General features: G+C 35.8%; 5 protein-coding genes across 11 annotated transcripts; 2 read left to right on the top strand and 3 right to left on the bottom strand.

The window, feature by feature from the left end:
* Positions 1–5,022: 5,022 nt before the first annotated feature.
* LOC100258662 (WAT1-related protein At3g28050) lies at positions 5,023–7,828 on the top strand. Its single transcript, XM_002283341.4, has 7 exons — positions 5,023–5,885; positions 6,014–6,076; positions 6,176–6,292; positions 6,661–6,901; positions 7,001–7,159; positions 7,252–7,403; positions 7,524–7,828. Exons 1-7 carry the CDS (start codon positions 5,695–5,697, stop codon positions 7,687–7,689), a joined length of 1,089 nt encoding a protein of 362 aa, XP_002283377.1. The 5' UTR covers positions 5,023–5,694; the 3' UTR covers positions 7,690–7,828.
* A 416-nt stretch (positions 7,829–8,244) lies between these two features.
* LOC100253563 (protease Do-like 9) lies at positions 8,245–14,911 on the bottom strand. Its single transcript, XM_002280213.4, has 9 exons — positions 14,095–14,911; positions 12,968–13,167; positions 12,694–12,874; positions 12,246–12,437; positions 10,964–11,196; positions 9,544–9,645; positions 9,275–9,325; positions 9,079–9,183; positions 8,245–8,989 (listed from the first exon to the last, which is right to left on the bottom strand). Exons 1-9 carry the CDS (start codon positions 14,657–14,659, stop codon positions 8,891–8,893), a joined length of 1,728 nt encoding a protein of 575 aa, XP_002280249.1. The 5' UTR covers positions 14,660–14,911; the 3' UTR covers positions 8,245–8,890.
* Positions 14,912–34,155: 19,244 nt separating this feature from the next.
* LOC100253515 (rac-like GTP-binding protein 3) lies at positions 34,156–42,937 on the top strand. 2 transcript variants are annotated; one of them, XM_019226464.2, is made up of 8 exons: positions 34,156–34,645; positions 34,990–35,093; positions 35,271–35,380; positions 35,466–35,529; positions 40,708–40,772; positions 40,863–40,928; positions 41,735–41,829; positions 42,509–42,937. In XM_019226464.2, the coding sequence occupies exons 1-8, from the start codon at positions 34,587–34,589 to the stop codon at positions 42,546–42,548; spliced, it is 603 nt and encodes a 200-aa protein (XP_019082009.1). In that variant the 5' UTR covers positions 34,156–34,586; the 3' UTR covers positions 42,549–42,937. The 2 variants fall into 2 exon arrangements, with proteins under 2 accessions (XP_019082009.1, XP_002283394.1); XM_002283358.4 differs by having other exon boundaries at positions 34,160–34,645; positions 35,006–35,093.
* Positions 42,938–45,079: 2,142 nt separating this feature from the next.
* Positions 45,080–56,026, bottom strand: LOC100248456 (uncharacterized). Its single transcript, XM_010664901.3, has 4 exons — positions 55,486–56,026; positions 51,024–51,392; positions 46,446–50,930; positions 45,080–45,711 (listed from the first exon to the last, which is right to left on the bottom strand). Exons 1-3 carry the CDS (start codon positions 55,603–55,605, stop codon positions 46,485–46,487), a joined length of 4,935 nt encoding a protein of 1,644 aa, XP_010663203.1. The 5' UTR covers positions 55,606–56,026; the 3' UTR covers positions 45,080–45,711; positions 46,446–46,484.
* A 1,235-nt stretch (positions 56,027–57,261) lies between these two features.
* On the bottom strand, positions 57,262–69,134 carry LOC100248410 (uncharacterized). 6 transcript variants are annotated; one of them, XM_010664902.3, is made up of 4 exons: positions 69,020–69,134; positions 68,396–68,566; positions 62,345–62,502; positions 57,262–57,713 (listed from the first exon to the last, which is right to left on the bottom strand). In XM_010664902.3, exons 2-4 carry the CDS (start codon positions 68,550–68,552, stop codon positions 57,606–57,608), a joined length of 423 nt encoding a protein of 140 aa, XP_010663204.1. In that variant the 5' UTR covers positions 68,553–68,566; positions 69,020–69,134; the 3' UTR covers positions 57,262–57,605. The 6 variants fall into 6 exon arrangements, with proteins under 6 accessions (XP_010663204.1, XP_002283459.1, XP_002283452.1 ...); XM_002283423.4 differs by having other exon boundaries at positions 68,396–68,569; positions 69,020–69,113; XM_002283416.3 differs by having other exon boundaries at positions 68,396–68,569; positions 68,906–69,056.
* Positions 69,135–72,089: the final 2,955 nt, after the last annotated feature.

The raw sequence follows: 72,089 nt of genomic DNA, 5'->3' as shown, positions 1-72,089 counted from the left end.
GTGAAAACAAAAAATCAGTATCTCACCACTATTGTAGAGTTTGTTTGATGGTGACTTAAAAATACGTTTTTGTTTTTAAATATAAAAGAACTATTTTTAAAATTTTATGAACTTGTTTGGTTGTCCTTACACTATACCCATAGACAAGAAAAGACCTAAGTTGCCTTAATGTCCTCATCCTTGCTTAATGCCTAACCATCATCATTGCCTTTCTTAAGCTCTACCAAGGCTTTCACTCAATCCACAACCTTGCAAAACTTAAAGGTTGACTTTACTTGAGGTGAGAATGCTTAAGTAAGACATGAATCGATGGTAGAAACATTTACACCAACCTTTTCCATGTTTGTATTTAGAGCCTTTATGGTCTAAGCATGGCCTACCTAGGCCTTGGACATTTTGTCCTTGGCACAAATAACCTTAGCAACTTCATCTTGATTCAAGCAAAGCCAACCATCTAGATCGACGAGAAAAACCCAAAGAAGTCACAAACTCAAACTTGGTAGAGTCAACCTTTCTTTAGAGTCTCATGACCTTCTCTTAAAGGCTTTTGCTTGTAAGCCTTCATTTTCTCTATTTGACATGGAGGGCAATGCTTGAAGATTGACCGTATTCTATTCTCTTCTTTAAGGTTTTAGTATTTTAACTAACTTGTACTCTAGAGCAAGGATATATCTTTCCAAATTGACCCATGTCATAGCCTACTTATTTAGATACTTGTAGAAGAGCTTCACCTCCTCCCTTTGGTTGATCATTAGGTCGTGAATGTGGTTAACACAACCAATGAATCTATAAGTGATCCCGCAAGCTTGTAGAAAACAAAAAACATGGAATTAATAACTACAAAAGTGCTAACGACATAAAGAAAAAGAATATAGAAGGCATTGATACCACTTCATGACAAAGGTGGAGTACTAGACATTAAGAAGCCTGGAAATCTAATTAGCTACATGGAATTCATCATCAAACTACCTATCCTCCAAGACTTGTTTTTGGATGCCCAAACCATGTTTATCATCCTCTAGGTTGACTCGAGGATGGTAGTAGATCTTGTAGAGTAAATGAGAAAATGTTGAAATATTAATTTTGATCTTTAAAGAAAATGATTCATTCACTAAAAACTACTCCTTAATGGTGGAAATGGAAGTGATGTGGAAATCTTTAATCTCCCACACTATCTTTGGAGGGCCCATGAGATAAAGCATGATCTTCTTTTCTTATAGAATGGGGGTGATAAGGGGCTATAAGGGTTTTTCATGTTAACTCTACTCACTTCTATCTAATGTAGGGATAAAAGAGGGAAAATCCTTGTTCTTCTTCTTGTTAAATAAGATGAGATAATCTTCCACTACTAGATGCCCCTTAACATCAAGATCAAACATTGACAAGAAGGTGCCTTAAAAACTGTCAACAACGAGAGAACATAAGTCATACCTAACAACTTTTGGTAGATTGGAAAGGTGTGGAAGGACTACTAAAGGGGCTCACCTTATCTTATGATGATGCTCCTAGGAGGACTCACCCTTCAACAATAAATAAAGGTTCAACTCTATCCTCATTGTCTTTGTCTTAGGCTACACATCTTTTCTCTTTAAATGTCCTCTTACAAGCAGGCAACAACATCAAAATCCCTAAAACCTTTATAGAAGGTTAAGCATCAAAGTCTCTATGTCCTTCAATTCCACCTCACCATGAAATTAGGAGAAAAACTTCTCAAAGATTAGAGAAGGAGTTAAAAGCTATGTGAGTGTGTAGAAATCTAATACAATTACATCATGGATGACACCCATAAGGATGTGCTCCCAAATACATTTGATAAAGCACATACAACCAACAAGCTTGAGCTTGAGCATCGAATGATAAAAACATAAACCAAAGCTAAGAACACAATGACCTTTCTAAAATGATCATGTGAATGGTGGGCCACTTGGTAACCCATGGGCTTTACAAAATAGCAAAAAGAAAGGGCATTAAAAAGGTCGACCAAAATAGTAACAATAAACAAATAAAAACATAAAAAGATAAGGAGAAGTCATCCTACCATCTTCACTTTTAGACAAAGGATGGGGAAGCATTGCTTGGCATGGTTGCTACTCCCAATCTTTGCCAATCAGAAGGAATCCTTGGTTATCTAATTTCTTCTTAAAGTCAAGGATGCTAAAGACCAAGCTCTTAGCCCTGTCATTAGGAGGCATGTACCAAGTCTTGATTTTATATCTCTTGATGTGGTATAAGAAGAGCAACTCCCTAACCTTAATAGTGTTCATATTAAAGCGATGGAATGACACTTTTACATAGACAAAAAATTGTTGTAAAAACGATGGCAATGATAAGTGAAAAACCTTGTCTTCAAGTGCTTCATCAACACATTACTTTTCCCAAGGCACAAGGATAGTTCATCTTTATGGGAGCTACCCAACATCCTCATACTAGAAATGATGTGATAATGGTGGAGGGGCCAAGATGAAATATCACACTTTGTGTACCTCAAAGATTGAGAAAAAAAAGCAGAGAATGTAGGAAGTCCAAGAAGAAAATGAACAGAGAAGTAGAAAGAAGAAATTGAAACAAGGGAGCAACTTATATTATCAACTACCCACATAAGAAAATAAGGAGGAAAATTATAAGGATGTCCAAATCAAATGAAACATGTTACACTAGAGGCATGTTTCATAACAAGATTGAGTAGTTCACAAGGCAATGTGCTAAGGAATAGTCATGACATTTAAGGTGACAAGACAAGCATCAAATGCACATTGATAATATGTAAAAAATGACTTATTTTGCTAAAGACCACATTTAATGCAATAAAATGTACATTAAATGTGATTGAACTCCAACTCATAATTATGGTTTGTATAGCGCCTTAACCCAAATCAAGGATCACATAATCATTACTTAACTACACATCAATGAGGCATGGATTAGGCAAGATCGTTCAACAACTAACATAGAAAGTTCATCCAACCAATTAAACCCACAAATCCTTAATAAAACCCTAGGATTGAACAAACCAAGGTACACACATACATTGATTATTTGTAATTGTTCTCTCTTCTTCAATATCTTTATAATTAGTTTGAGTATCGAGGAGAGCTTTGTCATTTTGTTCCTAATCTAACTAGTCTTCATCCACATTAGAGATCAAGGACAAATGATTCATGATACAAACTTTTCATTTTTCAAAAAAACAAAAAAAAGTGCAACAATATTGAATCATCTCATACCAAAGTCCAAATTTAGTTATTAATATGGATAGCAAAATTTGAACTTACAAACGATTGAAATTTAAATTATAAATTATAAAATTAAAGTAAGAAGGAAAAAAAATGCTAGAGATGAAGAAAGAAAGATAATGGGGTCAAAGAAAAAGAAAGATAAGGGGTTAGAGAGAGGTAGAACGTCACAATCTTCTCTTGGATTGGCTATTACGTTTGGGCCGAGACAATTTTTTTGTTGTATCGAGTCTATTGACTATTACTTTGGGTAGAGCCTCGTTTATAGATGTTGAATAAAAAAAGTGCAAATTTAGCCTCAACTCTAAAAAATGAGCAGCAAAAATGTGGGGGATCTCACCTAATCATATGATCATAAACCAAAATAGGGAAACTTTGGTTTCCATATGTTGATATGGAAATTTAGTAACATAAGAACCTAACTTTCCCATTTTCAAGTAACCATATTAATACCAAAAATATTTTGGATTTCCTGTACTTTCAACTTATGTGGTTTTTGTTGTAAAACAATTTTAAAAATTACCAAAAATTTTATCAACCCAAAACCAAAAATCTCATGTTAAATAAAATTAAAAAAAACATGTTGATTATTTTAGAAAATGTAGACAAAATCCATTGTTGATCTTGAAGAAATATGGTGCTTCTAAGGCAATAGATGAGGAAACCACCTTTTTGTTTTCGCTCTTGTGATGGGAGGCAAGAGAGGCAACGTTTTGTATTTTCAGAAAAGAAAACTAAAGACACCAAACTTCAGTTTTCTTTTTTTCCCTTTTATTAAATTCCTCAATGTCTTAGGGACCATAGCCTTTGGGTTGTTGGGTCACATGTGCCTTAGGCCCATCATGTAAGACATATGTGACTTGGGCTCTACACACAAGGTGACCCATACTTAATAAATATAAATTGAATATATATAGTTTAATCGTAAACAATTATTAATATATGTGAGTCCATAATTATTTTAACATATTTTAATGCCAAATTTACCATCTCCCCTTTTTGCCAAGTAAGCATCCACATGTTAAAAATGAAAGAAAAAAAAATCCCTCTTTCCTTTCACCATTGAGCACCAAAGAAAACTCAAGATTTAATTTGTTCTTCTCCCTCTCCCTCTCAAAACCCAAAGAAACTCTAAAATAAAAAGTTTTATCTCCACTCCATTTCCATCGATTCACTAACTCAGAAATGTTAGGGATTCAAAAATCTCTCACCCAATTAATCAATTTTTTGCCCAATCATTTTGATCATCATCATCATCATGACAGTCCTCCAAGATTGGATTTCTGGATTCATATTTGGGCATGCTCGAAACTCGTCCTCTCATCACCAAAAGCATTACATCCCCCTTCTTCTTCTCTTCTCAACTGTTAACTTGACATCCCAGGTTAACCCTAGATTTTCATTTAAAAAATAAAAATAAAAATTGGGGATTTCATTATTACGTTTTCTTTCCTTTTTTATTGGAAATTATTGTAGAATTACAAGATTATGCGTTTTTCATGTTTGACTGCATTGTAATTGAGGCAAAGAATGATGAATTGATTGAGTGAATATCTTTGAAAATATTTAAAAAAAAATTATAACCACATTATTCCATTGATTCTGTAATTGTTCTTTCTTACACTTTAAAAACATAAATTAGTTGTTTCTTGTGCTTTGTGGGGTAGCCTGGAGGGACTGAGTATCAAGTTTTAATTCTTTGCTTATTAATTTATTTTTTTCAATTTTGGTCCTCATCTTGATTTAAAGAATAAAAAAATAGAATCCTGAATTTACAAAATCCTGAAGTCAATTTCCAGGCTTGACCTGAAGTTAATTCAACTTCTAGGAATCAGTGCCTGACCAGAAGTCAGATGTTAAAAATTTAAAACCTTTCATACCTATGTAAGGTTTTACCATTTCAACTTCCGGGCTCCTCCAATTATCTTATCTTCCTTCTACAGTTTGAGTAAGAAAAACTTATTGAGAGACCTTCTTGAGAGAATCCATGGTGGAAGTTTTGGCGATGTGGATGCAGTTGTACTGATCGGGATTGGCCTCGCCCCATCCATCGAGCACCACCATGCCCAAAATCTTTCCTTTCAGGATCTTTAGGTGGTCCGACAGTTTCCATGAGAACCCTCACCTCTCATCTCTTTCTCTATTGTTTCTTCTGAAATGAATGAATCTAAATCAAATCTAAAAAAAAATCAGACCGAGGTACAATATTATGAAGGTTAAAGGGTGTATATATAGAACAAGATTTGACTCCGTGAGAGAAGGTTATGCAAGAAAACTAGATGCTTCACCCACCCAACCCCTTTTTTTTTTCAGATTTCAAAATTAGGGTTAGGGTTTAATACAGAAGGAGCAGAGAATGGATGTCACGTCTCTGCTTTGCGCTCTTCAATCTTCTTCACTCTGAGTTGTAGACATTAGTGGATTGTGAATCTTTGAGAGAGAGAGGGAGAGGGAGAGGGAGATGGGGGTGAAGGCATGGTTGTCAGGAATGGTGCCAATTGCAGCTATGGTGACGGTGGAGTGCCTTGACGTCGGGTTGACCACACTCAGCAAAGCAGCTATGTCCAGAGGAATGGATCGCTTTGTCTTTGTTGTCTACTCCAATGCTTTTGCCTCCCTCATCCTCTTCTCTATATCCTTCATCTTCCTCAGGTCACTCTTTCTCTTTCAGTCCCTTTCTTTCCATTTCCCCCATCAATTAATCCTTAATTTACCAACAAGAAACAAAACCCATGTTCTCTTTTTTTATTTTAATTTCTGTTTTTCTTTTGGATTTGCAGAACAAAGAGACCTCCTCTAAGTTTCTCTCTCCTCTGCAAATTCTTCCTCCTCAGCCTGGCTGGGTCTGTAACTCGATCCATACCGCTTCTCCTTGTTGGTTCTGAAGTGGGTATGCTTACTCTTGTGGTGGAAGTTGGTTAATTTTTGTGGGTTTTGTGCAGGATTACTGTGATGCAGAACTGTGTATTCACAGGCGTAAGCTACGGTTCACCAACGCTTGGCTCTGCTATGAGCAACTTGATCCCTGCTTTCACTTTCTTGCTTGCTGTTGCTTTCAGGTAAACACTGGGGAGAGATTGGTGTCTATTCTTCATTCAATCGTGGATTTGGGTCAGTTTAAATAAATCTTTTGTGATTTTAACTCTCAAATTCCCTATCAAAATCATGGTGACTTCCTCCCTTTCAGACACCATGTATATCAACATCTTTGCTTTTTATTGTTATTTGGCTGTGTTGAGTTTATTGTTAATACAGGGAACTCAACAGCAGAAGTATAAAACTTTGCTTTTCAATTCCTCAATCTTCTCAAGAACCAAACATAGGGTAAATGGGTATGGTTAGATGAAATGTAAAATGGTTCTAGTTAAATATCTCAGCATGAACTAAATGACTTGAATAAATTCGGTGTGTGCTTGTCATCTTCTAGATTGGAGAACTTGGATTTGAGAAGCTCAAGAAGCCTGATAAAAATCCTGGGCACCCTAGTGTCAATCTCGGGAGCACTGATCGTAACCCTTTACAAGGGTCCTCCCATTGGTGCCGGATTGATTAAATCCCCATCAATCTCCTCCAACGACCATCTTCAGAAAACTGCAAACAATTGGGTTATTGGAGGCCTTTTCTTTGCTATGGCTGGTCTTTCAATTTCAGTATGGAACATTTTCCAGGTAATATGCAAATAGAAAGCTTACTCCAGACATATGTTTTCGTTTTTACCTTAAACTTGATGAATTTGGAACTGATATGTGTTCATACCTTACTCATAGGCACCAATTCTGAGAAGGTACCCATCAGAGATTACCATAGTTTCCTTTTTCACATTGTTTGGGGCAATTCAATGTGCGGCAGTTGCTTTGATTGCAGTGAAAGACTCGAATGCTTGGAAACTAAGGCCCGATTTTGAACTCATCACTATAATCTACTCCGTAAGAAACATTTATATGAGAGCATTTTGCTGGCTTTCACCAATATCATGAAACGAGCTTGATGAACTGATCCAACCTCTTCTTATGGGCAGGCTGTTTTTGGAGGTGTAGTGTCATTTTGTGTACAAACATGGTGCATAAAGAGGAAAGGGCCTGTTTTTGTGGCAATATTCAAGCCCTTGGGCATCGGAATTGCTGCCATAATGGGTGTCATCTTTCTTGGCGACACACTCTACATTGGAAGGTAATTTATCCTGATTGATACCTCCCTGTTTTTGCCTTGATCATTAATATCAAGCAGGAGGTGTTCAGAAAGGAATGAAGACATCTGCAAAATGGCTGACAATTTCAAACGCTTTTGCAGTGTTATAGGAGCAATTATAATCGTCACAGGTTTTTATGGAGTGATGTGGGCGCAAACCAAAGAAGGCGAAAAGGGTGAAGCCCAAGAAGTTGATGGGCTGCCGTCAACCTCAGAGAAGGCCCCTCTGCTGCAGAGCCGCAGAGATGAACAAAAGTGGTTGGATTAACTCTGGATGCAACCAATAATAAACCATCCATGTACACAAAATCATGTTTATTCTGATTCATAATATGTTCCTGATTGTCATTGAAGCTCTGTAAGTGCCCTCTAGAACCCAAATTTTTTAATATAACCAAGTTTCTTTACCCTGGAGTTTGAATAGTCAGCTCAGAGCTCTCACAAGTCACAACCAAGAGCTGTTTGGAGTTCCAACCACCTATGAAGACAAAGGCAGTGATTATGGTGTTAAGTAATGGTAAATATAGGATTTCTGTAAAGCAGGTCTAACAATTGCTCCCAGATAAATTGATTTAAGATTTTATTGAGTTGAAACGAGTTTAGTTTCGTTATCAGATTAATAAACAAGAATACATTTAAATGAGAATCTAGAATCCATCTAAAACAATTCAGATATCCTCACTGTACTGGGTGTTGGAACAGAACGGGCAAAGCCATGGCCACCTACACCTGAGCGCAAAATATTTACAATCTTTCCATGTCCAAGAATACAATAGATTTTAAACTCTTCTGCCCCTCAAACGGTCTGGGCACATTGTCAAAGTAAGCAAGTTACCATTCATATTATTCAGTCAATCCAACCTTTATTCAGTGACAACAGTGCCTTCTGTGTGCCATATTCGGCATAACAATATGAAGAGAAGCTCTGCAGTTTATTTATTGAATAGCACTATAGATTCCACTCACAGAAGGGCAAAATGCCACAACCAAACCCTTCCAAGCCCCATTAGGGAAGGTACACCGTCAAATTGTATTTTCGAGAAAAGTGATGTACAACCTGTTCAGAGTATGTGACCTGCCTGTCTCTCCAGAAGAAAAAAGAAAAAAGAAAATAAACATTAATTCATCCGGGAAATGAAAAAGTACCAAATCAGAGGACCACCAGCCAAGTAATGAATCCTCCATGATACGCTCCCTCGCTAAAAGACTAAAAACCATCAATCCACAGTGAGATTCATCCTGTTGTTGTGCAGAGCAGGTCTATAAACTTAGCACCATGTTGAAAGACAATTTGGAAAATACCATCAACAACCCACCCATAACTAAAACCGTCTATAATCTACTATTCCAGATGATGTTTCTAGTGACTAAAGAAGCCTACCAAGCTGGTATTAGTATTGTTTTCCTCACTATGCAGTATACTAGGTTGAAGAGTAAGGCAATCTACCACCCAACATTTTGACCCCACCTCATGTCTTAAGATCATCAGACATTTTTGAAGGTATGCAGTGTGTTGTAAGAATGTCCAATGTTGCTGCTTTGGCAGTCTTTGTTCTAAGGACCACTATCTGCATCGCAAAAACACAGAGTAACAGAAAAAAATAGTGAGTCGGTGTGTTGAGAACAAGATAGATAGATAGAGAGAGAGAGAGAGGACCTGCTGGTATTCTAGATCAAATTTCAAAAATTCGTCATCACAGCTCTCTACCATGTTGGCCAAGCTCTTCAGATTCTTCACAGGCTTACCATTGAGAGCAAGAACCTGGCCAGTAGAAACAAAATAAAGCATTCAACAACTGAAGGTAAAAGCCAGCTTCTTGCATCATAAGCATTTGCAAGACTGCCATTCTGACCTGTGTGTTAACAATGTCTTCATACCCAATATTAATATCAGCAACCAGCACCTTCACAAAAAAAGCCAAAAGAAAATGTAAATTAATAAAGATCAGCACAACAAATTCAGCATAAACATCAGAGCCACATGTGTGTTTATGAGTGTATGTGCAAAATAATATGGGATCAGCACAATACATTCACCATGACATCAGAGCTACATGTACACATGTGTGTGTGTGTGTAAGGTGGTGGGGGGGGAGAGAGAGAGAGAGAGAGAGAGAGAGACCTGAGAAACCACAACAAGTTGCTCATCTTCTGATTGGGGCATTGAATGTAAGAGTTTGTCTAAAAGCTTGACTGGAGCTTCATATTCATAATCCTTTCCATACTGGCCACACAACAAAGCAGCATTGGGACAATGTAGCAGAATACAAAAACTTCATAAACTTGATCTCAAGAACTACTAATAAAAGCATGAAGTACGCAGGATAAACTTACACACATGCATGTCTAACATGCATCAACAGGATAACATCAAAATTTATGGTTGAAAAAACGAATGGATTCAGAGCATTAATAAAAACCAAACAGTCACATAACCCCAAAAACAGGAGAAAAAAAGAGAAGAAAATAAAAGAAAACTGAAAATTTGACAAAAATATGAAGCACAATACGTCACCAGCTCACAGACAAAGATATACCTTGAAATATAACAGAAACATATCTAAAAACTTACATAAACCCTTCACAAAATGATGTTGCTGTTTACAAGACAGCACATAGAAATTTATAATATTTAGCAGTTAGCTGCTACACATCTCCTCTTATTATCCTTGCATGCACCTGCTCCAGTATAGACCACAAAGACATGGAAAGGATGCAAGAGACTTGATTTCAAAAGATATTGGAGAAGCTCACAAGTAAAATGGTAGGAAAAGTGTGTGGCCTGAGAGAAGCTAGCATTTGATTAACCAGCCCTGTTGGGTTATCTTGGAGTCAGTTTGGAGTAAATAAATTGCCACTAAAATGGATGTAGGATGAGTGGGAAGGTCAGCAATTTCTTTTCTTTGTGCTGTTCACCTGGTAAATGAATGATGAGCACAACTGATCTTTGGCCGCTATGAGCAGACATAAATTGGAATTGTACAACTAGAAAATTTCAGAATTAGTGGCACAGTCAGGACCATGTAAAATGCACAAGTAAATGAAAACAAGACTAGACAAATGGGATTAACAAAACAAAATTCACAACGCTGAACAAGAAGCAGGTACCCAAATCATGTGTATGTGGACGCATAGAAATGTGCAAAACCTTATCACTAATAAAATAAGTAGGAGAAATAACACAGCCTAAGACCATCTATCCTTGTGAGGTCGCAAGTGATGAGGGATTGCATAGTAAATATGCTCAGCAGTTCAAATAAAAATCTCACAAAAATCATCAATGCTATCACTCTATGATTTCATACATAAACAATTTTCAGAGCTCCATTTAAAAAATAATTTAACATATTGAAAAAGACACAATAAAAGAATAATTCATCACCACTACAACGTAATGTCATACTTTAAGTGGTTCAACCTCAACAATGCTAGAATTTTTGGTAACTAGGATTACAAAAAGTAGCAAGCAGAAGCAGGTATGGTTTTATTTTCCAGAAACAAATATATACACCCAGACAAGTGTTTCAAAGGGAAATGTGTACCTCAGAACGGAGATATGGTACAGATACAGTAGAAAAAACAAATCCTGCAATAATGTAATATGATGGAGGTTTGCCCTTGTTGTGTGCTGGAATAATCCTTCTGTGAGTTGCAAGTTTGATATTAAATTTGAGCATCTTAGAATCGCGAAGAACTGTAATTGTAGCATTATCTCCAGTATATTTCTGGGAGACAAGGTAACTAAAGCCAATGCGTTCCCCATGTCGGAAAGGAACTGAAAATCACCAACAGGAAAGAAAGTTACAAGTCAAGAACACAATAAGAACGGAAAAGTGTAGTGAATAAGAAGAGACAAGAATGAACATGTTGCTTTCCATATAGGAATGTCCCCAGATCCAAAATCTGCACTCTTTGTCAAGTTACAACCATTTACAAAGGTAATTTCACTCCATCATCAATTTCAAAGTGCATCAGAGACTCTTCAGCACACATTATCATTTATGAGTTTGCTTTCCATATAGGAATGTCCCCAGATCCAAAATCTGCACTCTTTGTCAAGTTACAACCATTTACAAAGGTAATTTCACTCCATCATCAATTTCAAAGTGCATCAGAGACTCTTCAGCGCACATTATTATTTATGAGTCTACAACTGTCTAAAATGTACTTTTCAGCACACATTATGAGTGCTTCAGAGACTACCAGAGTGAATAAACAAGGAAATTTCATCTTGAGATAGAACATAAGGGTCAGTTTAGGAACTTTTTCAAAAATGGTTCTCTAATATTTTTTAGAATAGTTTTTTGGATCAGTTTTAAAAACAGTTCTCTAATGCTTTTTCAGAACAAATGTCTGTTTAAGAACTTAGAATGTTCTCAATCTGTTTTTGTCTTTTCAAATCTATCTTAAAAATAATTTTTATCTTTAATGCTTTGTTTTCAATCATTTTCCACATTTGTACAATTACTTTTTAAAACAAAAACTCAGAAAACAGGTAAAAAACTGAAAACGCATGTTTTCAAAACAAGGTCTCAAAAAATTCTTTTTATGTCAAAAAATTACCAAACATATTTTTGAGTATAGAAAACAATTTTTTATCTTTAAAAACAATTCCCAAATAGGCTCTAAAGTTTACAGAAATGAAAATATAAAATAAAAATAAAAATACAGTTTTGGATCATGTTTTACAATAAGGTAACACAAAAAAGGTACAATACACTATCAGAATACCACAATTATGATAAATGCATTTCAGTAAGGCATACAAACTTGAAGATACTCAGTGCAAATATGTAGGTGTGGAGCAGATAGGGGAACACTTACCTGTTCCATCATTAGCAATATCAACACCATCAAAACTTAGTATAATGTCTGATGGCTTTAAAACTTTAGATTCTGGGGCAGTAGGATCAATTCTTCTAACACGAACGCCCTTCTGATCAGGTTTCATTCCCATTGCCATTCGCAAATCAGGATTTTCCATCTTCTGCCACTCAAGGCATAGGATTGGGAATCCTGGAACATTTAAAACAAAATCATGATAACAAATATCATGGAATTAGAAGCAGGGGAAAAAAAAGGTTTGAGCATTACATCATAAAGCAAGGGAAAAATTTTTAAGCATTATGTCATAGAAAATAATTGGATAGGCAACAGCACTACCATTTTGGTATCATAAGGAAGTTATGCACAAAGATAAACTGTAAGCTGTTCAAAAATCCAACAAGAACATTATCAACCGAAATAGTTGAAGCCACAATCAAATACATACCAGTATATGCTCCATTCTTCTCATAATCTTGGATAAAGTGCTTGATGACTGGTGTTGGTATGACATAACCTATATTCTCTGCATCTTCATGTTTAAGAGACTGAAATGCAATGCCCACACAATTGCCCTTCTCATTGAAGGCAGGCCCACCAGAATTTCCAGAGTTTATAGCAGCATCTATCTGTAAAACCATCAAGAATAGGAGACATCAGAAAAATGGATCAACAAGCCAACAATAACTAAAAGAGAAAAAGGAGAAATGTGACCCCATGACCTGTAAACCCAGAAGCTCAGTGGACCCATGAACATAAGATAGGATCTCTATTCTTGATACAACACCACTTGTTACAGAAATCGTGTCTCCCCCAATTGGGTACCCCACTACAGTCACAGCATCTTGTAGTGTAGGCAAATTCCCAAACTCCACAGGGGATACGCCTTCCCAAAACTCATCATCGTTAACCGTTAGCATAGCTACACATCAAATACCAAAATTTGCTTTAGTGTAACACTCCATAATTCAATCCACATAATAACCCACAACTATCCATTCACTTCATGGATGACAGACCAGGGGAAATGGAATGCCCATGCCCATGCAACTATCTCACATCTCTCATGCTCTCCATTGGTGGTGAGACTTCCATGGGTAGTGGAGATTCATCCCTCTCATTCTCACCATGTGGGAATTTTGCAATGAGAGAATTCAACCTAATCTTGCTCTCAAGTCCTCTTCCTTCTATGCCACTATTGATTCACTCATAATAACATTTTACATCAAGATTTGATGGCACTAAAAGAGGTTAAACTTTTCAAAACCAATAAAAGCACACAATTTCCTTGAGGATATTTCTAAAGTGAGTAGCAACCATGAAGCATGTCTTTAAAAATATCAAGGAAGAATAAAATTTTTTATGCCTCTAAATATTCAAGTAGCCTAATTCAAGTATCATTTGAAGCATCAAATGAAGTGCTCAAGATGTTCCTTGTGCTATTGCATTATGCCATCAATCTTCTACCTAATCCCCACTTGGGATGACTCAAACATAAACATCATTTTGACATCTCGCCATTGCAAGTCTGTAACCACCCAGAACCCAATACATTTCTTGTTCTTAGCTCCCATAAGCATATGGCTAATGCATCCTTCAAGTTGATTTTAAATTAATAGCTCCCTTGACCTCTAAAGGGGACCCGAAAACCATATAGCACTCAATCGCTTAAAGAATGACCTCGAGTATACACCACACAATTATAATACAGAATTGATAGTCCTAACATCAAGTAATTCTTCCCTGAATTCTGATTCAAACACACCCTTAGGTGTTAGAAAACGAAATCTTAATCCTAAACAAACAAAAACAATTCAACACAATTGAAAATGGGGGTAAGGAAACATACCAATATCGCACTCAGTCCCAATGGCAAGCACAGTGGCCAAATACTTGACATCAGAACCCCGTTTCTTGAGCTTCACCTGGGTATAATGCTCCACAGAATGGGCATTCGTTAACACCCTCCTCCCACCAATCACAAACCCACTACTGCTCGAACTGTACTGCCTCTTCCTTTGCCACGGCAACGAAAAATTCGGTTCTGTGTGCACGCAAAACACCTTCACCACCGCGTCCATCGCCGGCACCACCCTGGCAACAGCCTCTATCCTCGAGGGCTGTTCCGCTGACAACCCATCGCCGGGCACTGACATAGACACTACGAAATCAGCATTCTCCGCGGCATGAGATGTACGCCTCGCGGAAGACAGGACGACGGGTTTCTCGTGCATATCTGATAGTTGAGGGTTTTTCCGGGGGCGGCCGCGGGGACGCCGCTCGGTGGAAGACTCAATGAGCTCGACGTTGCTGACGGAGAAAACCTCGTCCATATCAGCGATGGTTTGGTAATCAAGGGTTTCCGGAACTGGGTCCTTAGGTTCACGTCCTCGTTTCCTGTTGGTTTTCCCCATGGGAGATTGCTTTCTCCGAAACGCTGCGTTTCACCGAGAGAGAATGCCCAATTTCCACAGGAGGAGAGAGAAAGCTGGAGGTGTTAGAAATGAAAGAAAGAGCGTACGAAATTGCAGAGGGAGGGAAAGGGCAAAGTTATAAACAGGGGCTCCGATCGCCCACAGCTTTCAAGTTTACAGTTTTGCCAATCTCATCTCTCATGTCTATCATGATTTGTATGAGAAAATGGTCCAATTTGAGAATTGCCTTCAATGTGTTGCAGATTAAAGATTCTATTTCTTTTCTTTTATTTTACATTTTTATTTTTTTTTTCTTCTGTGATTATTGAGTACACTTTCCATTTTTTTTAATTTATTCAATACATTAGTATTATTGTGCATTTTGAAGGATTTGTCCCGTATTTTAGTTTCGTGATAAAGTTATTGATTAAAAACTATTTCACTCAAATTATAAGTCGATACAAAAAATCTCGATTTTACTTGATTTTTTTTTATAACCTATCTTGTATATAATATATAATTTCTAAGAGGTTTTATTTGAATTCTTATTAATTTATACGATGGTTTGACACGGTATTAAAATGGTTGATAACTTAATTCACAAGGTAGAAGTAACAATCATTCCAAAACTTGAACTTACATGGATCTCTCGAGAATTTGAAAAAAAATAAAATTCATTCCCAAACCAAACCAAAAGTGCATGAGGCTAAGATGGATCTCTCGTAAATTTGAAACCAAAAGGGGATGAGACTAAGATGGATCTCTTGATGATATAAAATTTTATGATCTTGGATTTGTACAAGGTTGAGGAAAAACACAATGCAATATGATAAATCAAAGTACGTGTCAAATATTAAAGAAAATTGCTAAATATCATGAGAGAGAACCTAAAAAATATATGAAAACGAATCAATTGCAAACCAAATAGATATAATGAGAGGGAAAGAAAAGGGAAAAAACATATATCACAATTTTAGAGATCCAACAAACCATATACCAATTTGCAAATCTAAATATAAAAAATAAGTAAATAAAAAGCCTTCATTTGAAAATCACAATTATGTTGAAATTTTGAAGAAAAAAAAACTGATAAAAAAAGAGCTCAAACAAAATGAAGACTAACCTCATGTCAACTAAAACAAGGATGATGAATAATGAAAGATGACTTGATGCCCCAAAGAAGGGCATTTTGATTGAGCCTAGGATGGGAAAGCCAATGGTAAGCATCAAAGGGACCTAGGGTTAGGGATTTAGTAAGGTGAAGTGGGTTGGCTATCAAAAAATGCCAATGAGGAATTTTTATTCAATTTTTCATTTTATATGGAAAGGTTTGGAAGAATAAGGAATTACAAAGGTAAAATTGTCATTGAGTATATAATTGACGAAAGAGTAAATCAATAAAAGAAAAAGACAAACAATAGAGATTGAGGATATTTTGGATAAAATAAAGATGATTGATAATTGCATATGAGAGGAGCACAAAAATAAATGGTGGTTTTGATTAGAGGTTTGCTTGATAATTGATGAGATGGTAGCAAAATGAGCAATCAACATTAGTAAATTTAGGGTTAAGGATTTAGGTAAGGTAAAGTAAGTTGGATATCGAAGAAGACAAATTAAAGATTTCCTCTTTTATATATATATATATATATATATATATAGAAATGTCTAAATTTTGAATTTACAAAAGGTAAAATTGTTATTGAATATATCATTGGTGAAACAGTAGATCGATAAAAGAAAAGCCAAGCAAGTAGTGATTAGACTAATATAAGATAAAATAAGGACGGTCAATAACAGTAAATAAGATGAAGACAAGAAAAATAGGTTGTTTTCGCCAAGGCTTAGCTAATAATGGCAAAGAAAGTGGTAGACATCGGAGAATTAAGGTTATAGATTTAGATAAGGTAAAGTAAGTAGGCTATTGAAGCATGCAAATGAAGGATTTTCTATTCAATTATTCATCTTATATGAAAACATTAGAAAAATTATAAATTTCAAAAGCAAAATTGTCATTGATATAGAATCTATGGAAGAGTGTGTAAATAAAAGAAAAGCTCAAGAAAATAAAGGTTAACCTAATGTCAATATAATGAGGATGATTAATAATGGTAGACAAGAGACATTATAAAAAAAGAAGGCCCTTTTGATCAAATGTTTGGCTAAGAAAGTGAGTAGTCAATAGTGCAAAGATTTAGGGTAAGGGATTTAGGTAAGGTAAAGTGAGTTAACTATCGAAGAAAGTAACTAAAGGATTTTCTATTCATTTTTTTTTTTCATTTTATATGGAAATTTTTGGGAAAATTAGGAATTCCAAAGGTTAAAGTTATCATTGAATATATAATCGATGGAAGAGTAAATTGACAAAAGAAAAGTTAGCCAAATAAAAACTAATTTAATTCTAGAAATGGTTGATAATAGTACTTGAGATGAGGTCCATAAAACAAGGTCATATTAACCAAAGGTTTGTTGATGGTGGCAAAGTAAGTGGCTAGAAATTAAGAGATTTAAAGTTAGGAATTTAGAAAATAAAATGAGTTGGTTACTGATGAAGGCAAATGAAGATTTTTTTTTTTCTTTTTGTTTTATATGGAAATGTTTACAAAGATTAGGAATTCCAAATGATAAAATTGTTATTGAGTATATAATCAATGGGAGAGTAGGGAAAAAGAATAGTTTAGACAAATTGAAACTAACATATTATTGGATTGACTAGGATGATTGACCATGAACTAGGAGCTCAAGCAAGGATCACTAGATTTATAGGAAAATACTAATTCCTTGAGAATCCAATTTTGAAATGGAATCAATATTCCACTAAAGAGAGTCAACTATACTCCAATATCCTATAAAATTACAACGAGGCAAAGTCTGGGCCTATGACCTAGTATTCATGTAGACTTCCTATGAATTGGTGTTCATGATTTAACAAGGTAAATATTATCATCTTCTCAAGGTCACCTCTCTAATTATTGAATTATAAATCTTCATATTATGTGATCAATTAACATAATCTAGCTCATAAAGAGGATATATCAAATTCTACTTAAGGAATTCTATAGTCATAGTTTTCTTAATCACATTTCCTTAAGATCACTCAAGATGACACATTGTCTCAATAACATGAAATATCATAGTGTCTTTATTGAAAATACATATTGTCACCAGCCTTCATCAATAGTGACTTAATTCATAGGGATATATGACCATATTAGGTTCTCACTAATAGGTTAAAGCCTCCTATTGACTTCTGCACATACTCAATTGTAAACTCGCCATTTTTGTCCTCATGTGGTGGGCAAGTCAACCACTTCATATCCAAGTTAGTTGTGTAACCATTGTCCATGACATCAATGTCACCAAGTAAAGAACCTCGTCGTTGGGGAAGTTGTTCATAATATAGACATATATAGTCTAGTTTGAATGGAGAGTCTATATCATTCAATTCATTGGGCCTGACTCATTGTTTAGGTGGTGATGAACCCAAATTAAGATGAAGGTCATGGGTTTTGCTAAGACCTTCTCCCACTTAATCTTTAGGAAATAAGAGTTTAACTTTATTTTGGTAGGTTCCTCAAAATAAACTCTCTATCATGAGATTTTCCAAATCCTTTATTTATTTTCTAAATTAGAACACTTGTGCTAAAAGAATTGATCTTATATTCCTTATCCTTAAACTATTCTTATCCAACATAATTTTCTTTTTCTCTTAAGGAGAAGAGTTTGAAGGATGTGATGTTATCCTCCTTACTTTAGGGAGAAAAGCTTGGAAGACTACTGTAAGTGTCTAATTGGAGCCAAAATATGTGCTCTAATAACACATATCTGATACGATTTGTACACTAAAGGACACTCAAATCATCCAACTTAACCTAAATCAATGCTAAAGCCCTATTCATAAGTTTAACTTTTTTTTTGGAGATATATCTCGGGTTTATGAGAAGAAAATTGTGCAAGTTGAAACAATTTTAGATTTTGAAATATTAAGGGGTTAAATGAGGAAATGAGTGAGTCAAGACTCATGGACTATAAGGAAAGGTAAGACGAGGATATCATGAGTTTGGGAGATAAAGAATGACCATTACAAAGTAAGAAAGAAGTCACACAAACATGAGAAATGAGGCATGAAGCATATTCATCAAGTTGCATGAAAATTTGAAACTCAAAATCTAGTGGCAACATATACTCTAATCAATGATAAAAATATCGGCAATCATGGATATATCAGTACTTTGTTTTTATAGATATATTGAATATATCGGCGAATATTTTGGAAAAAAAAAATTGATAGGCCTAAAATTGTTCAATACTCATGGAAATGTAAAAAAACAAAAAAAAAACCTCATAACATTGTAATTAGACATATAATAGACATTTTAAAGTTATTTTGTTGAAGAATTTGATATATGTATGATATGATTTGTGATATTAAATGCAATTATATCATGTTGGTCGATAAGAAATGTTAATTTTGTAATTATACACTCATTATGAAGCTACATGAAATACTTCATTTCATTAAATATCAATAATTAATACATATTACATTGCAATGACCCTTTAGTACCAAAATGAAGACCGATGTGGTTCAATGGAATTGGTAGATGAAGGAACACCGTCTTGCTGTTGGAGACAATATTGGTACCAACTCAATGAGTCTCCATAGTATTGGTTCTTGAGTCTTACCAACTGTCTCTACATGGATAGGATACTCAAGGTGCACCCATGTGTTCATGTCAAATCCTCATTCCATCTGATTTGAAACTTGGTATGATATTTGTGTAGAAGGGAAATAACTCGGCATACCATACTCTTCATCGGTTGAACTTGAAGGTTGACCATAGCTCATCACATGAGGAGGGTAAACGCTAACCTTATTGGAGGAGTCACTAAATTGAGTCTCTATACTTATAGATTCAAAACTACCTAAAAGTAACTCCTATATGGTGTCATCGTTTGTTTTTTTTCTCTGTAGGGTTTCCCAATAGCTTATATTCTTAGACTAGTTCTTCTAGAGCCATAGTCTTCATCTTGCATGCAATGCGTAAAATCATTTTCACAGGTAAATTGGCTCATTAGATATTGACTTTATTAGAGTTCTCCAATATCTCCTCCCGCATTATTACCTTCATCATCAATTCCACTTCTTGAACCATCGTAACCAGAAGCATAAGTACCTGCAACACTAAGTCTACTACTTTGGCCAACACTCGTGGAGTCTACCTCTTAATGGGAATTGAATGTCACTTGAAGTGAATCCTTAGTATCTTTGGTAAAATTTTCAGAGTGAACTTCTTCGGACAACACACGTTCTTCATTAACGCCAAATTCTCGAGCATGAGTGGTAATTCGTGGATCAGGATTTCCAACTTCATCTTCCAAGTGTATAGGCCTAACCCATTGGAACAACTGATTTTTTTTTTCACCCATCTCAATTGAAATGTCAAGAAAATCAAGGTAATCTTTCTCAGTAACTTGATCATTTTTTGCTTCCAGATCATGTAACTTTAATTTCATATTATAGTAACAAAAAACTAATTGCTCCAATTGAGGGTAAGCCAAACAATTTCGTTGCTTTGTGTAGATGAGAGTGAACGTGCTCCAATTTATCTCATAGACAGAAAATGACATATTTTGTGAGAGAACTTTGATGGTCAACTTCCTTAATGTAAGCGTTTGATTCTCATACATGAACCACCATTCAGCTGCAACCAAATTCATAATTATATAAATACTTATGTGGTGAATTTGCAATAATGATAAGCAATTTTTTTCTATAAATACTCACCAGGCACCATAAGTGACCTTGTTGCAACTGTCTCATCGAATCCTCTCTTTGCATCTCAAAAAAGTACAAGCTACGTATTCAACATTAAATTGAATAGTATGTGATTAGAGCCAAAATGCGTCCTCTAATTGCACATATTCTATGATTTATGCACCAAATGACACTCAAATCACCCAACTTGACCGAAAATTGATGTTAAAGCCCTAGACATGAGTTTAATTTGTATTTTGGAGATTTATCTCAGGTTCAAGGGAAGAAAAGGGTGCAAGTTGAATTACTTTAGATTTTGAAAGATCAAGAAATGGTTAAATGAGAAAAATAAGCGAGTCAAGACTCATGGACCATGAGGAAAGGCAAGACTCATGGACCATGAGTTTGGAAGTTGAGAAATGACCATTATGGAGTAGAAAGAAGGCAAGAAAACATGGGAAATGAGGCATGAGGCATGAGGCATGAAGCAAGATTCAAGTATATCGAAATTTAGAACTCAAAATCTAGTGGTAACATGTACTTTGAATTTGAAGACAAATTTGGAGTACTTACTAAAATCCATTTTAGGCATACTATATATTGTTTTGAAGATCGGGAAGTTAGAAATCCAACACTTCAAATTTTGTACAAATTGGAGTTAAAATGAAGAAGTTATAGTCATTTGAAGACAATTGTGTGAAGCTAAAGTGCCATTTCGAAATGATTTCAAATTTCAACTTACGAATTCGAAAACCAATTTGAAATGACCCCAATTTCGAAATGACCCACTACCACTTTGATGTTTCACTTCCTCTACCTCAGAAATTGCATCTAGGGCACTTCATCCTGCCTAAGTGGGCCTCACACGACTAGAAATCATGATTTCACTATTTTTTTAAAAATCATTTTAGGTAATTATTTGTAAAATAAGTGGCCAATAGGAACATGCCACGTGTTAGGTTTTTTGGTGAAAACTATAAAAACTCGATATTTAGGTTTACTAGGGAGTTTTTTTTTTTTTTTTGCTTTTTTTAGGAGTGGAGATGGCTTAACAATTCTTGGGATGAGAGAAAAAGACCTTGAAGGTTTTTTTTGGTTTGTTTTCTTTCTTCTTTTTATTATTTAATAAATTATTGTTTTTAATTCCTTTAACATCAAGAATGGTTTTTTCTTATTCTTTTATGGCTTATGTATGTGAAGACATGCCCATAAGAGGATAAAAAACCAACTTGGGGCTTAAAGTATGAAAACCTAAGGGCTAGAAACTTGCAAGAACAATGGGTAAATTATTATGACAATGAGATTAATTATTGGTTGAGTTACAATTTATCAATTTTTATCCTATCCTTGTGAGTTAGTTTAGGGAATGATACGGTAGGTTATTACCCGATACTAGTAATTCTTGGTACCTCTTGATCATTAGTTATCATGGTTTTCCCTATTGTTATTTGCCCAAAACAAAGCTATAAAGAGTAGGAAGGGCTAAAAAGTCAAATCTTAAACTAGTAATCAATCTCATTCATTTGATGGTTTTAGGAATTTATTTTAAAAATGAAAAAAAAAATTAGGTTTCGAAGCAATTTTGAGTTATAGAACTCAAGTTGATCGTGAGCGGCTAAGGATCCCAAAACTTAAGATCACACTACTTAAAAACCCTTGTTCTCTCTATTTCTATATCTTAAGTTAGATTGTGGAAAACCCCAAACTTGAATTAATTGAATTAAAAATCAGTAATTATTCTATAATTTAAATAGGTTCATTTAGGAAATTTTCATCCATATTTTATTCTAATTCGTTTGAATTAGATATTTCTTACCTTTAGTAAATAATTAATCATTTGAATCTAAGAACAAATAAACATATTAGAGTTGATCTTAGAGGACAACAACCTGGAACACTACTAAGTTGTGGTAACTCTGTATCTGGTTTTTCTTGGCCAAAGTTATCATGTATTTAGACTTTAGTATTTTCTTTACAATAGAGATTTACGGTCAGTATGTTAATATCATATTTGTTAGTAAACGTTCAAAATAATTGATGAATGAAATTATTGATTTATTAAATTGAGTAAAAGAACCGTTTTTTATTTACCTCATTTCCAAATTGACCAAAAGATTCAGTAGTTGGGTCTAATTTTGCAAAAACATCATAGACCGTTTAAAGTAGTTCCAGATCACTACCAACTCCACGCCTATATTGAGATCTTGGATTTAAGAAGTATGCTACAATAAAATTAAGTAGATTTAGTATTTTGTTAGAGAAAATTAAATAAACTAAGAGTAAAAACTTATAAAGATATATAGTACTTAAGTACCTATTGCATGAAGTGGATGTCTCAGTGTTTGTTCCCAACAATCTTTTATTATTTTGAAGATCTAATCTCCAGTTCCTTGACAAATGAGGTTCTTTTTTATCACATGCATAAGCTGGTACACAAACGACATTGTAGGAGCAACTTTAGAATCCATAAGTCGAAGCACCACATATAATGGCTCATACAATTAAACTATATTTGTCACTTTGTCCCAATACGAATGGTCAAACATTAATTGTTCCAAATCTCGTCCAACTTTTGTCTGACTGAGCTTGTGTTATGCTTATTCATCATTCATAAACAATCTTTTCAAATCAACCATTTTTTTTAAGAAGACCATCAAGAGCAATATAATTGGTAGCAAACCTTGTAGCTCTCGATCGAACAATGCCTCCACCACAATACTTTCTCATTTGTGCAAGTAACCAACCATGGTTATAAATGAATTTGGTTATCTTGCGACCATTGTTTATCACATCTACAACACTGAGTCTTTTGCCAATGTCTTCAAATATTAATTCAATGCAGTGCATCACACACGGAGTCTAATATAAGTTAAACTTCTTCATCAACAGCTTTATTGCTTTCATGAACACCCATCCGTTATCTGTGACAATTTGGACCACATTTTCTTTGTCGACTTTTTTGATAACAAACTTCAATAGCTCTTATATATAATTGTGGTCTTTGATATTGTTGATGCATCGACTGACTTAAGGAACATCATGGTCTCTTTTGAATAGACCATGAAATTAATAATACTTAATTCCGTGGGCCCTGTCCATCCATCTGACATTATTATGCACCTATATGTCTTCCATTTTTTTTTGTTAGTTCACATAAACTTCCATTTTTTTCTACTCCATTTTCAAGTACTTGTTCTTTATTTCATATGGAGATGGAGGTTCGATTCTCATTCCTACAATTCATATATAATAAATATTTAAAACATGTCACAAAAGACTACACTTATTAAAAGTCTAAAACAATATAACAATTCAAAAATGAGTAATCACTTGCTTGTTGTGTACCAATAATCATATTCTTAAAGTGATGAGGGTTTGCTTTTTGGGGTGCGACGCTCCATAAATGAAGAATTTTCTTATTAAGCATCCCATCATTTCTTTAATTGAACCACCCTTGAATATATCTTTGATATTTGTCTTGTTGCAAAATACTTGTAGAGCGAAGGGGCAATAGGTAGCGATTGGTCCGAATGTCACATACTTTGTGATTTTCGCATCATCGTTGGTGCACCAGTAGGATGCGAAGACTCCCCTATTTTACGTTTGCTTCCTATGATGCTCTCATATTGTTGTTGCTCCCATTTTATCGCTTTCGAGGCACGAACTGTAGATCAATATGCATCTCGTTCATCGGGATGCATATTTTTTGGATACATATACACATCTTGATCCTTGACATCTTCATCTATCAGTTGTGTATCATTAGCCCCCATTGTGCCATGTAATTGAGCACGAATCTCTTGAATATCTACAACTTTCTTTGTTTTTGCTTTAGTTTTGTCATGCACCATCGATCGTATCTCTTCTTTCACTTTGGGGGGTACTCTAGGACACTTTTTGGTGTTGTTATACGAGTCTTTATGCATTAAATGGAACTTGAATCACGTGATGCCTCCACTTTTCATCAATAGTCCACAGAAATTACAAATTGTCCAATTTCTGCTTCCTTCTATTGGTGAACAATACTTCCAAGCTGGATCCCACCTTGCCATGGGAGGATCACCTCCACTTGCACTATCCATTCTAAATCTACTGCAAAAAAAAAAATACAATTGAATGTGATTTCAATGTAAAAAAAAAAAAAAGTAAACATTTAAAATTAACATGTTGCAATTGAATGTGAAAATAAAATTAAATAATCATGTAAATGAACATATTCCAAATACACTAATTTATGCTAATAGCTAAATTAATTAAATAATTTAGCTAAGTTAATTTACTAAATCTAAATCTATAAGAAATCTACAAAATATACTAATTAATTATAATTGAATGTGAAAATAAAATTAAATAATAATTTAATATGAACATATTCCAAATGTACTAATTATTGTTAATTAAATTAATTAAATAATTTAGCTAAGTTAATTTACTAAATTTAAATATATGAGAAATCTACAAAATAAACTAATTAATTATAAATGAATGTGAAAATCAAATTAAATAATCATTTAATATGAACATATTCCAAATATACTAATTATTGGTAATTAAATTAATTAAACAATTTAGCTAAGTAAATTTATTAAATCTAAATCTAAATCTATGGAAAATCTCAATCCAAGAAATGCAAGGAAACATTTGGAATAAGCTAAGTTAGAATCCCCTTACTACCAATTTCAATCAAAAGGCATGCATTTTAAACCTGAAAACATGGAGTTTTTGCATAGGCAATGGGTGAGTTTCGAAATTTCCTGTGAATTTCAAACTCACCATTTTGATTTCAAATTGAGCCATTTCTTTCCACTTATGAGTTCAAAATTGACTTAGGACTCATCCAAATATCAAACTCAACCACTAGTGATCAAGTTTGAACCCTGAGACACGTTGAAACTATTAGGATAGAGCCCTTAAAAGCATAACATGATGTAATAAATTTGGAATACGTTATTTATTTAATGATGTTCTAGTTTCACTTTTATATATCCTTATTCCATGTATTATACTTTATGAGCATTCTTATCTACATCTTTTGCATTGTACGTGACTTAGGTGCATTAGGGATTGTACAGAATATCTAAGTCATGGGTTCCTTGTAAATAAATGACTTGTTTACAACTAGTTCATGGGTCTAGGCAACCCATTAGAGGTTGTAGTACACCACCTCCTAATTGGAGGGATGGTTGGTATTGGCTATTGGGATGGGTTTCCCATGGTGAGTACACTATTGTGTATGGTTACACATTGAACAGGACCTACGATGAGTCATGACTGAAGACTGTCAAGTAGTGATAACCTCACCAAGTTGTTTCATTGTGTTGTCTCTTAACCTTGAGAGAATGTTGAGTTTGTGTTAAAGTTAACAATAACTTTGACCTATGGATGAGGTCATAAGCTGATCATATATTCCCTATGGATTGGGTCACTATTGATGGAAGTCGATAGTAATAAGTATTCTCAATAGAGACACCATGATATCTCATGGAATTGAGACAGTGTGTCCTCTTGGGTGATCCTAAGGAGGTGTGTTCATGGAAACTATGGTTATAGTAGTTCTTTAAGTAGAACTTGACATAGGCTTTTTGATAACTAAGACATGTCAATTGAATACACAATAGGAAGATCTATAATACAAGGATAGTAAAGATAGTTTGAAAGATTGATAGTTTTCACCTTGTTAGACTATGGACATCAGTTCATGGAGAGATTGAACACAATGGATAGCAGATCATGGATCCGAGCACATAGTGTCTCGTTGTTATTTACATAGGATATTGGAGTTCAGTTGATTCTTTGTAGTAGGATGTTGAATCAACTTCAAAATTAGATTATGAGGGAGCCAGTACTCTTATGGATTCTAGTGATCCTCACTTTAAACTCATATGCTTTGTTGGCATGGATTATGAGGGTTGGATTGGTTCTAGGTTCACTTTTGCGCATAAGGACATTTTGGTAATTATGCAAGATTACACAAGTATAAGTGAATAAGGTCTCTGGATTGCACTAATTGATTAATTAGTAAGCCTTATTAAGTTAATTAATCGATTAGGACCCATTTTAGGCTATATTAAGTGACCTAAGCCCATGTGGGTTTAAGTCACTTAAGCCTAATTAGGAACCCTATAAATACCCCTTAGGGGTCAGGGTTTCCATAACTTCTATCTTCCACCATCCAGAGAGAAAGAGAGTCATAGCCTTCATCTTTTTTTTCATTCCTATCGAAAGTGTGCCAAGAACAAGGTTGAGTCATCGGGCAGAAGATTGTGGGTTTATGAGACTTCTAACAACTTCAAGGTCATCTTCAACACTTGGATTTTAAGGTTTGGGAACATTCAAACTTAAAGGTTAGTTCTTTAACCCTAAAATATCAATTTTAAAAAAATTGTTATTGTTTTCATTGCTTAGATCTAAGATGCCAACAGAAATGAGTTCCAAATGCCTCATCCCATTTGAAATGCATTGTATTCATTTAGAACTCGTAATTTTTGAAGTTTTTTAGGTTGTTTATGACTTTTCCTTGTAATAAGTGGCCAATGACAGTGTGCCACATGTTAGGTCATTGATGATACTATATAAACTCTCTTAGTTCTAAGGTTTAGACATCTTGGATCTTTTCTGGGAGTTTAACATTAAATGTGGAAGAAGATGAGAACTTTGGTTTATTTCTTTTATTTTTTTATTAAGTATATTGTTTTTAGTTTTTTTTTTAATTCAAATTATGGAATTTTACTTTTTTATGGATTGTGATTGTGACTTCACCCCCATGAGAGGATAAAAAGCCAACTTGGAGCTTGAAGCATGAAAACTTAAGGGTTAGGAAACTTATAGGGACAATGGGTAAGTCATTATAACAATGAGATTAATTATTGATTGAGTTACAATTTATCATTTTTTTTATTCTATTCTTGTGAGTTAGTTTGGGGAATGATACGGTAAGTTATTACCCGATACTAGTGATTCTTGGTAACTCTTGATCATTAGTTATCATGATATTCTTTATTGTTATCTACCCTATAACAAAGCTATAAAGAGTATGAAAAGTTAAAAGGTCAAATCTTAAACTAGTAATCCATCTCATTTATTTGATGGTTTTAGGAGTCTATTTTAAAAAAAGAAAATTAGGTTTTAGATGCAATTTTAAGTTTTAGAGCTCGGGTTGATCGCAAGCGACCAAGGATCCTAAAACTTAAGATCATATTACTTAAAAGGCTTTTGTTCTCTTTAATTTCTATACACTAAGTTGGATTGTGGAAAGCTTAGCATCTTAGATCTAAGCAACGAAAGTAATACCAATTTTTTAAAAATTGATCTTTTAGGGTTAAAGTACTAACCTTTAGGTTTGGATGTTCCCAAACCTTAAATTCCAAGTGTTGAAGATAACGTTGAAGTTGTTAGAAGTCTTGTATCCGCCCAATGACTCAACCTTGTTCTTGGTACACTTCTGATTGGGAGAAAATGAGGGTGGAGGTTATGATTTTTTTTCTCTTTGGATGGTGGAAGACAAAAGTTATGGAAATCTTAACCCCTATAAGATATTTATAAGGATCCTAATTAGGTTTAAGTGACTTGAGCCCATATGGCCTTGGGTCACTTAATCTAGCCCAAAATGGGTCCTAATTGATTAATTAACCTAATAGGCCTTACTAATTAATCAATTAGCCCAATTCAAAGACTTTGTTCATTTATCCTTGTGCAACCTTTCATAATTACCAAAACGCTTTTAAGCACAAAAATGAACCTAGAGCTAATCCGACTCTCATAATTTGTGCCAATAAGGTATATGAGTTCAAAATGGGGACCATTGGGACCCATAAGAGTACTGGCTCCCTCAGAATCCAATTTTGAAGTTGATTCAACATCCTACTATAGATAATCAATTGAACTCCAATATCTTATGTAAATAATAACAAGACACTAAGTGTTTGGGTTCGTGACGTACTATCCACTATATGTAGACTCCTCGTGAACTGATGTTTATAATCTAACAAGGTAGTGTTATCACCTATCAAGATTGTCTTTCAAATCCTTGAGTTACATATCTCACTTATTATGTAATCAACTGATGTACTCTAACTCCAAGGAGTATATGTCAAATTCCACTAAAGGAATTACCGTGGACACAAATTTCATGATCACATGTCCTTTGGTTCACCCATAGGGACACATTGCCTTAATCTCATGAGATATCATGGTTCTATACTAAGAATACCTATTGTTAACAACCTCCATCAATAGTAACCCAATCCATAGAGATATATGATCACTTTAGGATCTCACCCATAGGTCAAAGCCTCTTGTTGATTTTAGCACAAACTTAATATCCTCTCAAGGTTGAGAGTCCATGTAGTATAGTAGTTTGATGAATCATGACAATTGATAGCCTTACACCATGATTCATCGTAGGTCCTATCCAGTGTGCATCACATATACTAGTACATTCACCATGAGAAACTCATCCCGACGATCAAGATAAGTCATCCCTCCAATTAGGAGGTGGTGCATTACAATCTCTACTGGATTGCCCAAATCCATGAACCAACTATAGACAACCTATCTACTTACAAGGAATCCATGACTTGTATTTTTTATGCAACTTCTAATACACTCAAGTCATGTACAATGTAAGAGACATGAACTGAATACTCAAATCAATGTCAATACACCAAAAGAATAGTTAAAGGATAGTTAAGTCTAACTTTGTTACATTATTTCTTGATTTTAAGGGCTCAATCCCAACAATTATTAATTTAGTTTCCTTCACTTAGTTCCATTTCATAAAAGTCATTCCCATATTGCTTTTCACTTTAAGATTTACAAAAAAATGGTGAACTTCTCTTTCTTTCTTAAAGGTAGCTAAGGTTTTTTCTCACTTTTTGGAAAGCAAAATACGAAAGTCTAAAGTTTTAAATCCTAAGAGAATATTTATAGGCTTCCTTATGGATTTAAGTGATTTGAACCCAAATTGAGCTTAAGTCACCTAATCTAGCTCACTTAAGTCTTAATTAATTAACTAGAACCCAATAGAGCAAATTAATTAATTAACCTAATTCAAAAAGTCCATTCATAAGATTTAGTACAATTGTGTTTTTACCAAAATGTCATTGTGCACACTTTAAACTACAAACCCAAAATTCCCCAAACATACATGCCACCATAAAATAGGAATTCAAGTGGGGACCACTAGGACCCATCAGAAAATACTTGCTCTTTCATAATCTAATTCTAAAGTTTATTCAACACTACACTCCAATATCTTATTTAATTACAATAAATCAAAGCTTGGGTTGTATCCACTACATGTAGACTCCCTATGAATTAATGTCTATAATCTAATAAGGTAATGTTATCAACATCTCAATATTATGTCTCTAATCATTAAGTTACAAATCCTCCTATTATGTGATCAACAAACATACTCTAGCTCATAAGAGCATATGTCAAATTCCATTAAAGGAATTAATATTACCATGGTTTTCCTAATTAGATGTCCTTAGGATCACCCAAAAAGACACGCAATCTCAATCCCATGAGATATCATGGTGCCTCTATTGAAAATGCTTGTTGCCATCAGTTTTCATAAAAAATAACCCAATCCATAAGAAATATGTGATCACCTTAGGGTCTCACCCATATGTCAAAGTCTCATGTTGATTTCAGTGTAAACTTAATATTCTCTTAAGGTTAAGAATTCATGCAGTATAGTGGCTTGACAAATCATGACTATTCAATAACTAATGTCATGATTCATCGTAAATCCTATCCAATATGTAACTATACATATTATTACACTCACCATGGGAAAACCATCCCGATGTCCAAGACAAGTCATCTTTCCATTTAGGAAGTAGTGCATTACAATCTCTACTAAATTGTTTAAATCCATAAACTAACTATGAACCACTTATCATTTACAAGGAATCGATGACTTAGATCTTCTATGCAACTCTTAATGCATCCAAGTCATGTATAATCTAAGTGATATGAGCGTAAATATTCAAATAACTAATTAATGCATAAAGGAATAATGAAGAAAACTAAAATCATAAATAAATAAATTTATTAATAAATTTAAAATCTGTTACATCATGTCATGCTTTTCTAGGGTTGTATCCAACAATCTTGAGGATATGTGATCATGAAATATATGATAGAAGTAATTCCTTAAGTGGAATGGACAAATATCTTAAAAAGTTATAGTATGTCAATTAATCACATAATAAAATGATCTATAACTTAAGGATTGAGGAGGTAATCTTGAGAGTTTAATAAAACATACATCGTAAAATTATAGACACCAATTCATACGGAGTTTGTATGCAGTGGATAATAGATCATAGACTTGAGTTTTTGTATATATATAATACTGAAATGCAATTGACTCTTTATAAAGAGATGCTGAGTCAATTTTAAAATTGGATTATAAGAAAGTTAGTATTTTCTTATAGGTTCTAATGGTTCCCTTTTGAGTTCATATTCTTTGATAACATAATTTATTACGCTTAGTTGAGTTTTTTATTCATATTTGTGCATAAGGGCATTTTGGTAAAAATGCAAGGTTGCATAAGAACTTGTGAATGGTTTCTCTAGACTGAGCTAATTGATTAATTGGAACCTAATATGACTAATTAGTCAATTAGGACCTAAATAGGTTGGATTAATGACTCAAACCTATGATGAGTTCAAGTCACTTAAGCCCACAATAAGCTTATATAAACTCTCCTAAGAGTTAGAGCTTCATTTTTAGTTTTCCTACTCACTCTAGAGAGAGAAGGGTTCTAATAACTAACCTTAGAAAGGATTCCACCCTTTTAGTGTTAAGATTTAAGGAAAAATCATTGTGAAGATCATTGGGTTTATGAGATCTATGATGATTACTACACCTTCAACATATCTCTTCATCGACAAGATTTAATCTAGGAACATCTAAATCTTAGGTATGATACCTTTGTTCTCTGTATCTTGTTCTGATATGCAGTTTTGCTTCTGCTATTAAATCTAGAGGCACTTTTATGATTTAAGACTTGGAATAAAGTAATTTAAAGATATTCCAACAAGAATAGACTAATTGGCCAAAACATCTCCTACAACTAGTTATGTTGGGCGTTGATTCAACTCCATAGAAAGTGTTCCAATTCATTTTTAAGATTTTCATATTAACGGTATCTAAAGTCATTGGGTCTAAGCTAGGTAAGTTGGGGAATATTAGGTACACCCAAAGAGTTTCATTTTCCTTGAGCAAACAATTGGTCCATTATGTAAAACAACTAATATTTTGAAAACCAAATCAGATTGGTTAGTTCGACTAGTCCGATTGTCGACCGATTGGCTCTCCAATTCGGTTTGAACCTTTGGACCATTTGAAGGTTGAACCAGTGTTGAATCACCTACACTAACGATTGAACCGATGAACCACCTAAACCAAATGGTTCTTAGTGAACCAAATAGTTCAAATAATAATAATTTTTTTAGAACTTTGTTAGACTAAAACGACATCATTTTGCTATCTTTGAATGAGAAATGGTGTCTCGTCTCACTCCCTACTACTTCCAAATCCTATTTTAGTTTCACTCTCTCAATCTTCTCACCTCATTACTTAGTTCTCAGCAGCACCATCACCGATCATACTACTTGTTATTGTGCCTTCATCGTCATTGTCACCCACTTGTTGTAGTGATAACAACAACCACTTCATCGTCGTTGGTAAGGAAGCAAGCCCTCCCTAAAGATTTGCATACCCACCCCACCTACATGAGCACTCATTTGGATATCAAACCTTTCCCACCGACAACCTTACACTGCAACACCAATCTAGCTATCAAAGCTCCCTTTTCTTGTCAAGAGTCTGAACAACACAAAACCCACCATTATAATAATTAATAAATTAATAATGACCCTCACTATACAACCTTATCTCAAAAGTCCCCTAAACACCCAAAATTGCAAAATCACCCCCTTCTGTGTTTCTTTGGTTAGTGGAGATTTAATTATTTATAAAAATACTATTATGTTTATAATAATTATGACAATTATTTTCTATTTGAGTTTTTGTAAGTTTGAGCTATTTAATTATTTATGCAATAAAAATACTATTATGTTTATAATAATTATGAAAATTATTTTTTATTTGAGTTTTTGTCTATATTTAGATGATGCTTTGTCATTAATTAATTTTTAAATTTATTTATTTTAATTATTTTTAAATTTTATAATATATAAATTATATATTTATGATATTATTAATATGTTCATGATTTAACCACGTCAATTATTAAATCGTGAATTGATAACCCTTCTATTGCGGTTTTGAAAACAATTTTTCAACTACCTATAGTACTCTACTTGCTTGATAGGTCTCCTTTCATACCTACAAGGCCATGAATTGCTCCTTGATTGTTAAAGCTGAAGTACCATGCCTCTCCATCTGAACGAGTCGTCACCATTACTGTAACTATTAGAGGCCTTTTGTTCTCTTCCCCACAATCTAGTCACCAAGCCCGCCATCCATTGACTCCACTTCCACCAATCCTACTGGGAATGGATAGGCTCAAGGACCTATTGAGATATTCTAATAATAAAAGAATTTTCGAAGAAGATGCGTGTGGGATGGACCAAATATGGAACAACCTTAGCCTCAATTTTGAAATTGCCACACAAGCACCTACCACACCTTCTACCAACCTGCTCCAAGACGGGTGAGTGGGCTCAAGCACCTTTGTTTTATCAAAAACAGCCGAAACACATCAGTTCCAGTCATTGTAACAAATCCACCATCGCAACAGATATGTTCTGTATTATTCCAAGCCCAACAGCTTGAGAGTTCCTGCAGTTTCCTAAACAGTCCTCAACCTTTTCCATTTCTCTTTCTTTTCCTTTTTCTATTCCCCTTTTTCTTGACTTTTGTGGTCATCCTTCTTTATCAAGTTGCTTAATCTTTACTTATGCCCTGGACTGACCCTTTTTAATGTCTGCAATCATTCTAATGGCCTCCCCATTTCCACTCTCCACTTCTGCATCAAATGGTGGAATACCCAACCTTGCTCCATTTTTTTTTTCTTTAAAGGGATCATCTTCAATTCCTATTAGCAAGATCAAAATAAAGGGTAATATGCCTTTTTCTACCTTCTTTAAAGGATGGAAGACCAGCCAATTTTAGCCCTCCGATGACAAACCCAAGTCAAGTAAAAAAGAAACCATTCCTTGTGGTCCCAAGGTTTACACAACTCCATCATTCCAATCCATGTTGCCATTATGGTGGCATTATATAATGCTATGGTCCATTTTTGTACTCCAATGTTGCAGACATGGACTTCATTTCTTTCACAACACCAACCAACCTTTGCATTTTCAAAGACTGAGAAAGCTACCCAATAAACCCTTCTGAATTTCCATAATTTAAAAAAAAATAAAAATTGGAAAACCAATGATTCAAGGATTGTATTCTCCAATTTTAAGATTTATATTTTATTTTGAGGTGGTTGGGGGTTGTATTAAATAGACATGAGAATATGCGTTGATTGATTGTGACACTTTTTATCAATTTTTAAAAATGATTCACAAAAAAAAAATATATAAATAGAATGATACTAGATTTCTAAAGCAACAAATCTTAATGTAGAGAATATTCCACAAGGCATAGTGCGTACAACCCCTTCAATTTCATATTTCATAAAGGAAAAACAACCTGATATTTTAAAAAAAAAACAAAAAAAAAGGTGGGGGGGGTGGGGGGGGGGGGGGGGGGGGGGGGGGGTGAAGGCATCACATCACGGGTGCACCGCCCAGAAGCAGGAAAAAGGGGCTAAACCGCTGTCCCAGTCTTAAATGTGCGAATACACAACCTTTGATTCAGGGGTCTCATAAATCCACGCTGTCTCGCTCTAAGTAAGAAAAAGATTAATTAAAAAAAAGGGTAGAATTCGAATGAAAATCCAATCTTTATTTGCCAATCCAATTGGGAAAAGAAGGAAAAGTTTGAGAGAGGCGGTACAGAGGAGGTGAATGAGTGAGAATCATGTGATTTTCTCTCACCGGCTTCTTCTTTTTCTTACACTGTCTTCAAAAAGTTGAAAACTTTGGTTCTGGGTAGTCTCAAGATTTCTTGTTTGGTTTAGTAACAGTGAAGAATGGCTTCAAGTGCATCGAAGTTCATCAAATGTGTGACGGTAGGAGATGGGGCTGTGGGGAAGACTTGCATGCTTATTTGCTACACCAGCAACAAGTTTCCATCTGTATGTTCTTTCTTCTTTTAGAAGATCCATCCGGAGTTCTTTTGTTTTTGTGTTTTTTTTTTTTCTTTCCTTTTTTTGGTTGCTTGTGTTTGGTTTATTGTGTTATTTTATGTGTTTCTGCATCTGGGTTTTGCAGCTTTTGTGTTCTCCTAGTTTCGAAAGTCATATTCAATTTATTCTCTCTCTGAACATGTTTGCTTCAGGGTTTGACTGTGGGTCTTTCTCTTTTCTGGGTTTCTCTCTTCATTTTCTTGGGTTTTTTTTCTTTTTCTTTTTCTTTTTTCCCCTCATCCTAAAGATTTTCTTATTTGTTGTTATTGTTATTATTTTTTCTGTTGTAAAAGTTTGTTTGATCATCAGGACTATATACCAACAGTGTTTGACAACTTCAGTGCAAATGTGGTAGCTGAGGGCACCACTGTTAACTTGGGCCTCTGGGACACAGCTGGTAATATTTCTCTGTAACACAATCAAATTCCAGCTCATTTTTCTATTCTTTTTCTTTTACTCTTTTTTTTTGCTAGATTCATCCTGAAATTTTCGAATTGCAGTGGGTCTACCAACAACAGTTATACTAAATTTGGAAATTTTGTTTTAAAACTTGTGTTATCAATCTTGTTTATAGGGCAAGAAGATTACAATAGATTAAGGCCCTTGAGCTATCAAGGGGCAGATGTCTTCATCTTAGCCTTCTCATTAGTGAGTCGGGCAAGCTACGAAAATGTACTTAAAAAGGTGAATTTATCCCAGAATTGTTGGATATGAATTCTGATATTTTCCTCTGTATATGGAAATTACTGATGTAAGAATGCTTTATCAGTGGATTCCTGAGCTTCAGCATTTTGCCCCTGGAATTCCAATTGTACTTGTTGGCACAAAATTGGGTAAGTCAGGAATTATCTATTATTGAATTTCTTGAGACACTCTTTATAACTCTATTTTATTGGTTGTTATTAAGTTCTTTTTTTCGTTTTCTCTTCTCAACTGATTCTAAAGTGTATGATTAAGACTAGTGGATGCTCCCCCACTATAGTTACTCTGAATGTTTCAGCTGTTACATCATTGAATAAGCTAATTTGCAAAGTTTATGTCGATGGAGGAAATTTTGTTTCTTCCAAATTGTCGCTTTTTTGTTAACCTAGAAAAACAATGGTTCTTGAGGAGGTTGCCGGTTGTTCTATTGACATTTTGCCAGCATGAACAGAAGCATATACATAACAATAGATCTTATTATCTGAAACCCCAAAATGATTTTCTTTGCTACTAATGGAATCTTATTCAAACTATGGTAATGGTGTTTCTTCTTATCTAAATTACAATAATGATAATTGTATAGATGCTTTATGATGCCTGTCCATGAGGACACAATTCCCTGAAGGCCATGCTTCTGCTCCACTTTACCACCCTAGAACTCTATTTGTGAAGGGTGTGTTACATGTGTAAAGATGCGTGGAATATTGTTTTAGGCACTGTAAAGTCTTGTTATGTTCACTCAAATGTGAATCCCAACTCATAATGTCCGGGGAAAGCCAAAAGTCTTTAAAATGAGATCCTGGTGTGTGTTAACACTGAAATGGCATTAGCTCAGCTCTTGAATGAGGTGATCTCATCGCAAAAGCATCTCCTTCATAAAAATTGGGAAATACAAAGCCTTAGTCCAAATTACATGGTAAGTAACTAAAGACTTTATTAGAGAGAAATAGGGAGAGAAGCCTTAGTCCTAATTACTTGGGAAGTATTTTACACCTTGATAATACCATACCTGATACTCACACCCAAACCCATGCAGCATGGCTGGTCATTGAGAAGATAATTCTTACCATGGTTTCACAACCATGATTAATGAGATTTCTGTACCCTTATTGATTGGTTCTCTGTATTGATGGAATGGATCATGTCTGCTCACTGATTTTGACAACATCTGTTTTTTATTGGTAGAATCCTTATCATAGTGTCAAGATAATGTTATCGCTGTTAGATCTTGCGTCCATGTGCAAATAAAAAATATCTTGGCTTTTCAATGCCCTTAATAAAGAGAAATTTATGAACTGTGTGATGCTTCAGGTACCTTTATTTATTCAGTCTATGGATTGATGGAATGGATCATGTCTGCTCACTGAGTTTGACAACATCTGTTTTTTATTAGTTTCTTCCTTTTCCATAGTGCAAAGATAATGGAGTCCCTTTTAAATCTTGTTTTCCTGTTTAATAAAAGGAGATCTTGGCTTTTCAATGTCCTTAATAAAGAGAAGTGTCATCTTTATCAAGGGGATGCCCATCAGTAGCCATATATCTTCAATAAAAATAACTTTTGGACTCTATTGGATCCAAGCTTAAAGGACCTCTTGTTTGATCTAGGGTACTACAGTATAAAATATTGACCAGCATTATAATGGTGCTACATCCCATTTGATGATACTGGATATGTAAACTAAATCTGGGATTTTCTTTGATTATTGTAAGGTTTATGCTTATAGAAACTGTTAGCCTGTCATCTTGCGAAAATGATGGGATCAAGAATTTGTTAGGGTCTTCTTTTCTGATGTTACTTATCAAGCATACAGCACTGAAAAATGGACGGGGGAACTTAGAATAAATTACTATCGAGCCACATTTTCCACTGAAAAAGTTACATTTGAGTCTTCTGGCTTGTTTTGACGGATGATTCTTGATTTTGTTTTTAGTGAAGAACAATCATATGTATGTTGGCCTTGAGGAGTCATATTATTTAACCTTCTCCTTGTATGTTCGGTGTTGATTTTTCATTATACTTTATATTTCCCATAGTCAGGCATGACAAACCACTTTTGAATATCTCAATATCGATAAAATCTAAATAGGAAGAACAAGTTTACCATAAAATCATGATGCAACTGCAGGACCTTCTCCAATCCTTAACATCAAATCCAATGATCCAAAAAAATTCATCTGCATGTTTCATCTAATTATTTTGATTTCCCCTTATGAAAAATGCAAAAAGTTTTTCTTGTAAAAAGACGTATAAAAAATATTTCCTATAAGAATTAGTATAGATCAAGAAAAACAAGTATAAAAAATATTTCCTATAGGAAATATTGTAGAATCTATCGAAATAAAACCTAATAAAGCAATGAACTATCGGGCATTGGGGAATGACCTTTGCAAACCAAGTGCTCAACTATTTTCTGTTTGTTCCTTTCTATTTGTTCTCTCACTTATTTATTTATTTGTTTATTTATTGAAATAGGCCAACAAGGGTCAAACAGAAAGGGAAGTTCGACCCTAGTACATAGGACGTATATAAAGTGTGTTGAATGACAATGAATAAAACAAAGACAAAGGCCCTAAATTGGCCTAAACACTCCCCAAGCAATCAATGAACTTTGCAAAAGAAGGGTTAACCTCCCTCATAGAATTCCTAGATCATTCAAAAAAACATATTTAGAAATGCATCATTAGCTCTCAAATTCTTCAAACTTCCTCAGTTGGACATTCTCTAAATGCATAAACAAGGACAAGGGAGCCACCTCCTTACCTTAAGTTTCTCTAGCCCACAAATGTACTATACCAACCATGAAATCATTCTTAATCAATCATGGAAGCATCTGAGCAATTCCAAATAAAGAGAACAAGTAGCAGAAGATGCAGGTTCTCACACAATGGAGAAGAATATGATAAATATGATTTTCTCGCTGTCTATTTCTTGAGTTCTGCAACTCTACTAACAAGAACTGTAGTCAGTCATATCTTCTCTTAAGAAAAATCGCAGAAGAAGTAATGTGACCTAAACCTAAGTAGTAGATAAAACAAATCATACTGAAGACTTAAGTGAAGGTTCTTGCGATCTATGGGGATTCACAATTGATAAGACCAATTTATTCCAAAGCAAACAAACAGTTATTTCCTTTGGGTTTTCAGATATGACTTGCCTGATTCTTCCTTACAGCCAACGCCAATTAATCATTGACCAACCTTTCTTGTGGGTTGATAAGTAGTTATCATCCTCTTTTACACTGCCTTAAAACTAAACTTTCAAGGAGCGGTCAAACCCCAAACTTCCTTTGTGATAACATGTTTGAATTACTTTACAGCTAAGTTTCACAAAATGTTTTACTGTGAAATGCCCATTCTTAGCATACCTCTAAAATAAGTTATCCACATAGTGTTTCCTGACACCCAGTATCTAAATTTGCTGAAGGAACAGCTCTGCAACTCCAAATCCCAATGGTGAACTGAAAACAAGGGTCCCAATAACCTCTCCTACCTTTTCCTTTCAAACCTGCACAAACCAAACATTTCTATGAGAAACTATGCTGAACAAAACAACAAAGACCTTTTGTAGGGGCAAATTGCCACAGCACCCATTGAACAGGAACTTAGACTTGAGATCATCACTCATATTGTCATGCTCCATCTAGAATAGAAATCACCCCCACCATTTTCTCCTTTCCAAACACCTACTCCTTGTATCTATCTTCTTTTAGAGATCTTAACCCCTTTCCTTTACATCCAACTTCCTCCAGATAACTCAGCTCTACAAACAATATCCCTTAGCTATGAAAATCCATCATGTGGAACACCGTGTTAAGGATTGAAAGAGTTCTAATTCCTAGCCCACCCTTTTTTTATTTACAAAAAAAAAAAATCATCGACTACTTCACTAAGCGCAATTTACCCTCCATGGAACCTCACCCAGTAAAAAGTCCTGTTGAATCTTTTCTGTACCTAATATGTATTACCCTTGGAATGACAAATAGGGATATGAAGTAAATTGGTAAACCGGAGGGATTGGTTTTAACAAGTGTAAGTTGACTCCCTTCCACTGATATTGCCTTTTCCAAGTGACCAACCTTTTCTTAAACTGCTTCTCAACTGAATCCCATGTTGACAGATAGAACCAAACTAAGATTTCACCCATTGGTATGAACTTGGGAAACAACCCTCCACCTCACTACAGATGAACCAACTCAAGGCCTCCATCACTAACACAAGCAAATTAAGGGAGAGAGTATCACCCTGTCTCAACACTCTCAAACTGTGGAAGAAGTCCATTCTGGTCCCATGGATTGACTCTGAGAACCTAAACTTGGATATTCAAAATTTGATATGTCCAATCCACTTTTGATCAAAGCTCAACTTATCCACCCTCATGAGAAGGTGGCTCTTCATTTTAGCTTATAAGTAGTTATTATCTGCTAGTTGCCTAATGAACACAAGAATAATTTTATGGCACTGATGTGGTAAGGCTTGTTTAGGAATTCTTTTGAAACCACTTCTCAAAAAATAGTTTTTGAGAACAGTTAGAAAAAAACAATTTTTTGAACTTTTCTAAAACAAAGATTTGTTTGGGAACTTGGAATGTTCTCAACTTGTTTTTTGTGTCTTCAAATATTTCTTAAAAATTGTTTTTGTCTGTAATACGTTATTTTCTATCATTCTCCATATTTATATAATTGCTTTTTAAAATAGCCATCAGAAAACAAGTAAAAACAACTAAAAACAATTAAAAAGATAGTATTAAAAAGCACCCTGTTTTGATAGCAATTCTCAAAAACTTGTTTTGGAAATAACCAATAACCAAACATGTTTGCATCTTTTTTTATTCTCAAAAACAAAAAACTATTCTTGAGAACAATTCCGAAACATAGCTGTAACTTCTACATTTACATGATTTCTCTCACACTACCTCAGTTTTCATTTTATTTTTCAGCTTTTATCAGTTGCATATTCAGAAAGGAATTCTTTGATTCCAGTGCCTAATCAAATCAAAGACTTTGCTCTTCAATTGTTTCAAGATATAAAATATTTCATATGCTCTGACCTAGTATATCATGTTCCAGTTTAGCAAAGTTCTGAATTAGCATATCCCTTCAATACTGCATTTCAAAGTAAGTGGTATTGCACTTAACCATTCCTATTCTCATGGTATAGCTGACCATGTTCTAGTTCTGAGAAAGGGTGTAAAACCAATTATATGATATGGATTGACATATATGTTTTATTTTAATGGTCCCTAATGGTGGTTGTTAGCTGTGTGCTGCTATTTGATTTATTTTTTAATGCAAGTCATATTGGACTCCTAGATCTTCGTGAGGACAAACACTATTTGGCTGATCATCCTGGATTGGTTCCTGTGACCACTGCACAGGTGTGATTTCTATTCAGTAGCTGTTTTCTGCTCTCTGTTGACCAATCATTTAAACACTGCTACTAATCGTAGTGATTTTTGAATAATCAGGGTGAGGAACTCCGCAAACAGATTGGTGCTGCATATTATATTGAATGCAGCTCAAAAACTCAGCAGGTACCGATAAAATGTCACAAATTTCCCATTAGGGGTAATATTCATTGCTTCAGAGTCTAAATGCCCTTGTGGATCTTTTTGTTTGGGCAAGTAGGCTTTTTCTCAGGTCATGCTACCCATAGAAAATAAAACAGTTCTACCAGCGTAAATATTCTGATCTGGGAATTCTTCTGTTTATTGCATTGGGTTCTTGGGGAAACTTTAAGATGGCCTACAGTTCTCGCTTCCAATACATATATGATAGAGATTTTTTTTTAAAAAGGAAATTCTGAAAGACACATATTGGTTGTCCTTGGGCAATCAGAAAACTCACAGTATGATTATTGATGAACTCAGCATTGTAATCTAGAACATGCGTGTCATATGATGGAAGAGACCTACCAGAGACAAGATGCAAAAGCTGCAAAAGTTTCACATTTCTTGTGATAATACATTTATGGTTCCAGGCTCCCCAAAGACCTCCATGCAACTTTCCCTGTGCTTTGCTGAAAGTACATTGCTTAATTTGACTGCAGTATCCATTTGAAAACTATTTTCCTCTTTATGATAGTTCTATCTGGAAGCCCTGCTGAATGGCATAACATCCTTTGGATATTCTGAAAGGCTGGCAGATAGGAAGCTTGAATTTTACCTATGTGTTTTTAGTGTAAACTGTCACCCTTATTAAATGTGGATCCTACTTTGCCATGGTTTTCGCTGTTAACTATACTTGGAGATGATGTTCTCTATTTTGTCTGACAGATACCTTGAAACTCTATTTATTATTATTATTATTGTAATGTATCTTATCCTTTCGGCAATCACAGAATGTGAAAGCTGTCTTTGATGCTGCAATCAAGGTAGTTATCAAGCCACAACAGAAACAAAAGGAGAAGAAAAAAAAACGGCATCGAGGATGGCTGTAAGGGCCTTCACTTATTTCATCCCTAAGACTTGCTTATTTTCTGTTGAGCATCTAACAAAATGATTTTCACCAAGTTTTATCTCATGTTTTATGTCTTTGAATATTACAGCAAGATGTCAAAAGAGGTTTTTTCTGGCTTTCACCTGTATGATGCTTCTATAGTTCTGTTGTTACTAACGTTCTTCTTATATATTTCACCATCTTATTTTGTTGCCCGATCAAAGAAAAAGGATATTATACAATGCTACATAGACATTATACCTTATGATTTTCGTGGTGCAGTTGTATTGAAATAGTCATTTTTGTTTCCTTCCTCATTATTAGCGGAGAAAACAAAGGTTCTATTTGGGAAATGTTTTCAAAAATAGTTTTTAAAAATACTCTTATTCTCTGTTTTCTGATTGTCAAATATATTTTCTTGTCTCAAAAATTGAAAATTGTTTTTGAGCATGGTTAACAAACATATGCAAACTATCCTGTATTTTTCTTTCATTTGATTTTCATTTTTATTTCATCATTCTGTCATATCTGTCATGCCTTCCAATACAGAAGAAATCCCACATGAGAAAGAATCCATCATTCACATTCTTCTCACTCTTGTGCATTTTCAATAAGCATTTATACATGTATATGATTTAGCATATTGATTGACATATCTATTTATTCCAATTTTCAGGAATGTCTTTGTTGGAAGGAGCCTCATGTGTTTCAAATGAAATTCACTATTGAAAGTAATTTAGAATTTCAGATGTTACTAGTAATCCAACCACACTAATATGCAGTCCAGAGGCTTGGTTTCCATCAGAGTCAGGCTGTCAGGAAGCTGTGAGTTCAATTTTCTATATGCTGTCTTGTGTTGAAATGCAGCATATCAACTCTCTCTGAATGTTGCTCATAATTATGGCTGTTATCGGTTTCGAATTTTATTTTATTTTTTAAAAATTTTTGGGAAAATTTGGGTATTCTTGAATGCCATTGTTTGTTCATTGTAAAGAATTGAGTTGAAATGTTTTTTTTTTTTTTTTTTAGTGGAAATTGTATCACAGGCCTATTTGATTGTTTTTCCACCCTTGGTTTATTGAAGCTTTATTTCAGGATTATCTCATTTAATTCTCACCAAGATATGCTGTAAGTGAATGCATTGGGAATTTGTATTCTTTATATGATTCCTTGCCTCGTAACACATTCAAATGTTGTCAACCATTTTCTGATTAATAGCTTCAAGAATGGGCCACCCATGGTCAGCTACCGCATGATGGACCTGCGTGGTGGGTCCAATCTTAAGGAGGCCCCTACCCTTTGCTTTTTCATTTCAGCCTCAGTTGTCTTCACCTCCAATTCATTAGGTTTTGCCTTTTTGTCATGGTCTGATTATTGGGAGCTAAGAATCAGCGTAATCATAAGATGAGTGTGGTTGAATGGGGACGCTGGATATGAGATAAGACAGAATAAGAATGGGTTCGGTCTTGAAAAGCTCAAATGGGCTATATGATTTAAATAGGAAAAAGCGGGCCTATGTATAGCGAGTGACAAAAGGGGGAATAAGTTAAATAGGATCACGAGGCAACTCCCATAAACCTGAACAAGCTTTTGATCATAAAAGAATTGCTAATTCAACAGGATTTTGAAGTTTTATCGAAATGAAATAGGTACTGATAGCACATGAAATATGAAAGGAAACTCGAGAAAATGGTTCGTTACATCATCCATACATATATGTATGCGCATATACCCAAGTAGAGGAGGTTTTTTACTCCATGAATACTCAGTGGTGAAGTGAAACCATCCTGCTATGGATAGAGGCCTTCTGCCCATTACCCATCAGGATTTTGCAAAGTATGACGTTTGCATCATCGAGTGCCAATGCTAGTATACTGTTTGCACCAGGGTACAAAACCACTTAAATGTCATGTGTTCATCTCTCCATATTAAAAGAGTTTGGACCTAGAAAAGAGAATGAAATCTTCTCATCCCGGCCAAGATTTTGATTGATCGAGACATCAAATTATGAGACTAAGGAACAAACTTCCTGTGTTACATTGCGACTCTAGCAAAAGGTGACACCAGAACAATCACAACCCACATTCAAATTTCAGCTACGTTAGTAAACACACTTCCAGGTGCATTGTCAAGTGCAAAATTCGCTCATTTGAGACAAACTCAATTCAATACATTAAGCACCCAGACACCACATTAGACAAGGAACCTTCCAGGTCATGAATTCAACCCCCATAGAGACTCCCATATATAACAAATAAGAAATCATCATTCAGATCACATCAATGCAGCCAATTGACATTTTTGTTGAGAAAACAAAGATTGAACCACCGCTTATAATGCAAACACCAAGGGGAGAAGATAAAAGACATTGACAGCAATCTGGCTTAATAATGTGGATGACAGAGATATTCTAATTCAAATGCAGGAAGCAAATGAACCAAAAAAGAAAAAAAGAGGCCAACAATCCATACTCTTAATATTTTCTTGCCAATATCAACCTTGTGCGGGTTTGAAATGTCTGATGGGGTAGATCCAGACAAAGGGAGCTGAAAGAAAGAAGGTTTTTTTTATATAGGTAAATTTTTGTCCCCATCGGAACACAAAACTGGAACATCCCACAAGCTCTCCCTAACACTTCACCACTTCAGCAAATGGTTATGATAGGGCCTTGCATTCTCAGGACAAGAAATATTACCCAATGGCAACTGAAGATTTTTAAAAAAGGATCCACCATAGTTTCCCAAATGGTGGATCCCAAATAAATCCTACTCAAAAACAACTAAGAAATTCCAATATCTAAAGAAGAATCACAACATTTTATAATCATCAGGAGCTCCACCATACTATCTTCTGTGGCTTGCAAGTTTTGGGATAAGATCAGTTGCTTTCATTACAGACACCAAACTGCAAAGAAAATATAATAATTGTGGTTTATGCTATCTGATGACAAACTGTCACCATGACACACATTTGAATTAGGACAAGAACACTACAAGATCATAACCATGCTGGCAATTCATAATCTTGTAAGACCTTAAATTACATTTTCCAAACTGCAACCACAAGCAAATGGTTTATGTCCTTTCAATAATGAGATTCATCATTATACACCATCATTTCCATTACATGGGATTCCATCAAAACAACCTACCCAAAAGTGATAGCCAACATGTAAGCAAAAGGATAAAAAATATAAGAATAAAAAGATTTATGGTCTGATCCTGCTAAACCAAAAGGAGGCAAAAAATTTACAAATGTGATCTATATAATCTAAGATTATCAGAGTTGGGGCAGAAAATTAAACAGTAGCAAATGAGACAAATAGTTGGGTTTTAAAGAAAGTTCAAAATACATCAACCACAGCAACTAAATCATGCCAGATAAATTAAATTTAAACAAAAAAAAAATCCTAACACTTGTATATGTTGGGAAGAAAAAAACAAATGAAAGAGAGATGAGCATAAGAGAGAGGCGAAGAAAGATAAATTAACAAAGCAGATACAAAAGGGCTTCCACTCAAAGCAGTTCACAACCAACCTCCCTTGCCAGAATGGAGGGACGAGGGGATGGAGTTGGGTCCATGATAAAGGGCAGATGCACTAAGCATCAGTACGGAACCAATTTTGTATGTCTGGGCAACACAGAGCATGCTTTAACAGTTAAATATCTACAAAAGGGGAAACTGATCTGCATCCACCCAGAATACATTTAAGAACAAACAGCCAGCAGGCCCCGGAGAGAAAGCCTTTAATACAACTGATACAACCAGAAAAGGTGGGGGTCGGAGACTATGAACACATCAAATAACTCACTTACCACCCATCCTCTGAGAGCAAACCAGTTAGATGATGACTTCCGGGGGGGTTATCCACTTCCCATCTGGAAAGGCAAAAAAGTGAAACCAAAAACTTAGAATCAGTTTGATAGCATTAAAGACAACAACAGTTCATTGTTATCAAAGAAAAAACATATGCCCAAAGAAGAAGTAAGAAAGTTCTGTTAAAGATTCCATCCCAACAGAAAAAGAAACAACAGAGCATGCAGGTTAACAATTCATTTGCTTTGAGATAAGCAGAGAAACAGGCAAATATTTTGGAAGTCTCTTATTTCAACATATACTTCTCTCAAGATCAGAGGGATTATAGCTAGCAGACTGTAATGAGAGAAAAACCATGAAAATGTTTTTCTTCCTCAAACTCTTCTCCCACCTTCCTCTTAAACAACAAAAAATTCTGAAGCTTTTGTTTCTATGGTAACCCTTCTCCAAATGCAGTCAAAGTGTATGTAATATGAGAAGTGAGAACAAATAGAAAGTGCATATAAGCCCTGAAAAGAGCATCTCTTCTGAAATCACCTCTTTTTCCCCAAATTCTAACATTTACCAATCACAATGTGCCACAATGCCTTTTTTCCAACAATGTCACCCCTTTATCTACTAGGAATGACTTAGCATTAAGAAAATAAAACAATCATACGGCATATTGAAATTGGTAATTGCAAAAATTGCATGGGAAATAAGAGTGCTTAGGAAATGCTCTTAACTGGTTTTAATACTTAAAATGTCTCAACTGAACCTTGCACAGAGATAGGGTAAACATGTTTAGAAGACTTACCAAGCCTCCATGGTCAGCCAACTGTGCCATAGCAGATTCTTACTGCCATGAGGATTGCTTGTAACTAAACCTTTCTGTATCCCATCCTCCCTCAGGCTCCTTCCTCTTCAAAACACCACCAGCCGCATGGTACATCCTTGCTTGCTCCCCTGCTAGGGCCTGTGAACTGGCAACAGAGAGTTGCCTTGATGCAAGGGAAACCACGGACTCCTCTCTCCCATCAATTTCTGGACCTCCAGGGCCTGCATTGAGGTCTAGGCCCTGCCTTCCCCATCTCCTATTGCTCTCAAGACCACCACTGTTGCTGCCATCTGAAAGGTTCACCACATAAGGCCTGGGGTAATGTGACGGAACTGTACCAGCTGGTCCAATTAACTGGGAATTTACAGCAGGGAAGCAAAGCCTCCCAGCAGATGAGGAATCTGTAAAAGAAGTTGAACTGCCTGAAAAAGTAGCTGGTGGCAGGGGAAAATTGGTCCCAAAAGGGAATACTGGATATTGAAATGGGGTTGAGGGGAAGGGAACTGCAGGAGAAGATGACAATACAGGGCCCCTGTAGACATCAGGATTAAATGGGGTTCCACCAGTCGAAAGACCCATTATCCTTTGTGGCCCATTAGTTGCAACAATTGGAAATGGTTGTTCCCTATCAGGCATGATGGATGGAATTGTGACAGCTGAATAATTGTTTGCCGGAGGAAACCAAGATGAGAAGTTCCCTATGTCTGTATTGTTCATTCTAAGGCAAGCAACAGGTGGCTGGGATGCCATGCTGCTTCGGGCATGTTGGCTAAAAGATGATGGTTCAGCACTTACCTCATCAAGAACAGGTCCATTGTTCAAATCAAAGTCTCTTCGGACAACCACCTCACCATTAGGAAATCCAACAGATGAAGAAGATTTAACTGGCAGAAGGGGGACCACCAATCTATGAGAGTTGCTTGCTGAGTGCTGCCCCATATCAGTCACTTCATCACTTTGGTTCAGATCAAGATCAAGGCCCCCAGAGCAACGAATGGGTGCAGAACCCATAGGTCTGTCATGTGCCAAATCACGACTACTAACAAGATCACATGTAGAGCTTGTCTCCTGAGCAGAGCTTCGAGAAGTCATGTCCTCGAGAATTCTTTCATCGGGCATATTCAGGTCAAAATCCAACAAAGGACGATTTTGTTTACCACTGGTAGCGTCAGATGGAACATTCAGTGCATTCAATGGCATCTCAAGTGTCTTTCTTGGTTCAGCTGGTCGGAAAGCACTAGTAGCAGCGGATCCTTTCCACCCAAGTTCCCCTTTACTCCTTAATAGATCATCAGGAGGAACAAAAGGCCCTTTAGCAGCAGCAGTCACTGTAATTGAAGCTGGAAGCCCACTGGACATTGATGAAACAGGAAAAGGCAATGGGCTAATTAAATGAACAGCGGCTGAACATCCAGGTGTACCTACATTTACTGGTTCCCCAAATTTCCCATCATCTGCATTAAAACCTTCATTCAAATCAAATTCCAGTTTTCCATCCACATCTGATCCCCCTGTAGCTGAAAAGGAAGAAGCATCTGCAGTGGTGGAAGCACATTCCTCTGTTTCATCCGCTTCATCACCTGGCAACTTGGATCCTCTAGGCCTTACAAGCTGTTCCACTTCTAACACAGGAAATGTGGGTGATTGTTTGTAAGGAGCTTGCCCACTAGAACAGTTCTCAAGAACCTCTTTATTTCCTAAATTCTCTTCCATAAGTTCCCTCTTGTGATCAGTTGCTACTGAATACAAACCAGCCACAACTCGATCCTCAGCAGCAGTTGAAGCATGATTTTTTGGCTCAATTCTCTGTTCTTCCATCTGATTAGCATGATTTGAGACACAAATTTCATCAGCCTTTTCAGCCTTCATTTGATCAACATTTTCTGGGACCAAATCTTTACCTGAACCAGAAGGAAGTGGCACTTCCTTTTCAGTTCCTTTCACAAAGTCCGAAGGTATCATGGAAGCTGGTGGCTTTTGCTCTGTATTCAAACCTTCATTAACATTATTCTTTTCACCATCAGGTTCTAATGATGCATATGATGACTGTTCTTCCTTCAATTCTACACAGGGAAGGACATCATTGACTTTATCTTCAGCCAATGAAGAACTGCTCACCTTTGGTTTAGTATCTGGAATACCATCAACATTTACTCCATCAACAGCTGCCTTCTTCTCATGAAGTTGTTTCCCTTGTTCATCATCACTGCCTTTTTCTGTTGTGCTCACAGGGGATGCAGTCACAGAAGCACCAACCACTGTTTCATCTGATTTTCTGTTGATTTCTGAACACAGCTCTGAAGTTCTTACTAAATCAATACTGGTAGAATTAATATGTTCATTGTTCTCTCTGTTAGTCAATGCATGTTTAGGTAAATGATGCAATCCATCCTTAGCCCAAAAACCCTGCTTCTCAGTATCACCGGTGGGACCGTAGTTAGACTGACTTTGTTCTCTCAAGATGTCATCTCCTGTTGGTTTTGATTTCGCATCATTGCCTGCAGAAGAATCTTCAATAACAGCAGTATTTCTTAGTGGAGAATCAGCAGGTGAAACTGACTCTCGTTTGGCCATTTCTCCGGCAGCCACACTAGCAAGCAGATTCATTCCGACATCATCAACAACTGAAACAGATGCATTAGCCTCACACTTGACACAACTTTCAATTAAAGCATTCATGGAGGTGAAAGAAGCCTCAACCAATTTCCCTGACTTGGGTTCAATTCCTGATGATGACGAGGCAGTTTTGATTTTCCTAGTGTCATCACCAGTCCTGGAGCGCTCTTCATCAGGAAGAGTAGCAGGTGATCCATCACCTTCATCAGACCCAGTCATTGCATCTTTGAAATCATTGCTTTGCCATGACTCAGTATTCACATCCGAAGTATTATTAGCTCGATAAACATCACTCTTTTCCTTCAGATTACGGTCAGATTGATCATGCTTCCCTGAAAGCACGGGAGAAGACGCCTGACTGTTCACCATGGAAGGATCTTCAAAAGATCCACCACTCGCACTTTGTGCAGGACTGCGGCCTCGATTGGGGATCTTGACAATCAGTTTGTGACTGTTTCCCTCAACAGTGGGGACATCAAAAGCCTTATCGCATGTCAATCCAGACTGTGATACTTTTTCTGAGGCAGGATTTCTTTGAAAGGAAGAACTTCTACTTGAACCGGTTTCCCTTTGCACTCCAGACACAGCAGGCCCTGGATAGCCATTGACTGATTTCCGATGCCGTGAAGCACCACCAGAGGTCTTGCTCACACTCATTGACATAGCTGTCGAGCTCCTAGCATCTTCCTTCCCTGAGAAACCCACAGTTTTGGCATGGTCACTCGAACAAGACTGACTATTGTTATGAGATTGACTAGAACTGCTGCTTTTCTCATCCCTTACTGTCGTTAGAGGAGGATCAGAGGCATTACCAGCACCAGCAACGCGGGTTTGACCATCCTTTAAGCTAGTACTCACTGATGCAGGTGATGTTGCTGATTTTGTAAATCCCTGGGATGCAGACCCAGACTTGGCAATTTCCCCCTGTACAAGCTTAACTGGAGCTGTTTTAGATGAAGAAAGCTGTGTGACTGAGCTCTTCATGGCAATCTCAGAGGAGCCTCCAGAGTGTCTGTTCCCACCATGAGAAACTTCAGAAAGACGTGGCCTCGAAGACCATGCAACAGCCTGACTTGAACCAGACTTCGCATCATTAATATTCATTTCTGCCTCAACACGTTTCTTCCATGTATCAACTAAACTCCTTGCTTTTTTCTGAATTTCTAAGTTTTTATGACTACGTAAATGATTAACAGATTTGCCAATGTTACACATTTGAAGGGCTTGAAGATTCACAGGCAGCTTATCGAGTGCACGAAGTAAAACCAATAGGAATTCCTCAACAGATTTATCACTGTCCTTGGGGCTACTACCATCACCAATCTTTCCTTTATGTGCCTCTTGGAGCCATTCATCCAATACAGGCAAGCCCCTGAGCTGGACAAATCGACCAAGGCAATCATACTTCTCTGTGGCAGCTATAACACCTGCAAGAATTGAACGGCCAATCAAGTCTATTTTCTTCTCAGCTCTCTCAGGCTGCATGAGTTGCACAAGTCTCTCAACCCCTTCTGAATCAACAAGCCCTCCCCTTTCTGTAATTTTAGCAATCTCAGATTTCCAAACGCTCTCTGGTCTAGAGTGACCAGAATCCCCATCATCAGTTTTTGAAGGGCGCTCACGTTTAATGGGCTCAGAGCCCTGATCTCCTCGCTCCCTTTTCTTTCCCTTAACTTGGGAAGGCAAGGAAGTGGCACAGTTTTGAGTACTACTATCAGAACCAGGTTTTATTTGCGATGTTGATGTTGGACCACTCATTGGTTTTGGAGAACGACCACCTGGCTGCACTGTTGCATGCATTTCTATTCGCGTTTTATATAATAACTTATCTACTTCTTCCTGTCGCTCCTGCAGAAAAGATGAAATATGAATTATCCCCCTCCTAAAAATAAATAAATAATAGAGCAGAATGCTACGTGTGAAAGGGCAACTAAAACTCACATTAATATAATCTTGATCAGTTAACCACCATAAACACTTGTTTGCAACGTCAAAAACCCGCCTGCACACAAACGAGGATATTCCCGAAGGAAGTTCATCACCTTTAGGAAGGAATGCGACTTTACACGGATGGAGTAATGATGCAGCAGGAATCTCATCCTTATGAAAGGTATAGAAAACTTCGTTTGGCGCAGCTTCCAGCAGGATGCCTTTGCCAAGCTTTACTTCAGAAGGTCGATAAAGCCAATTCACACCTAACCTTATATTATTCTTACTTGATGTTAACCAACGGATTATTCCAATGAAAGGTGGGGAATCCTGGGACGGTTTGAAAAGAGCACAGTCACCAACACTAATGTTGCGACCATCCTGCAAAGCAATAGAAGTTTACATGAAAATAAAATAACCAAAACTATATAAAGATGCAAAACAAGACAACAGCGTTTCAACAATTGTGATCCAAACTTTTAAAAAAACATAAATGGAAATTATCTTTGAGATAATTGGATATCATTAATAGATCTAACATTAAATATAATTTTTCTACATAGTCAATATGTTGGTTAATGATAATGACCTTTAAAAATGAAAAACATTAAGAGCACTTAGACTGAAGAGTTCCTAAACGTTACCAACTAGCCACATTCTTTCTTTTTCAAAATGTAACTTATAAATGATTCATTCAAAATTTTCCATTAAATGATAGGTTACAGAAAAACTTACCACCATGAGCATGGCTTCAACTTGAGTCTGATGGCCCTGATCTAAACAACCCCACTTTATTCATAAAACTTTTTAACTATTAACAAAAATATGACTCTTTGCCTCACAGAAATAAACCTATTATACTACCAGACACTAGGAGGTCAAGATTTGGTGTGCCCCATGTAGCAGCAAGAGAAGGGCCATGAAAAACTAGACACTACATTACAGTGCACATGTAGCATTGTTTTCGACCGACATCTACCAGAAAGTGATTAGAATTTTAAAGATGTAATCTTCATTTTGAGCAGGAAATATGGCAGCAATTCAAGTTTTGCACGATAAATAAATAAATAATACACAATCTTCTTGAGAACTATTTTGGTGATAATAAAATCTAGTCAATATATACATCAAGTCAGTTAACTAGCTAAAGCTTATATCTTTAATAGCCAGTTCTCCTAAATGGCTAGATCAAGTAATATCAACTAAAACAGGCCCAAGTAATGTTTTACACTCCTCTATTCAGGCTTGGGACTGGTAGCAAGAAAAGAGAAGACTACCCAGGTGGATCACCTCTACAGCTCATTTGCTAACGATGCAACAACATTGTGCAGCCACATGCAACAAGGGTATTACCAAAGTTTTCTTAGTATGGCATTGGAACCCACCAAAATAACCTCGATGGACTTTAAAAAGGAATACATTAATGACCTGTCATAAAGACCAGCTATGCAATAGTCGTTACCATGTTTTTTTCAATGAGCACCATGCATGCTTTGTTCCATGAGCGATTATTTAAGTTCCATTTAGATAAAAATAAACATTGCTCCAAATAAATATGAGCTCTAATAAAAAATTGTCCTAAGGCAAAAATAATATAACAAAAGATAGAATGTTGCATAACACACTCAATATTATAAACTTAAAACTAGATGCTTCTAAAGCAGCATCCCTATTGACAGGGGTGGATCCAATCCATGCCCCCCTGAAATTTAAAAAAATAAATAAATTAAATAGAGGGGGATTTGAACCCCTTCCAGTGAATATGTAAAGAGTCTATTGTTACTACTAGACTACACACACATTTTGTTCAATTTTTGCCCCCCATCTCCCCCCCCCCCCCCAAAACATAAAATTAATAGCTAGATTTGCCCCCCTCAAGTCATTTTCTGGCTCCGCCACTGCCTATTGACTTCAAATTTATATAGGGAATTTTTTTAGTAATGAAAAATCCACCCCGAGCAACAAAACATTTATTTTCCCTGCCAATGAAGAAAACCCAAGTATCACGGACTCCCCTCTCTACCCTATATATGGTTCAAATACTAGGGAGGCTCCAATTTGGGACCTCAAGTTTACAACCAAATGTCACTGCCACTTATGTTCATGAGTTCATATGCTCATGTTTCTCGCAAAAAACTTGCTTCCCAATTTCAAGTGGACCTCATGGGTAGTTCCCTGTTTTTCAATATCAATTTTGTCTTTATACCCAATACTTCCCATTATTTTGTTCAATTTCTTTCTATTAAACAGATATCACCTATTTATAACCTTCAAATATAAAAAATTATACCCCACAAATCTCAACCAGATGATACCATTCCTGTCAAACTATAGATCTTGAAACCCTAAATAGATATAATGAAACCTTGTCTTTTCCTGGGGAATCATGTATACAAGATGTATATGAACCACACCTAGAGAAAAGGGCAAAAACGAACACAAAGCCCCAACAATTTATAACCAATGCCCAATCTATCAACAAAATGCAAAAACCAAACACAACCCCTCCCCCCAAAACACACACACACACACACTCCAACCCACAAACAAGGTCCTTAAGAAACCTTATTTTACAGCTAGACCATTACATTCCACCCCTTCAAAAGTCCTGGTATCCACTATTCGCAACAAGTCTAGATCAGCTTCAGAACCATCCTACATTGAGCACCCAGAAAGGTGCCTTCCAAGCTAAGCAATGCTTCTCTAACTGAAGTTAGTAGAACCCAAGACACTCCTGCTAGAGAAAAAACCAAAGCCCACATTCCACATACCAAATCACAATGGATAAGGCCTGATCAGCAAACTCAAAATTATGCTTACATAGGCAGCACCTGTTGACTAGCTAACATCCTCTTCCCATGAGATTATCCATAGTGACTATTTTCTCCCATGCCATTGTTTAAAAATAAATAAAATAAAGAAAAAAATACCAACATTAGAGGTGCCTTTGGACTCCATATTAGCTTAGATGAGAAAGTGACATCACCACCCATACTCAGAAACATAATAGGATCGGACTGAAAAGGTACCTTAACCATTTCTACTTCATACCAGTTTATCTTATAGACCATTGGACGCAACAAAACTTTTGGTTTTTGTTCAAAATTTTGAAAAAGGCAAATGAATTTTTTTGTCAAAAAAATGCAGATTAGTAACCCTAAATAAAAATTCCAAAATGAAAACATGCAAACAACTTCAGATGTAATTTTCTGAAAGTTTCATAAAATTTCCAATAATGAAGTTCAAAATGCATTCATGCCATTTCCATTTCTTCTGGTTTTCAAAAGGAAAACTGTTTTCCAAGTCAAAACTAAGCACATATTTAAAAATCACATAAAAATTCTCAATGTGGTTCGAGTTACTAAAAGATAACTAAAGCATATTTTGATGTAAGAACTCAAAATGCAGCCTTGTACTCCATTTGATATTAAAATCCAACTTAACAAAAACCTTAGTTGGGTTCACCAAAGTATCAACTGAACTGCAGCATCCATTGACTGACAAAAGGAAAGAAAAGGGTACTCCAACATCAATAAATCATCTGACGTATAATGTAAAGGCGGATTCCCCTTTTGGCATAGCAAAATTACCACTGAACTGCTCAGGAAAAGGGAAGACAGCAAATATTCCACAATGAATAACCGTTCCTGTCGTTTACTATAATCAACATCATGCCACAAGTCAGAATATTCATGTTTCAACACATTCAGCACAGGAGAGAAACACCACTTGCCTATATGCAATTTGTAAGCCTCTCTACTAATCCAGCTGAATATAAACCATCCATACATGACATTGATTATTGCCCACAACATAGATTACGGTTGGGAAAGCAACCAACCAGAGTTTAAAATCTAAAATCTATATCGTTTGTGTTTTTCCTGAGTGTATAATAATTTGGGCAACTCCCAACATCTAAAAACATCAACCAACCAGAAAGTCATAAAATTCAAAGGTTTCCCAAAATCTCAGGGCCCTTACGAATGCATCCAACCGCAAAAAAGAACATCTTACCTCTCAAACCTTAATTATCAAACTTGCTCCATAATCTAAATCCAGTGACAAAATTTAGCAACGCTCAAAATGCCCTTTCCACAGCTTACATAAGCCTCAAACAATCACTGAATCTACAAATACAAAATCAGTGTCTCCCTCATAAAATTGGTGGACCTAACATGTTTGATTTATTTGTCACAAAGATACCAACCAAAACATACAAGTATAGTTCAAACTCCATGTTAATCAAACAAATAACACACAATTCTCGGAAATAGGGTTCATTTCCTCAATCAAAATAACAACTAAAGATTGACCTTTCCTGAATTATATACCAAACAAACCAACTGGATACAACAATTCTCAAAAATTGGGCTCGTTTATTCACTAATTCGCGCCTCAGACACACCAATACAAAGACACCCACGCCTCCGCATCCGCCAAACAGCAAATCAACCAAAACCCCAAAAAACAATACCTTTAAGAAAGAATTAGCTGTAGATGTCGAAGAATCATCAGCTACAGACGCGGTGCCACGAGTAGGGACCGACCACATGTGCCGACTCCGTTTCCTGTCCTCACCTTCCCGCCCATGCATAGCCTTGCATTTTTGCCAGTTCCCGCTCCGATCCCACCTTCTTCCCCAACGACAACCATCAATCCCGCCTCAATTCCACCCTCGAAACCCTAAAATTCACCAATTCCCATTCCTCGAAACCCTAGATCCACCCGAAAACCCCTCCTTCACCATCTCCCCCTCATCGACAAATCTAAAAACCCCGACCACAAACAACCCAAAAACAAAAAACTAATTCAACAATCAATTCTAGTACTCCTCTTCGAACCCAGATCCATAGATTTCGAAGCCGCCTTCCGCAGAATCGATCTAGAGAGAGAGAAACAAAAAACCTAGAGAGAGAAAACAGAGAAAAGGGTGCGAGCGATATAGAGAGAGAAAGCCAGGCGGCAAAAGGGAAAGGCGTACTTGGTACTTGGTAGAGGAGAGAGAGACGGGCAGATGGGCAGATCGGGTAGTTCGGGCAGAGCAGCTATAAATCCACCCGCGGGTGAGGTGAGTGAGGGAAAAAATAGAATGTGACTAGACTGAAGTGAGTGTTGACTGATCCATTTGGGGTAGTGTTTTGACTTTTCTTTTCTTTTTTTTAATTATTATTTTTTTCATTCTTGTAACGTTTTTGGGTGTGAGCTTTCGATCTCAACAGTGAATTTTACTTTTTGGTGGGTGGGTGAATTTGGATTGTTGTGATTGGTTATATGAAGAATAATTGGATTACCTGTGGGAGGAGGGCAGGGGGTGTGGGGAAGTTGAGAGTTAGGTAAGGTCACCTTCTGGTGGCTTGTCAGCTACATCATCCACATGAGGGTGTGGTATATGGGGAAGAAGTTAAGGTTGTCCCATGGTGTCCCAACACACATCATCACCAACAAAAAGAAATTTCATGGGGGTCCTCCAACACCCACTTTCTTCACCACCCCTCCCCCCAACCTTCCTACCTTTCTTTTCTCAATATATGGGGTTTGTCCATCATCTTCCTTTATTGCCACATACTTCTTCTCATGTGTTTAAAATTTTAAATTGTAACTATGAATTAATTTTATTCTCTGTTAGGGGTTTATTTAGAATTTTGATGTTGGAGAGACAATGGTATTATCTTAGATCGTTTTTATATACTCTGATAAAAAAAAATTTATATATCATATTTTATCGAAAACTCGTAACCTTACTCTTTGATTTAAGAAAAATTTTAGTTACCCCTTTTACAAAATAATCATATTGAACACATTCAATAACTGATTTGAGCCATTGACATAGCAAGAGCACTACTCCATTTTGAACTGATCTGACTCATTCACATGATATTACTCTTTCTCAATCGAGAAAAATGAAAATTTACCCACTTTTTTTCATATGGGCTATGAACCAGGAAAATTTCCCATTTTCATTGTAGTCAAGGCTCATGCTTCCCATAGACACAACAACATTGGTTCAAGGTTTTAATCATGGCTCATGTCGTATTCAAGCCATGATTAAAGAATCGAATCATAGATAATTGCCTGTCTTAATCCTATAACTCATAAAATGGCTTAGGGGTGAACCCCACATGTATCCAATTATTATGGTCAAATTCCACATGAATCCTGCATTCAAATCCAGGTAGTTGTTGAATTCAGCAAAGAGAATGAGAGCATGAAACCCTGTATGAGGTGCAATGGATATTGGAGATCATGTAGGTTGTGAACATAATGCAAAGATCTATAATAACATATTGGGATATTCTCACAAGAGTTCTCCACATGTAATCCATGTCAATGTTCCAAAAAATCTACCATGGACACAAGCTGAGTACATTATGAGTTCAACAATCATTATTGCTTATAATACTGACTTCACTGACAAAAATGCAGCCATCTATAAATTCATGTAACATATCTTTGACCCTGGATTCCAAAACAGTTGAATATACTCCTCAAATGACCAGGGTGTTGCAGTCTTACATCTGAAAATAGTCAGCATTACCGCAGGGCCTACAGGCAACCAACCCACATCAATGCTAATGGGAGAGGGAGTTGGAGCTATCACAAAGCATTTATCATCCTCTTCATCTCAACAGACCTCCTGGGATCGGGTTCTTCAATTGCTCTCTCAGTGAGCACATGCTTGATTCGGCACATCGACTTCCTCACCTGAACTCATGATCATTAACAACCATTCAATTACCAATTATAACACCCAAATGACAGGAAAAGAAGGAGAAATTTGGGCTTCTACATTAAGGTGAATAGCAAAGTAATAAATACGGTACTATAGCAACAGGCCAGCACTTCAGGTGGCATCAGCACGAGGCTTTGGAGTAATTTTGCAGACCAAAACCATTGAATAAAAGTCAAAACTGGGTATGTTCACTTTAGTTTCTGGCATAAAGTTAGCAGGGTGAGTCCCTACAAAGTTAATAAATACATGTGGGTATATCGCAACATGAGTAAACAACTACCACATAGACAGCCATAACTAGTCAAGTTGCATTTGAGACAAACTTCGGAGGAAAAAAACAAAGGATGGTAGGTAAAAGTAAGAACAATTTTACAACAAGAACCATAAGCCCCATGTCCACCCCATCCAAGGCTTTTAACTCACAATTACAACTGAGGCCTTCAGGACACCCTTGTCCTCATAGAGATACAGCACGATGGCCCACTTTACCTCTAGAAATTATGCCTTCTCATAGAAGTTGAAGGAGTCCAGGCCTCAGAGAATTTCTGCTCTAACTAGTATGTTGTCTGTTTTTTTTTTTTTTGGATAAGTAACTAAAATGTTGTCTGTTACTCATAGGAAACTTTCTCAGACTAGCCATTCCACTCAAAGCAAAAACATGGCATTGTTGATTAGGGAATCTCAATCTGTTCAATTTCTCAAGGTTCTGTGAAAATTGAGATCCTACAGGACAACACGTAAATAAGCAAAAAAAACTGGTTCTGTTAGAAGGCTAAATTTTCTTTTGTATTTCTAACAATGCCATTTACAGTTCACGGTAAAACTTTTAATATCAGTTCATAAATAGTTCTGATGGGGGAAAGCCATTTAAAGTTTATTCAAGGAAGAAAAGGAAGACCTAAGTAAACTTTAAGTAGGATTAATATTAATTAGAATTGAATTGGGATTGGTATTTGTTGGAATCAAATTAGGATTAGCTAATTGAGTTGTAATATAATTAAAATTATAATAGGTTATTAGAGTCCTAGTAGACTTTGGATTTCTTAAAGAATCCTATAATTGGATTTCTTAAAGAAGCCTATAAATAGGCTAATCAATGTAAATCAAAGAGATGAATTGATGAATAATATTATATTTTCTTTCATTGCAAGGTTGCAACCCTCAATGGTGAGACTCCGTTGATTTTCTTCTAGGTAAGACTCCTAGAAGGCCTTAGTAAGACTCTAAGGTTTTTCCATTTTTTCTTCATTGTTTCTTCTTTCTCTCTATTTCTTATCTTATAATTTTCTCTACCATAAAAATTATTCTTTGTTCCTCTCCTTACACCCTAAAAATAAAACCCTAGTCCACCTACCCTTGAGTGTAGACAACCATCCTAGGGTTGTCCTACATCAAGTTCCTACCATATTCAGTCAATGGTGAAGAGCAAAATGATAGACTACATCAATGATATGCATGAGAAGCAGTGATTGCCTTCATCTTACAAGGGATCTAGCAACACCCCTTCCCATAAAGTTGCAGCATGAACCATGAGAAATAAATCATAAGTCCTTTATCATCTAATATTGCATTAAGCGAGTTCACTCAATCATTGTTCATGAAATCACTTTCCCAATTGTACTGGACATTGCCAATAGAACCAGCATAATATTGATTGAGTGTAAAAATAATAAGTATGTTCTGATCATAGAATATCTATTAAATTCAAGGAAATTTTCTAGGATGGTTACAAAATCTTGTGAAGTTAAGAAACAAGATGGTAAAAAATGAATAAGCAACATGACAATGCTAACAGTTGCCCTCCTTGCCCCTTATCCCCTTGAAAAGAAAGAAAACAGCTCAGATACAAATAGACACGCAGATATACCTCCCCCGCCAAACAAGGAAAAGAAAAAACACTACTCCCCTCTTAAAAGAAAATTGCATTATTTCTTTTAAATTTTAATTGATTATTATTTGCACAGTTTTAATCTGAATTATTCAACTAATATAAAATGAAAGCTTTCAAATAAGTTGTTAAAACCCTTTTAATTATCCTTTTTGAGCAATATTCCAAGAATGAAACATATTCCAAGAATTCTAAAACATTGCATAACACATTCATTTTCAAATAAGAAATGTTTCAGAAGGTGGTACAGCAGCACCAACCAAGAACAAGATCAGATAAAGTTGTATAAGAGGCTTCAGTAATGTGCAACTAAGAATGATGAATGTATCTTTGAAGAAATGTTTATCATTGAACTTGAAGACAGCAAGAACATGAAGAAATGCAGAAAAAAAGAATGGATGAAGATAGAGGCAACAACAAACAACATAACTGCCAAGAATCTAATGGAGAAGATATGTCTTAAGGTAGGGCTAAGATGGACCAAGGTTGTAAAAAATTTGTCAGGAGATCACATAATAGACCCAAAGTAGTTAGGATAAAGCTTTGTTGAATTGAGGCATTGATCATGTGGCAGATTTTCTGTCTTCTCACTCTTCTGATTTCTAAAGATATACATCCTAACCCCCTCCATATACATCCTAACCCACAACATAAGGTTGCCAAGAAAATAGGACACAAGGGTTTGATCAGACATTTCTTTGCTTTCTAATGTTCTCCGATTCCCCTGTTTTGCTTCTTTGCTTTCAAATTGTCTCCCTGTTTTGCTTCTTTCCTACAAAGGAACCATGTCATCCCAAGAGAAACTTTTTTACCAAACTTGACATCACCCAAGTGATTTAAACGGGCAAAACATCAAATTCCCAACAGCAAACTTTTGGTCTTAATATAGGATTGACTTGTTAATGAGAACTTCTGGGCTTATTTTATGGCTTCCATTTCAGACCACTAGGAAGATATAATGATGTAATGTTAGGATTGTAGCATAAATGAGCTTTGATATACATTGTTGACTCATTACCAAACAGCATAGGTCAAATTGTTAGTTTACCAGGGTATCAAACCTTTGTTTCATAGGAGGTTATGAGTTTGAACCTCATTGCTTGTTTATTTCCGGTATTTATTGATCCTATGTGCCCCAAAGAATGCTACTCATAAAACCGAGTGTTAAGTTGTAGCTCACATGAGCTTTTATACATTGTTTGCCCAATATCTAACAGCCTAAATTTTTTTTGGTCAAATTAGTAGCTTAACATGCACCAAGTCTAGCAGTTTCACTGAATTTCATTATAGATCTAAGATGGCATTCAAGATATCCACTTTCTTCCAAGCTTATTGGAATCTTCTAGCACCAAGCAATCACATGTGCATCAAAGACAACAGTATTTAAATGAGCCAGCTATAATCACATAGGAAATCCTAAATGGGCCTAGGTTGCAAAGGAATCACTGGATAGAAGACTGCTTGCCATGGCTACTCAAAGGCCTGAACTGTAGCACAAGAATCAATTTTGAGCCTTCACAAGTTGACAACTAAGGGCATCAAAGAGCAAGGCTGGAAAATGTAACAGTGAAATCAGTCTGGTAAACACCAAAATGAGCAACATTCACTGGTGCAAGAGCATCCCTCAAATAAAAGCTTACATAGCTGGTTGACCAAAATGAGGATCCCAAATTCGGTAAGCATCAGGCTTTATATATGTAAGGGTCCTGTACCCATCACACCCAATTTCCTTGCCAAGCCACATGGTTACATATTTCCAAAAGTTCACAGAAAAATTATTGCTAATTGACGAAAATGGGGAGCAAAAACAATCAGATAAGAACATTCCTTAGAAACTATCATGACTCTCCAAATCATTGCACTAGGATGCCAAACCAAATATGACAAGTAGTGGGGTCCTGAGCTAAGCCTTGGCTGAACCTAAAAAATCTTAATGTTATATAATGTCATTCAAATCATCATAGCCATTATCCCACAACAACATTCTTGCTAAGAATGAATTGGGTTGTCAAAAAAAAAAAAAAAAAAATTCTTGCTAAGAATAATACTTGTTCGGGCATTGTGAAAAAAAGGAATTAAAGGAAATACCAAGGGCAGAGATCCATCTTAAATATACTGGAAAGCAACATTATTTCACCACTTTCCAGTTGTTCTAAGGTTAAACAAGTTTCTTCATGTTCCATCTCTAATTGTGATTAGGTGGTTCACTATGGTGGATTTTACAGTATTTTCCAGAACATACTCTTCTTAGTTTTAAGGTACATAGTGTATTTTCATACATTCACTGATTAAAAACAACATCAAAAAGTGAAAACAAAATAAAACAAAAAAAAAAGAACCAGTCCAGATGCTAGAACTCCATTCTTAATTACATTTACAAAAACAACTCAGCAAACAGGCGATTCCTAGAACTATTCCCAATGGATTTTGATGTTTCATTGGTTTACTAGCATCCTGATAAGATGTGAACAGTGAGACTGAATTTTTAAACATCCCTGTTCAGTAATCCAATATAACATTGTGTTACTTAGTGTAGAAGTATCACTAACTTGATAGCATACAACAACAATGGCAGATGCAATCTCGAGTACCTACGGTGGAGGCTAAATGATTACATCATTTGAATGGTGAAAACCATTATACAATTGAAAAGACACCTAAGAAGTTTGGGTAGTAAGAAAACACTGTATCAAAAAATCATCATGGAGCTTTTACCTTTGGGATACGCTCTGGATTAGGAAATCTTAGGTTCTGTGATTGAAGCATCTGGCGTTGAGTCATCAGCATGTTTTTCTCCTTCAGAAGGATATACCATAGTTTATGAAGATCATCCCAAGATTTAAGGCGCAGTTCAGAAGCTTTCCAACCTCGACCTGAAAAAGTTATAAGATTAAAGAAACAGGACATTTTGAAACAAGTATCACTAAGAATTCATAAATTTCAAATATATTACTAGATGTTATGGAAATACAAGAGACATCTGGCATTTGAGACCAAAGATCCATGAGGAAAACAACCCTCATGTGCAAGATGGTACCATAAGAGATACAATTTGATGCTCCATTCAAAACAAAATAATAATGCTTCAGAGTCAACTTTTCTTACAGGAAACCATTTCAAAAGTTACCAATAATTCACAAAATACATACTTATATTATTATTTTGGTGTAAAAACTCCAATAAAAGCCTGAATATTAGATGAACCACAAGGGACACATACAAATTCACTTATGATAGTTAGCTCCACAATAGATTAAAACAACCATAAGATTAACTCAATATGAACATTTTATAGGTAATAAAAGTTTGGGCTAAATAATTTTTGAATTTAATCCTTATACCTATGATAATGTGAATGATTTGACCCATCCTCAAAGAAACCTCCTAGTCAACATACAGCCACATCCAATTTTTTTTTTTTTCCAATGGGCAAATAAAACTTATGCTAAAGGATAACTAGCAAAGAGACACACACAGAAAGCATACAAGAACACAAAAATAAATAGAAGGAAGAAAAAAATAAAAAGAGGAGTGAATCACAGAACATCCTCACAGAGGCCTTTATGTTAAACCAACCTATCAATCAAGTGACAAAGGAAAGGCTCTCAAAACCTAAAAACCCCTCAACCACCAAACCAACAATTTGACCACTCATTTTTCAGCTTCACCTTCAGAGATCCATTTCTTTGAAGACTGTTGAGCTGTAAATAAAATAGGAGAATTATTTTCCTATTATGTTAGTTTCCTATTTCTATAAATAGATAGTTTTGTTAGTTTCCTATTTCTGTAAATAAATAGTTTTATTAGTTTCCTATTTCTGTAAATAGATAGTTTTATGATTTAGGAATAAGTTAGTTTAGGAATAAGTTAGTTTCCTATTATGTCTCTTGTTTCTTATTTCTTCTCTTATAATATCCTATATAAACTGTGTATAATCAATCTAATAGACATAATTTATCATTTTTCATCCCATATTTTGTGTCATGGTATCAAAGTTGTAGGTTTTTAAGACTTGAGCATCATTCTGGCCTTCATCGCCATTTTTCTGGCCTTCATAGTTGGATTTTTTTTTATTCACGTGTTCTTTTACCAGCCTTCATTGCTGCTGACTTTTTTTTTTTTTTTTTCACGATCTGCCTTAATTCCAAGAGATCAAGTTTTTTCGTGGAAGATGTTGGAAAATTCAGGTACACCTTCACTCTTTTTTTGCATAAATGCCTCACACAGAGTTTATGATGATTCTTGGATAATAGATTCTGGTGTCACAGACCATATGACCTCCAAATCTCAACTTTTCAATACCTATACCCCAAGCCCAAGTAACAAGAAAATTGTAGTGGTCAATGGCTCTTTAGCTACCGTTGCAAGTTTCGGAGACATATACATCACACCTACCCTTATTCTTAAAAATGTCCTCCATGTACCAAAATTGTCGGTCAACCTTGTTTCCATTCAAAAGCTTACTCATGATCTTAAATGTTATGCTATTTTTTCCCTTCTTATTGTGTTCTTCAAGAACAAGGCTCGAGGAGGAGGATTGGACTTGCTAAGGAAAGGAGCGGTCTTTACCACCTTGAATCATCTCAAAAAACTAGTAATAATTTGTCGTTGTCTTTTCTCAGTTCCTCAAATAAAGATATCATTTGGTTGTATCACCTACATCTAGGTCATCCATCTTTTAGGGTTTTAAAGGTCATGTTTCTTCATTTGTTCTAAGGATTAGATATTTCTGAGTTTCATCGCGAAACTTGTGAATTGGCAAAACATACTCGTGTATATTTTCCTATTAGCAAAAAAAGAAGTTCTCATCCTTTTCATTTGATTCATAGTGACATATGAGGTCCTTCGACTATACCTAATGTTTATGGGGCTCGATGGTTTGTATCCTTAATTGATGACTGCACTCGGGTTACATGAATCTTTCTTCTTAAACAAAAATTTGATGTTAGCAAAATTATACCTAATTTCCACTCAATGGTTCAAAACCAATTTGGGGTTAAAATAAAAAACTTTAGGACAGACAACGCTAGAGATTACTTCAACCAGACTTTGTCACCCTATTTTCAATCACAGGGCATTCTCCATGACTCATCATGTGTTAACACACCCCAACAAAATGGGGTAGTTGAGAGGAAAAATGGGCATTTACTCAACACAACCCGAGCCTTACTCTTTCAAGGGAATGTTCCTAAGTCTTATTGGGGGGAAGCTGTTCTTACTGCCACATACATGATAAATAGAATTCCCTCACGAGTGTTAGACAACAAAAGCCCCGTAGAGATACTTAAAAGTTTCTATCCACACTTCAGAACCTCAAATGGGCTCACTCCTAGGGTATTTGGGTGCACTGCATTTGTTCATGTCCACAGCCAACATAGAGATAAGCTAAACCCTTGAGCCATAAAATGTGTCTTCCTTGGTTACTCATCCACTCAAAAAAGATACAAGTGTTACAATCCCTCAGCCAGAAAATTTTACATCTCTGCAGATGTCACCTTCACAGAAAATAAACCTTTTTTCCCCAAGTCCTCTCTTCAGGGGGATATTTCAATGATGGAAGATAGTCTTTATGAGTACTTTGAACCTCTTGACCTTCCTCATGTCTCAACCCATGGTGATGAAGAACCTAAATCATCCGAACCCGAGTCATTCGAGTCAATCACACCTGAGTCACCCAATTTTACCACTGAACCCGTGTCATCCCCTGTTCCAGCCAGTGTCACTCGCAATTTTCCACAGGTTCCTAAGGTGTATTCAAGGGAAAAGGCCATTCCAAAATAAAAGCAGGTCCAAGAATCCAACTCAGACCCTGGGAATGAAATCACGATAAGATCAGACCCACCTTTACATACACAACCTGGTGAAACTTCCACTGACTCAACAGACAACCTAGACCTAAACCTTCCTATTGCTGTTAGAAAAGGCACCAGAGAATGCACTAACCGACCACTCTATCCACTATCACACTATGTGTCTCTTAAGCACCTATCACTAGCCCACAAGAATTTTATTGTGAGTCTAAACACCACTATCATCCCTAACACTGTTTCTGAGGCATTGACAAAAAGGGAATGGAAGGATGCTATGAGAGAGGAGATGAGTGCATTAGAAAAAAATAAAACATGGGAGATTGTTGAAAGACCGAAAGGGAAAAACATTGTTGATTGCAAGTGGATTTTCACACTGAAATATAATGCTGATGGATCTCTTGAGAGACATAAAGCAAGATTGGTAGCCAAAGGGTACACTCAAACTTATGGATTTGATTATCAGGAGACTTTTTCTCTAATTGCAAAAAATGAATACTGTAAGAATCCTACTATCACTGACTGCCACTACAATTGGCAACTCCTACAGTATGATGTTAAGAATGCATTTCTTCATGGTGCTTTAGATGAAAAGATTTACATGAACATCTCACCGGGATTTGAGGAAAACACAGGTAACAAAGTGTGCAAGCTGCAAAAGGCTCTTTATGGGCTAAAACAATCTCCTAGGGCTTGGTTTGGGAGATTTGCAAAAGTCATGAAAGAGTTTGGGTACAAACAAAGCCAAAGTGACCACACTCTCTTCATTAAGCACTCAGCTTCAGGGGAGTAACTGTTCTTCTAGTCTATGTTGACGACATCATAGTGACTGGAAATGATGAGAGAGAAAAGCATGAATTGAAGCAGAGATTAGCAACAGAGTTTGAGATAAAGAAACTAGGGAAACTGAAATACTTCCTTGGTATTGAGGTGGCATATTCCACACAAGGGATCTTCATCTCTCAACAAAAGTATATGACTGATTTATTGGCAGAAATAGGGAAGATGGGGTGTAAACCAATCTCTACCCCAATGGATCCAAACCACAAGTTGGGAGAAGCTAAAGAAGAACCAGTGGTGGATAAAAGAATGTACCAGAGGCTGGTTGATAGGCTCATATACCTTGCTCACACTCGGCCAGACATCGCCTACTCGGTGAGCGTGATCAGTCAATTCATGCATGATCCAAGAAAACCTCATCTTCAAGTTGTTTACAGGGTGCTGCGTTACTTGAAAGGCAACCTCGGGAAAGGAATTTTGTTCAAGAAAAACAATACTCTTACTCTAGAAGCATACACCGACGCTGACTATGCAGGTTTCCTAGTGGATCGAAGATCAACTACAGGGTATTGTACTTTTCTTTGAGGTAATCTGGTAACATGGAGAAGTAAAAAGCAGAATGTGGTAGCAAGGCCGTCTGTAGAATCAGAGTTTAGGGTCATTGCTCAAGGGTTGTGTGAACTACTTTGGCCGAAGATTATTCTAAATGATTTGAGAATCAAGTGGGATGGTCCTATGAAGCTCTACTGTGACAACAAGTCAGCTATCAATATTGCTCATAACCCTATACAACACGATAGGACAAAACATATTGAGATTGATAGGCATTTCATCAAAGAAAAATTGAAGGAAGGAGTAGTATGTATGTCCTATTTCCATCAGAACATCAATTAGCTGATATCCTAACAAAATGGCTGAACAGTTCAATGTTTCACGATCTTGTATTCAAGCTGGGAATAGAAGACATCTATTCCTCAGCTTTTTTTTTTTTGATAGGAAACGACATCTATTCCTCAGCTTGAGGGGGAGTGTTGAGCTGTAAATAAAATAGGAGAATTATTTTCCTATTATGTTAGTTTCCTATTTCTGTAAATAGATAGTTTTATGATTTAGGAATAAGTTTATTTCATATTATGTCTCTTGTTTCCTATTACTTTTCTTTTAATCTCCTATATAAATTGTGTGTATAATCAATCTAATAGACAGAATTTATTATTTTTCATCCCATATTTCATGTCAAAGACTATAAGATAGTACTTCTTCTGTAAGTGCTAAAACAGGCACAAAATGGCCAATCTCCATGCCTTTCTTTTCTCTTGGCAACAACACTTCCATGCTAACATAGTATATTGATGATTTTTAGCTGTTGGGTTTAACTGCTATCTCATAAAATCTTTTATTAGGAGGCCATAAAATAGCTTCTATTAATGGAAGGGATATGATTACAAGCAAATGTTTAGAGCGAGAGGGAGAAAGAGGGGTCATAATTTTTCATCAAAAACTGATCCCAAATATTGACATTTGCCTGCAACAATACTATTTCAGCAAAGCTAAGATCATACATAAATCTTTCAAATCACCTCAACATAAGCACAGTGGACAATCTCCATGCCTTTCTTCTACTCTTCCCAACAACACTTCCATGCTAACCCAGACATATTGATGGTTTCTAGCTACTGGATTTAACCACTATCTCATAATATCTTTTGTTATGAGGCCATAATCTTATTATGGAAGGGTTTTACAGAGCTCCCTGCACGTTACCCAATAACAACTAGTCCTGACCCTTAGGCAGAACTAATCTCATTAATACTTCTATAACACAATGGGCATACAAATATAAATTTGATTACTTAAAATATATGTGACATACACATATGCTTGATCAGTATAAACTTGAGTTGTTAATTTCCAAGTTTGGACTATGTGCTTCACAGATTCTGTTCCTGAAACCCAATCTCCCTCTGTGAATGTGCATTAAAGCTAGCAAGTTGGATACCCCTTTAATGGCGACAAATGATCAAGCATGTAAGAACTGCATAAATTTTTTTCACACTTCTATGTTGCTTTTATTGTTGGTTGTTAGTAATAACAAATAATATTAACAAAAGAAGTAGACGCATCAGATTCAAGCAAAACTGAGAGAATCCGAAATCATTGAAAAGAAAAAGGCTTGTACCGTAGACAACAGGTTTGTCTTCATCAGGGCTTCTATCTGCCTCAAAGAACTCCTCAAGAGGATTGTATCCTGCCCTAGCTGTAGCAGCACCAGCAGCAGAAGGCTCTGACTTGGCTGCAGCAAGCAACGCCCTTCCAAAAACTCTTCTCACAAACATGATAATTGATCAGACTGCTGCATAACAATACCAACGAAAAAAATTAGAAAATAATAATAATAATAATAATAATAATAATAATAACAGCAACCAAAAACCCTAGTTTATAACACAGTGCTCTAAACAACTCTTCTTGTTTACCTATCAAAAAAAACCCCAATACTCTAAACAACTCCACCAATGATAAATGATTCTTACACGCAATCTGACCAAAACCAATTCTAATCCACACATATGATTAGGGTTTTAACAAAGAATGAACCTTTTTGTTAATATTAGAAAAACAACAGTAATGGATGACCTAAAACCCTAGAAATGATGCCAAAGTTAGCTCAGGACACCCACAAACTAACCAGAGGTTGAGGAATGTCAATGGGGGAAAAATCAGTGAGGATTTGAGGCTGGATGCTGGAATGAGAATAGGAGAAAAGGCGAGTCCAGGATAAGGAGTGTGGACGCGAGCGTACCTGACGATGAATTTCAAGAGCAACAAAATCAGGACCATCAGGCATCATGGGGTTCAGGGTTTTTGACGTGGGAGAGATGAACTGGGCCTACAGTTTGGGCCGTTCAACTCCGCCCAACCCTAATTTGACCCCATTTTGGGTGGCCTTCAAGATTAAAAAATTTGACACATAAGGGATGAAAATATTGAGCCCATCAGCCGAAGTCCGGGTCCGTATGAAAACAGCGGGCCAAAGCCCAGCCCGCGTCGAAACGTGAAAAAAGTCCCCTACGAAATATTAATTAGGGTCTAGTAATTGTTTTCGAAATCAATTCAAAAAAAAAAAATTTAAGAATAGTTTTTTAAAATTGTTATGTGATTTTTTTAAAACAAATATGTGTTTCAAAACCTAAAATGTTTTTAACCTATTTTAAAATATGTTTTTAAAATAATTTTTATATATAATGTTTTATTTTTTACCATTCTATGTAATGCCAAAAAAAATTTTTAGGGATAAGTTAGGAAAATAGTAATAATAAAATTAATTAATTAATTAATTAAATAAAATAAAGAGGGGTAAAAATATAATTTTTTGAATAAATACCCTAAGTATAAATTAGAAATTACTATTCTTCTTGTTCTTTTTTTAATAACGTTCCTATTCACAGAATTCCAGAAAATATAAGGTTGGAGTTGGAATTCAGGGTTTGAAGAACAGATCTCTATAGGTAAAAAAAAAAAAAAATTTACTCTTCTAATTCTTCAATTTTATTTTCTTAGATTCGTCACTTTTTGTGAAACTTTAGGTAATTTTTGAAGAAACCCCAATCTAGATTAGAGTTCGTTTTTTAAAAAAAAAAAAAATAACGTGGAAGAAGTCTTTGAGGGAGGACTTGAGACGTGATTGGGTATATAAAAGAAAAAAATAAATGAAGAAATTCTGAAGATGGTGTTGTTTGGTGTGTGTGATTTGGAAAGTCAAATGACATATAAAATTGGTGTGTGTACTCTGAAAAGTTAAATGACACATAGAATTTGGAAAAAAAAAAAATATTGACACAAAATATGGGATGAAAAATAATAAGTTCTATTTATTAGATTGACTATATACACAATTAATATAGGATATTACAATAGAAGAAATAGGAAACTAACTTATTCCTAAATCATAAAACTATCTATTTATAGAAATAGAAAACTAATAAAACTATCTATTTACAGAAATAGGAAACTAACATAATAGGAAAATAATTCTCCTATTCTATTTACAACTTCGCACTCCCCCTCAAGTTAAGGAATAGATGTTTTTCATTCCTAGCTTAAATAGAAGATCGTGAAATATTGAACTGTTCAGCCTTTTTGTTAGGATATCAACTAATTGATGTTCTGATGAAACATAGGACATACACACTACTCCTTCCTCCAATTTTTCTTTGATGAAATGTCTATCAATCTCAATATGTTTTGTCATATTGTGTTGTATAGGGCTATGAGCAATACTGATAGTTGACTTGTTGTCACGATATAACTTCATAGGATCATCCCACTTGATTCTCAAATCATCTAGAATAATTATCAGCCAAAGTAGTTCACACAACCCTTGAGCAATGACCTTAAACTCTGATTCTACGGACGACTTTGCTACCACATTTTGTTTTTTACTTCTCCATGTTACCAGATTACCTCCAAGAAAAGTACAATACCCTGAAGTTAATCTTTGATCCACTAGGGAACCTGCATAGTCAGCGTCGGTGTATGCTTCTAGAGCAAGAGTATTGTTCTTATTGAACAAAATTCCTTTTATGGGGTTGCCTTTCAAGTAATGCAGCACCTTGTAAGAGCTTGAAGATGAGGTTTTCTTAGATCATGCATGAATTGACTGATCATGCTCATCAAGTATGCGATGTCTGGCCGAGTGTGAGCAAAGTATATGAGCCTACCAATCAGCCTCGGGTACATTATTTTATCCACCATTGGTTCTTCTTTAGCTTATCCCAACTTGTGGTTTGGATCCATTGGGGTAGAGACTGGTTTACACCCAATCTTCCCTGTTTCTACCAATAAATTGGTCACATACTTTTTTTGAGAGATGAAGATTCCTTGTGTGGAATATGTCACCTCAATATCAAGGAAGTACTTTAGTTTCCCTAGTTCCTTTATCTCAAACTCTATTGCTAATCTCTACTTCACTTCATGTTTTTCTCTCTCATCATTTCCAATCACTATGATGTCGTCAACATAGATTAGAAGAGCAATTACTCCCCCTGTAGTCAAGTGTTTAATGAAGAGAGTGTGGTCACCTTAGCTTTGTTTATACCTAGACTCTTTCATGACTTTTGCAAATCTCCCAAACCAAGCCCTAGGAGATTGTTTTAGCCCATAAAGAGCCCTTTTCAGTTTGCACACCTTGTTACCTGTGTTTCCCTCAAATCCCGGTGGGATGTTCATGTAAATCTCTTCATTTAAATCACCATGAAGAAATGCATTCTTAACATCATACTGTAGGAGTTGTCAATTGTAGTGGGCAACCAATGACAGCAGGATTCCTACAGTATTTATTTTTGCAATTGGAGCAAAAGTCTCCTGATAATCAACTCCATAAGTTTGAGTGTACCATTTGGCTATCAATCTTGCTTTATGTCTCTCAAGAGATCCATCAACCTTATATTTCAGTGTGAAAATTCACTTGCAATCAACAATGTTTTTCCCTTTTGGTCTTTCAACAATCTTCTATGTTTTATTCTTTTCTAATGCACTCATCTCCTCTCTCATAGCATCCTTCCATTTCCTTTTTGTCAATGCCTCAGAAACAGTGTTAAGGATGACAATGGTGTTTAGACTCATAATAAAATTCTTATGGGTTGGTGATAGGTGCTTAAGAGACACATAGTGTGATAGTGGATAGAATGGTCGGTTAGTGCATTCTCTGGTACATTTTCTGACAGCAATGGGAAGGTTTAAGTCTAGGTTGTCTGTTGAGTCAGTGGAAGTTTCACCAGGTTGTGTATGTAAAGGTGGGTCTGATCTTACCGTAATTTCATTCCCAGGGTTTGAGTTGGAATCTTGGACCTGTTTTTGTTCTGGAATGGCCT

Source organism: Vitis vinifera, chromosome 17 (assembly GCF_030704535.1).
Source record: "Vitis vinifera cultivar Pinot Noir 40024 chromosome 17, ASM3070453v1".
Lineage (NCBI taxonomy): Eukaryota > Viridiplantae > Streptophyta > Magnoliopsida > Vitales > Vitaceae > Vitis > Vitis vinifera.
The sequence above is the reverse complement of the archived record's forward strand: the minus strand, read 5'-3'. Positions and strand labels throughout refer to the sequence as shown.

Coding starts and splice junctions, on each gene's coding strand:
- LOC100248456 (XM_010664901.3), bottom strand. CDS start 55,605: ATGCATGGGCGGGAAGGTGAGGACAGGAAACGGAGTCGGCACATGTGG. Junction 51,393..55,485: donor CAGCTAATTCTTTCTTAAAG/GTATTGTTTTTT, acceptor ATTGCTTTGCAG/GATGGTCGCAACATTAGTGT. Junction 50,931..51,023: donor CTGATCAAGATTATATTAAT/GTGAGTTTTAGT, acceptor TCTTTTCTGCAG/GAGCGACAGGAAGAAGTAGA.
- LOC100253563 (XM_002280213.4), bottom strand. CDS start 14,659: ATGGGGAAAACCAACAGGAAACGAGGACGTGAACCTAAGGACCCAGTT. Junction 9,184..9,274: donor AAGACATTGTTAACACACAG/GTCAGAATGGCA, acceptor TCTACTGGCCAG/GTTCTTGCTCTCAATGGTAA. Junction 8,990..9,078: donor TTGATCTAGAATACCAGCAG/GTCCTCTCTCTC, acceptor TTTGCGATGCAG/ATAGTGGTCCTTAGAACAAA.
- LOC100248410 (XM_010664902.3), bottom strand. CDS start 68,552: ATGTTTGTGAGAAGAGTTTTTGGAAGGGCGTTGCTTGCTGCAGCCAAG. Junction 62,503..68,395: donor AGACAAACCTGTTGTCTACG/GTACAAGCCTTT, acceptor TAACTTTTTCAG/GTCGAGGTTGGAAAGCTTCT. Junction 57,714..62,344: donor ATCCAGAGCGTATCCCAAAG/GTAAAAGCTCCA, acceptor TCATGAGTTCAG/GTGAGGAAGTCGATGTGCCG.
- LOC100253515 (XM_002283358.4), top strand. CDS start 34,541: ATGGCTTCAAGTGCATCGAAGTTCATCAAATGTGTGACGGTAGGAGAT. Junction 34,646..35,005: donor CCAGCAACAAGTTTCCATCT/GTATGTTCTTTC, acceptor TTTGATCATCAG/GACTATATACCAACAGTGTT. Junction 40,773..40,862: donor TTCCTGTGACCACTGCACAG/GTGTGATTTCTA, acceptor TTGAATAATCAG/GGTGAGGAACTCCGCAAACA.
- LOC100258662 (XM_002283341.4), top strand. CDS start 5,695: ATGGGGGTGAAGGCATGGTTGTCAGGAATGGTGCCAATTGCAGCTATG. Junction 6,077..6,175: donor TTCCTCCTCAGCCTGGCTGG/GTCTGTAACTCG, acceptor GGTTTTGTGCAG/GATTACTGTGATGCAGAACT. Junction 7,160..7,251: donor TCATCACTATAATCTACTCC/GTAAGAAACATT, acceptor TCTTATGGGCAG/GCTGTTTTTGGAGGTGTAGT.